Source organism: Lactuca serriola, chromosome 2, assembly GCF_051521515.1.
Source record: "Lactuca serriola cultivar US96UC23 chromosome 2, Lser_US96UC23_V15, whole genome shotgun sequence".
In the NCBI taxonomy this organism is placed as follows: Eukaryota; Viridiplantae; Streptophyta; class Magnoliopsida; order Asterales; family Asteraceae; genus Lactuca; species Lactuca serriola.
In genome coordinates this window covers 233573777-233629515 of record NC_136409.1, presented here as the reverse complement: position 1 = coordinate 233629515, position 55739 = coordinate 233573777, and the positions used below count along the sequence as shown (strand labels likewise).

The 55739-nt window shown below is 35.3% G+C and overlaps 3 protein-coding genes and 1 long non-coding RNA gene across 17 annotated transcripts; 1 reads left to right on the top strand and 3 right to left on the bottom strand.

Annotated features, from left to right (window-relative positions):
- Positions 1-18396: 18396 nt before the first annotated feature.
- On the bottom strand, positions 18397-24024 carry LOC145090188 (uncharacterized). Its single transcript, XM_079028517.1, has 10 exons — positions 23864-24024; positions 21632-21713; positions 21517-21540; positions 21427-21465; positions 20258-20691; positions 19865-20110; positions 19626-19756; positions 19301-19538; positions 18969-19240; positions 18397-18581 (listed from the first exon to the last, which is right to left on the bottom strand). Exons 1-10 carry the CDS (start codon positions 24022-24024, stop codon positions 18397-18399), a joined length of 1812 nt encoding a protein of 603 aa, XP_078884643.1.
- A 4391-nt stretch (positions 24025-28415) lies between these two features.
- On the bottom strand, positions 28416-31193 carry LOC145088899 (uncharacterized). Of its 10 annotated transcripts, none has more exons than XM_079027345.1 (5): positions 31048-31112; positions 30334-30532; positions 30190-30244; positions 29562-29604; positions 28416-29011 (listed from the first exon to the last, which is right to left on the bottom strand). In XM_079027345.1, exons 2-5 carry the CDS (start codon positions 30406-30408, stop codon positions 28522-28524), a joined length of 663 nt encoding a protein of 220 aa, XP_078883471.1. In that variant the 5' UTR covers positions 30409-30532; positions 31048-31112; the 3' UTR covers positions 28416-28521. The 10 variants fall into 10 exon arrangements, with proteins under 10 accessions (XP_078883471.1, XP_078883473.1, XP_078883480.1 ...); XM_079027347.1 differs by having other exon boundaries at positions 30334-30469; positions 31048-31085; XM_079027354.1 differs by having other exon boundaries at positions 30405-30469; positions 31048-31082.
- A 13668-nt stretch (positions 31194-44861) lies between these two features.
- LOC145088898 (uncharacterized) lies at positions 44862-47225 on the top strand. Of its 4 annotated transcripts, none has more exons than XR_013701319.1 (5): positions 44862-45104; positions 45323-45455; positions 45577-45674; positions 46212-46327; positions 46989-47225. It is a non-coding gene; the product is annotated as an uncharacterized LOC145088898 (long non-coding RNA). The 4 variants fall into 4 exon arrangements; XR_013701320.1 differs by having other exon boundaries at positions 44863-45104; positions 46249-46327; XR_013701318.1 differs by having other exon boundaries at positions 44863-45104; positions 46243-46327.
- A 2162-nt stretch (positions 47226-49387) lies between these two features.
- On the bottom strand, positions 49388-51483 carry LOC145088896 (uncharacterized). 2 transcript variants are annotated; one of them, XM_079027343.1, is made up of 4 exons: positions 51345-51483; positions 50573-50624; positions 50137-50185; positions 49388-49978 (listed from the first exon to the last, which is right to left on the bottom strand). In XM_079027343.1, the coding sequence occupies exons 2-4, from the start codon at positions 50598-50600 to the stop codon at positions 49525-49527; spliced, it is 531 nt and encodes a 176-aa protein (XP_078883469.1). In that variant the 5' UTR covers positions 50601-50624; positions 51345-51483; the 3' UTR covers positions 49388-49524. The 2 variants fall into 2 exon arrangements, with proteins under 2 accessions (XP_078883469.1, XP_078883470.1); XM_079027344.1 differs by lacking the exon at positions 50573-50624 and having other exon boundaries at positions 51345-51469.
- Between the last annotated feature and the right edge of the window lie 4256 nt (positions 51484-55739).

The window sequence follows — 55739 nt, the reverse complement described above, 5'->3', positions numbered from 1 at the left end:
AAGGCAACCGCTCCTTCATTATCACAGAAAATCTCCATGGGCTCCTCTATGGATGGAACAACTCCAAGGTCTCCAATGAAGTTCTTCAACCATATTGCCTCTTTTGACGCTTCACTCGCTGCAATGTACTCTGATTCACACGTTGAATCAGCCACAATCTCTTGCTTGGAACTTTTCCAAGTCACTGCTCCTCCATTAAGGGTAAAGACCCAACCTGACTGCGAACGGTAATTATCCTGATCCGTCTAGAAACTAGCATCGATGTACCCTCGTACCCTTAAGTCATCACTCCCACCGAGGACTTGAAACCATTCCATAGTCCTCCGAAGGTACTTAAGAATATTCTTAACTGCAGTCCAATGTGCTTTACCAGGGTTTCCCTGATATCTGCTGACCATGCTCAAAGCGAAGGCCACATCAGGACGAGTGCAAGTCATAGCGTACATGATCGAGACAACTGCGGAAGTGTAAGGTACTCGGCTCATATCAGGTATCTCTGCCTCTGTACTCGGGCTTTGAGTCTTACTCAACTTGGTATTGCTTTGGATTAGTAACTCCCCTTTCTTGGAATTTTCCATACTAAAACGCTTTAGTACCTTATCCAAGTATGTATCCTGACTGATTCCTATCAGTCTCTTACTTCTGTTTCTCACTATCCTTATTCCCAAAATACAGGCAGCCTCTCCGAGGTCCTTCATAGCGAAACACTTCCCAAGCCAGGACTTAACTTCTTGCAGTGTCGAGATGTCGTTTCCTATGAGTAGTATGTCATCGACATACAATACGAGGAAGCTCACCATACTCCCACTGGCTTTGACATATACACATGACCTATCTTCGCTTCGCAGAAAACCAAACTCTTTGACATTCTCGTCAAAACAAAGATTCCATCTCTGAGATGCTTGCTTTAATCCATAAATGGATTTCTCAAGCTTACACACTCTATTTGGATGCTTCACATCGACAAAACCCTCTGGCTGATTCATGTAAACATCCTCAGCCAACTTTCCATTAAGAAAATCGGTTTTCACGTCCATTTGCCATATTTCATAATCATGAAACACAGCTATTGCGAGCATTACCCTAATAGACTTTATCTTCGCAACTGGTGAGAAGGTCTCATCATAGTCAACTCAAGGAGTTTGAGTAAAGCCCTTTGCAACCAATTGCGCTTTATAAGTGTGCACATTCCCATCCATGTCTGTCTTTGTTACACCCCCAAACTGAATTGGCGGAAACATTCGGGGGTGGAGGACATCATGTCAAGTATCACAACACATGCAATATAGTAAGCAAAGTACAACAAACATTACATTCATAATGTATAAGTTTTTACATAGGTTAAACATTTAGCAAACAACATCAAAAGTAGGTATAGATATAAACATAAGATGCAGCTCGGTACTAGGCTGTCTTTGCAAAAGCTCCGGGAATGTACCTGTCTACTGGATATCCTGAGAATACAAGTTATTTTGAAAGAGAGGATCAGCATATAATGCTGGTGAGTTCATAAGTTTAAAGTGTGAAGTTTGCATAAATGTTTATAAGTGTTTGTTATATCTTCCTAGAAAATCCTATATTTTCTACCTGATTTGAAATGTAGTCTTCTACCAAGACCCGAATGGTTTGTTATGTTTGTTTGTATCTTTCTAGAAAATCCTATATTTTCTTCCTGATCTGAAATGTTGTCTTCTACCAAGACCCGACTGGTTTGTTATGTTTGTTTGTATCTTTCTAGAAAATCCCATATTTTCTACCTGATCTAAAATGTAGTCTTCTACCAAGACCCGACTGGTTTGTTATGTTTGTTTGTCCTCAGTAATGATGTAAAATGTGAGAAAATTACAAACTGAGTAAAATGTATAGATGAAGTGTACTACAAATCCTTTTAAAATAATTGCTGAAGTACTAAATCTTTTGTGACCTAATTACTTGAATTAAGTTAAAGTGGGATGTAACCATGCTGATTGACGGCTGTAAAACACGACGACCTTCTGGCACTGAAACGTGATGTGACATTTGTCACCTCTATGACTGTAGCTAACAGTTGAGATGCGAGAGTGTCTGTCCCGTATAGATCTATACACACAATGTCCGCTCTCCCTCCAGGAGACTCTAGTTACCCACATGACGACTGTGAAATCCGCGTTATGTAAAAGAAATCTCATACTCTAAATGTTATGTTCATATATGGTTTCTCATCAAAATGTTAGTGTTGGTTTCTCATCAAAATGTTTAGTGTTGGTTTCTCATCAAAATGTTTGTGTTGGTTTCTCCTCAAAAATGTTTAGTGTTGGTTTCTCATCAAAATGTTTGTGTTGGTTTCTCATCAAAATGTTAGTGTTGGTTTTCTAAACTATACCTATTATAGTTTATCTGAACTGTTATTAGGATACCTTTGCTACCCAAAGGTATTTAACCGAAGTAGAAGCCTTAATATCTAAACACATATACATAATATATAACTAAGATTTCAACGACACTCAGACAAATAACCGGGTACTCTAAGTCCACAACCAAACAAGGAACGAGAAATAAAGTGAGCTATCAGTCCTAAGTCCTTCAAACCCTACTTATATAACTATATATGTATAGACATGAGTTTAACGATAATATAAGTTTAAAAGAATTTGATAAAGAGTTTAGTAATAACAAAAGAGTTTTAAAAACAATTTGAAAACCTTTAGCTTGATAAAACAGTTTAACATGTGAAAATCTATTTGATTGATAGTTATTAATCACATGTGATTGATATAGTAACTTAATGATTCAACTTGTATTCCCCCTATAAAATCATTTAAAATCATTTAAAAGGTTGATTAAGGGGTATGAACTCACCTTAGGCGGACGACTCGAGATGAAAGATCGATAAAGGAAGCCGGGTGTCAATTGGAGTCGTGAGCACAAACAGATCCTAGTTAACATATAATAACACATATACGAATTCAATTAGGGTATAAACCACTAATAGACACATGGACACGCCTTAGGGGCATGAAAACACTTAGAATTAAGTGTTACTAACACATATGAAGTCCCTAAAAGAGTGTATGGCCTTAGATTGGAGTGTAAGGCCACCAAAACTCGACTTTTATGAGTGTGCGGCTAGGTGTGCGGCCGTACACTCCATATGAAGTGTGTCCAAATCATTTTTCCAAGGCTTTGGGATGATCCTAGGAAGGTGTTCTGGCCATTGCTAAGCTGAAAGGTGAGTTTAAGACCATTTTATGATCAAAAGGGGTGTGTACGGTCACACATGATGTGTGTGCGGTCGTACCACATGAAGATCATCTAGAATGATCATTTCATGGATCAAATCAAGGGGAAAGCTTGCTAATCAGTTGTATCAAGGATCTAAGGATGAATGCTTACTTGTCTTGACGATTGAGAGGTAAAACTTGGTGAACTTTGAGAGAAAACGACTTCTAAGTTTGAGAGAGTGGGAAAAGGGTGTAAGGTTGGCTAAGTGTTCAATATATTGGGTTGGGTGTGAGGTTGGGAGGGTGTAGGGCTGGTTGTGTGCGGCTGGCTGGCCATACACTCGGGTGTGTGGCCGCACACACCATGCTTTGGTGTGTTTGGATCGATTTCATGATGCTACAATCACATATGCCATTCCTAAGGTTCATACCTAGGTCATATAGGACTTGGAACACTTAGATTAGCCCTAGAACTGCATTAAAAGATGGCAAAACGAGTCTGACACTCAGCTGAGTTGAATGGCTGAGCTTTACAAGGCAAGGATTTTCGGGTTGTCACAGTCTTCTTCTTGAAGATCCACTTGCACCCGACTGTCTTACGACCCGTCACATTGTCAAACAAATTCCAAACTTGGCTGTCATATATGGACTGAATCTCGCTGTCCATTGCCTCTTTCCATTTAGCAGACTCCGGGCCTGCCATGGCTTCCTTGTAGTTGCTAGGTTCGTCCAAATTTATCAGTGTTTCATCACTAATAAACGTATCCCCTTCAGTAGTAATATGAAAACCATAAAACTGGGGTTGAACACTAATCCTACTGGAACGTCTAAGAGGTAAGGACTCGTCAATTGGTTCAATAGGATTGTCCTCCTCGTAGTGAGAAGTGTTATTTCATCGGCTATCCACATCTCGTGAGGTGTTCTAGCAACCTTCTTGGTGGGAACTAGGTTAAGGATATGGGCGGCAATCTCTAAGGCATACCCCCAGAAAGCTATTGGTAACGAAGCCTGATTCATCATAGAACGAACCATGTCCAACAAGGTCCGATTACGTCTCTCAGCCACACCATTTAATTGTGGCGTTCTCGGAGGCGTCAATTGCGAAACAATTCTGCATTTCTTTAGATACCCGTGAAACTCAAGACTTAGGTACTCTCCTCCTCGGTCTGACCGAAGCATCTTAATTTTCCTGCCCAGCTGATTCTCCACTTCATTCTTAAACTCTTTGAACTTTTCAAAGGTTTCTGACTTATGCTTGATTAAGTAGATATATCCATATCTGCTATAATCATCTGTAAAAGTCACGTAGAAGCGGCAAGCATCCCTTGTGGTGGATCTAAAGGGCCCACACACATCGGTTTGTATGAGATCCAATAAACCCTCACCCCTATCACAAGTGCCAGTAAAGGGTGACTTGGTCATCTTCCCAAGCAAACAAGACTCACACACGTCATCGTCCCTAAGGTCGAATGACTCCAACACTCCATCCTTTTGGATTTGGGCTATGCGTTTTTTGTTGACATGGCCAAGGCGACAATGCCACAAGCATGCTTTGTCTAGACTATTAGACGAATCAATATTCAACACATCATTTCCTATGTTGTCTACAACCAACACATATTCATATATTCCATTACAAGGAAATGCATTGAAATAAAAAACACCATTCAAATAAACATTAATAGAACCATTACTATTATCAAATGTATATCTGAAACCCTATCTATATAATCCATGAAAAGAAATGATGTTCTTTGCCATATCTGGCGAATAGCAACAATTATTTAAATCCAATCCTAACCCATTACTCAACACTAAAGAATAAAGTTCGACTCTGGTCACAGGTGACGATCTTCTGTTTCCCATAATCGAGTTTATCTTCCCATGCTCCACCTCCCTACTTCTTCTTAGGCCCTGCAAATCAGAACAAATGTGGAAACCACATCTTGTATCAAGAACCCATGAAGTAGCAAGTGATGAGTCGTTAGATTTAATAGAATATATACCTGCGAAGGTGGGCTTTATCTTCCTATCCTTAATGTCCTGCAGATATTTAGGGCAACTTCGTTTCCAGTGGCCCTTCTTGTGGAAATAGAAACACTCTGCTTCCTTAGGGTCAGATGAGGGTTTAGCAGATCCTGCTTTGGTTCCACTAGAGGATGAACCATCACGGGGCTTTCCCTTTTGGTAGCTCTTTGAAGGAGCCTTCCTCTTCTTACCCTTTCCTTGACCAATTGCCAACACAAAAGCAGCCTCAGCAGGGACCGATGCAACAGATTTTTCCTTGAGGTTGATCTCAGCAGTCCTCAGCAGTCCTTGAAGTTTACTCAAGGAGACCTCTTCCTTATTCATGTGGTAGGTCATTCTGAATTGGTTGTAGCAGGAAGGCAAGTAGTGGAGGATGATGTCGATAGCCAAATCCTCATCAAATTTAACATTTAATTTGAGAAGACGATCAGCATACCTCTGCATCTTCTGCAAATGAAAGGTTAGGGATTCTCCACTCCCCATCTTAGTGGTGATCATATATGTAATGATCTCATAACACTCTTGCCTCGCGCTCTGGTGGTACCGTTCCAGCAAATCTTGATGCATTTCGTAAGGATACATGTCCTCGTAGGACTTTTGGAGTTCTAGGTTCATAATGGCCAACATGATGCAATGGACTTTCGTAGCATCACACTCATGGGCCTCAAAGGCGGCCAACTCTTCAGCAGTAGCAGTTTCTGGGTGGATCTTTTCAATCTTTTCATCAAGGACATATTCTTTGTCCTCGTAGCGAGTGATCATACGAATGTATCTCATCCACTCATTGAAATTTGAACCATCAAATGTCACTTTCGTGCACAAGTTCATCAACGAGAATGACCTAGAAGCGTTGTTGTTGTTATTAGCAAACATTTGAAAATAGAAAGGACCAAAGTTTGATTAGAAATGAATCCCCAATTAAACACCCAAATGAAAAATTAGGGCTAGGATCCAACAACATTATTCACAACTTAGAAAAGGGATTTCGTAATCTAAATGTAAATAATTTGAAGGTAAGTGAATGGCGATTCACTAATTTCCACCATAAAAAACGAAAGGAAATTAAGTTTTAAATTTATTTGAAAACTCCTAGATTCTTTTGAGATTCATTGAACTTTTCAATGGCATGTTTAAATCTCGATATTTCCTTCAAGTTTGTGACTAGGATACCGAGGATCACAAACAAGGTGTGAATAACCATGCGAATCAACATGGTGCACTCAATGTCTCTATCACCTAATCAATGTGCCGGTAAACCACACACGCTCCATTGATCTATGACAAACATCGAGCCACCCTTCGCAACCAATGTCAATCCCAAATTAGTGTGATAGTTAACCACACACGCCCCACTAACGTTTGACAAGGGTACAAAGTGTAATTCCATGGAGTAGCATCATTTTCACATTTTACCCTAAAGTAACTAAGATTGAGAATTTGTAAAAACATTGTAGTTACTTTGTATCATTCATTATACTTTTAACGAGAAGAGGATTGCCCTATCCTACCCGTTCGGCTAACGACCCTCCACCAATCAAGGAAGCGGTGGGTAAGAGTGGATACCCATTAAACGGCCATTTTATAGGCCATAACCTTATACCCCCCTTATAGATCGGCTTCGTGAATGAGGCCTACTAACGGTAAGACTAGCACTTTAAGTTATACATATATATTAATTAATCTTGTAATAATATACTAGTATAGGGTTGAATTTTAAACTTGTAAAATTCTAAGGGTTTGAAATTTAAATCATTGAAAATTAAACTTTTAATCATAAAAATTTAAATTTCAAAACTTGAGGGCAAATTTCGAACTTTTCAAAACACAAAGGATCAAATATCAAATAATATAAATTAAACAATTAATTTTGTGATTATCTATATTTGACCTAATCCAATTTTAATCACAAGATAATTACCAAATAATTTAAACAATCAATATTTATCATATAAAGAAACTATTATTCAAATGGTTTGAAATTATCTTTTGTTTTGGTAAGGATAATCATTTAAATACAATAAAATTCGGATTTTATTATTAAAAAACGATTTTGACATTTATCCTTCAGCAAAACAACAAGAAATCCCGAGATATCCTCTGTCTGACTCCCGGACTTGCCGAGTCACTACCTGGGCTCGCCGAGTTGGGCAAACTCGTCGAGTCCTGATACTGACTCGCCGAGTCGGGTCGGGCAGAGGCCAGAAAAACGATTTTCAGCAAAAATCCGACAATTACATCACATACAACAGAAACCAATCAAGGCCCTGATACAACTGATGGGTTTTATACAAAAGAACATCTTATGTGCTCATGCAAAACCCTAAAGATTGGATCTAGGCTTCTCTATTGTACATGTAATTCATCCAGGACTTGTAACCCTAGATCTAGCATGCATAATTCGAAATTAACATTATAAGAACATATCTAAGTGATTACCTCTTTCAATTGGCTTGAAATCCTTTGATTCTTCATGGTTCTTGAGCTTAGAGTCACAATTGTAACTTCTCAAATGGCTTACAAACACCACACAAGTAAGAAGGCAATTATGAGAGAGGAGGGAGGATGCTAAAATCGGCCCTAGGGTTTCTCTTGGAATCAAGGGGCCGAAAATTACAAGTAGGGGTCTCTATTTATACCGTAGACTGTTAGGGTTTCAGGTAAAACCCTAATGGACAACTTAATCACCAAGCAGCCCATGGAACCTTCTGGAATAGGGCCTATGGACAAAAATATGATGGATCCCATCATAATTTTGTTCCCCCTTTAATCCATTAGGTTTCCTAGCCCAAAAACTCAACTATCATACATTTGACAGTTTAAGCTCCTTTATTCAATTAATCTCTTTTAGTCACCAAATTAATTCCTAATTAATTTATGACTAATATTAATCAAATAATATGATTTCTCCTTTAATATATTATTCTTATAATATATTAATAAATCAAAATCTCTTCTCTCTCTTCTAAATTACCTTGTCAAGTTGCTTTGGTGAAGGCAACCCAAAATGACCATGCACAACTGGGTCAAGTACATACCAAATATAGTTACGAGCTTAGACATTACTCCAACAAACTATGGGTCGAAAGCCCTAAAAATCCCGGTTCAAGTTAATATGAACTAGGATTCTCTTATTGAGCTTAATGGACAGATAAACCATCAATTTGACTATTTTGGGCCAAGGAACCCTAATTGGGCTCTAATTGGACCCATGTTCATAAAACATTAGCATTTTGGGCCATGTGGGTCTAGAATAATACATCTAATCTCTGATGGGCCATAAATGATTTCATATGCCCTAATGGGTCGTAAACCATTTTATTGGGCTTCATTGGGCCGTGAACTAGGGATGAGCATAACAGGGTACCCGCCTATTTTAGCTGGAACCGGAATCGCTCCCGGAACCAGCGGTTCTTATGTTTTAGGTATTGGAACCAGAACCGCTTACACCGGTTCCTAGAAAATTGGAACCGCTCCCGGAACTGGTTCCGGTTCCGTGTACCTGGCTGCTTGAGTATTAAAACTTGTTATTTTATACATGCCATGTAAATTATGTAAATTAACCTATATAAACGACATAAGTACAAGATATATAACCAAAACATTTACAAAAATTTGATCTTTTAAATAACAAGCTATTAGAAACATTTCCCACTTTTAAATAACACAATAGAAAGAGCCAACAACAAACTACAAACTATGAAATAGCATCAGGAGACTGAAATTGTACTTCATAAAAGCAAAAACAGCAACAATAAAAAACAGCAAAAACAGCAACAACACAAATCAGCAATAGTAGCAGCAGCACATCATAGCATTGCGCCTTGATAACCTTGCATGTCTTTGGATCTCTAACATTTGTGTAGTTGCGCTATAACTTTTCGTTTATAATATAAACATTAAAAATATAATAATAATTAGTAAAAAACAACAGATAAGAGGGACCAAATAGTCTTTTTACATGGGGAAAGGACCAAAACGTTATGAAGCCCTAAAATGAGGACCAAAACATATAAAAAATTGCATAACACAAGGACCATATATGTAAGATAGTCATAATTAGAGCATTATATACTATTATAAAAACTATTAATAAAACGATAATCTAATTTTTATTAAATAAAGACATTAAAGAGATCATAAACAACCAATTATGCCCTGGGCAACTATTAACCCATTTGACCCGTTTCCATTTTTCCTTTTTTTTTTAAAATTGTTTTTTACTCATCCTATTAACAAACATTTTAATATATTATAGAAATTATAAAAATGTAGTAACCATACTCCATAAGATAGAAATAATAAGGAATTGAGATAGTTTCTCCTTCTTACTCACAATTTTATCGGTGTTGTGTATTTAATTGTGAAACAAATATGGAGTAACTGGCGCTTCTAAAAGAGCATGACTGATTGACAACAAAAAACCAAAAACCAAGTACAATTGTTGAAAAGCAAATCACACTAAAATTAAGACAAAATTACCTGTGTTTTAAGTTAAGTAAGCACAAAATTACCTGTGTTTTAAGTTAAGTAAGCAGCTGATTGTTCGTGTTTTTTCCAATACTTCAGTTTTCAAAGATTCAAAGTATCACTCAAATCTTCTAATCTTCTCGTTAATGACTTGACCCCTCACTTTAATTCCCTCACGCTTTAATAAATTGCTCTAATCTCACCCTAACTTCTGCAAAGATCAAAAACAAAAACCAAATAATAAAAAAGAAAACAATCATTAAATTAAAATCCTACATTACCCTAATAAACTAGAAGTTCAAAAAGAAAAAGAAAAGCAAAATCTAATGACGGGTTGCCTCCCGCAAGCGCTTCTTTTTGTGCGAGTCTTGAGCTGGACTCTCAACTTAATAAACTTCTAATAAAGTCAATGTCAATCCATCTATTGCATTAAATATTTTCTTTGGACCAATTTGTAAAATTTGGCTCTTTGCTTCAAAAATTGGTCAAACGAGCTTTAATTCATGTAACCCAAAAATCTTGACAAGGGTTGGAACTGGTTGGATACTAATCAGAAATTGATCGCGCTTCAGAACTTTCTCCAAAGTTGGAATCGTTACCCCATGCTTCGAAACACAAACCGGAAATATAGGGGGCCACGTTGTGGTAAAGGTCAAACCACAGCTTGGTTCCTGCAATTCAGCTTGTTCTTGTTCTTCGTCCGACCTCTCAGCTAGCAACCTTTCCAGCTCCTTCAGATCTTTTTCTGGATTAAATTCTTCATCTTGTAACTTTAGCTCTTGTGACTCAAATTGCTCTTGTTCAAATCATCATCTGAGTCACACTCCTCATCTTCTTGCTCAATTTCCTGTAATACTTCCTCAATAAAAGCATCAAGAGCATCGAGATTTGGAAAATACATAATAAATAAAAATAAAAATAAAAATTAAGCTAAATATAAAAAAAATAATCAATAAATTAAAAACGATAACAATTAGCAAATAAAATTAATTATTTGAACCGTTCCCCGGCAACGGCGCCAAAAACTTGATGTGTGTAAAAAACAAACTAGTTTTAATCCTACTAACTTAAACACAAAGACAAACACACGAAAGGAGGTGTACCTATCGATTAGCAGTATAGTTCAAGCAAGTAGGGTATCGAACACAGGGAACAGTAAACAATTAAAATAAATGCTAATATTATCTAAATAAAACAAGTAATAAAAGAGGTGGGTTTCTCTAGTTTTGCAAGACTAGAAACTTAAATAATCAATTTAACACTCAAACAAAGACAATTAACAACTAAGAAGAACAAGAAAGGACAACTAGATTCAATGATAAAAGAGACTTTTGTTCAGATTCGATTCACTTATTCATATGGTTGATTTCGTGGCACGTGCAATGGATCAATATGTCAATGGTTACCGATTCCTAATGTGATTGGGTTCATGTTCACTATTACCAATCCTTTAGTAGACAAGTTAATTCAAACAGTGATCAAGTGATGAAACTAACAAGTTTCCTAGTGTTCAGTTCGTATCAAGTAAGACTTGTAATACTAGCTAATCAAATTTGTTCAATTCAATCAACTCATATGTGGTTGTTCATCACACATGTTCACACATTGATTTACACATTTTCTAGTTAACCCTATTTTCATATTCACTATTCCTAGGCATACAATCTTGTGTTCACAAAACTATATGATTCAAGTAATCAAGAAGATGTTCATGCAACTCAATAACTTTACTCATTAACAGAAAATAATTATCATCAATACATGAGGATCTTTAACAAGATTAACAAGATGAATAAACAAATCAATATTAATCCAACCACTCAATCAAACCATGTTCATAAGATTATCTCATCCAAACAGAAGTTTAAAGCTTTTAGCTCATATTCACAACAAGTAATAACCTAAACTCAAAACCTAATGATTCAAACATGGTTCAAAGCAAAGATTAAGAAAAGAACAATAGTTATTTGCCTTTGATATCTTCTAAATTGCTTCTTAGGTTGAAATCTCAAAAACTAAAGCTCCAAGAACCTTTCTGATCTTCAATAATCGCAGCTAGCCTCCAGGAAGTGTTAGGGTTCGAATGAGAAGCGTTTATATATATATATATATATATATATATATATATATATATATATATATATATATATATATATATATATATATACACATATACACACACACACACATATATATATATATATATATATATATATATATATATATATTCTGAAAACAGGGCCAAGTCGACGAGTTTTGTGACCCAACTCGTCGAGTTTTTTCGATAATCCGCATATACAGCGTGTACGGCAAGGCATCTTCGAATTTGGAACATTCTGACCAACTCGTCGTGTAGAGGCCCAACTCGTCGAGTTCACTTGGAATCAACATTTTCTCAAAACACGAAAGTCGTCCGAAATTGTGTCAAGTTTCCAGAACATTTTGAATTTTGTCAATCGGAGTTACGGTTCATGAGATATGGCCAAAACACTGATGAGGGTTCAAGCTGTCCAGCAACATCCTTCTTTCTTCAAAATCGAAGATCCAAGCTTCCAATCGCCAATTCCGCTTCCTTTTCCACCCGAGCATATCTTTTGTTACTGAAATTGAAATATTAAAACTAATTAATCATCTTTTGTTCACTAAATGAGATAAAATCAACATAAAGTATTAAGATAATGCATGAATTTTATAACTAAATATGCCCATATCACTGATCCCCTTCCATGCTTGTGACCATCTCATAAATAGTCTACTTCGAACCGAAGAATACTACGATCCTATTGCAGCCTACCACTACTTCCCTCCAATCATTCTTACCACCCATGGCCTTTCCACACTCCACTTTCACATCATCGCACCTCTCGAGCCGAATCCTATATCGCCGCAGGAGTTCGGGTCGCACCTATGGATTCCTACTGCTCACCATGCATAATCAATGCGATGCCAACTGGAGATTGGGAGTTTCCTGAGCTCCCACCAACCTATCCTAGGCCTAAACAACCACTTGTTTCTCCCCCACTTGGACTTAATGATGCTCTTTCCCCTCTTACACCTTATGGATCTCTGATCTATTTCCATCAATATACATGGCCCGCCAAAATCCTGCGTTGAACAACACAAGCGCCCCTTAGTTATCCAAACACAATGATCACTTGGCTCTGGAAATCTTGAAGTACACTCTTGTATTCTTAACCATTTGGATGATCCATTCACTTCCCAAGGCGCCCTTTTACCAAATTAATCCGAGGCGAATACAATTTACCACCATCTAACCACTTCCTGTGGACCAGTAAACGCTATGGGCTACCCCGCAGTCTTACAACACTCTCACCTCATTACAATGGTCGAAAACCTCACCACCGATCCATCGGATCAGACATACCCAAAGTCGAGTACCCACTCGCAATGTCTCCTGCTGACTCAATCAATCCTGCTACGTTGGTAGCAACCCGTACTCCAGGAGCGATAACTCCATCATAGGGTTTCTTGCTCGTGCTGCACTGTATCCATCCCTGTTGGCCTCTCGAAAACTGATCCGAAATCTTGGGTCTCTTCCCGGGACCCTCCCATATATGCACCTGATCTGAACCTCTCTTCTCAAGGTACTCCAAATCGATATTCCGCTCTCGGGCTCTAGAAATCATAACATTCAGGGTCTTGCACCCTGACACACTCACCAACTCAATCGACAACGGTTGAACTGTAATATCTGAAGCAACCTATGCTCTACAAACTACTCCCAATACATAGTCAGATCCAAGGCGAACTCAAAATCTTGGCAATCCTTCCGCTAACTAGCTCACCAACGGAGTCGGGACCAAACCCTAGTCCTTCCTCATGTATGCTCATCCTTATTCTGCACAACAGCTATTCCCACGATCCAAGCATAGCCAATAATTCTCCTTCCTATAAACTTTTTAGATTCTCCAAGACTCTCACTAATTCGAGTAAGGATCCTGTACTTTTAGTAGTACGGGCCCAATACTACCTTCCACACCTATCCATACTTTCTTTAGCAATCCTCCTAAATCCTCTAAGTCACCTACTCCACTGATGCACCAAATATCCACTAAAAGGCAGCACAATACCCACTGAAGCAACTCCTAGGATCCCCCTAGCTCCCCAACCCACCCAGTCCTCAGCTGCTGAAAGATTCCCAGTAATGTCAATTAGCTACCTCATGAATATAGCCATATGCAACAGAGATCAGATAATCCTTAGAGTAAAAGTATCAACCCTAGAACGGTAGGACTCATACGAGAGATGCGCAATAGTTTCAAGCCCATCATTCTGAGATTATCCAGCCTATGTTGCATGTGACTTAGCATATTCACTTAGTAGTTAACTCACATTGCTAAGAGTCCTACAAAGCACAAAACAAGCAGCATTCGGACAATGGAAAACTAACCAACAAACATCAATCAAGCAATTCTATCCACACATACAGTTCTCAATCAGGTATCTCCTGCCACTAATCTTATCCTAGGCTTACCCTAGGGTAATCTCCAACCCACGATCTACCAAAAAACATTCGGATCACATACTACAACTCATGATGTCCACATCCACCCTCGTTATCGGCTGCCTTGTGCATGCAAATTATACACATAACAGGATCTAATAGACTGTCGAATAATAGACTCAACCCTAGGACCACAACCATACGAGGAATAGTAAATAAGGCCAAATCAGTTATTCTAGGGCTATAAGATCCTAACCGTATACAATTTTCAAAGCATAAACTTAGTAGTTACCAATATCAATAATCATTCTCATTCTAGCATGGAATCCAGTATCTCAAGGGCTACAAGCATCACATATCAGGCCAGTCTATTGTTGACTACTCAGCACTAGCATGCAAGTCTACCAGCTCATACAACATATAAAGGCATCTCTCCTAGCCCTAACTAGCATGTGATTCATAGATTCATAAATCAAGTCATAATAACATATGTGGGTATTCTGGGAAAACTTACTTGAGCTCAGCTGATTGCATGCACCACACTTTTCTTATCCTTGAAAACTCTTTCCTTGAAGACATTTTTCTTTTGAAAACTTTACAGATCCTCAGTTTGAGTTCAGATACACCCAAAACTATGTCTGAATCTATCAAACCAAGGTTGTGATACCAACTTGTAACGAACCAAAAATCAAGGGTAAAATTTTTATTTTTATAGTCAAGCCAGTTATCTTCTAATCCAAACATTCAAAAACATGATTAGGTAAAACATTTATCAGAGTTCGTCCCAAAATCACATAATGCGGAAACACGGGTGTGTGCGCTGCGATCAAGCTGATCCCTTCTTTTCCAAACAATGATACCTGAAACCATAAACAAAACTCTAAGCACGAAGCTTAGTGAGTTCCCCAGAGCATACCCTACACAATCCACATAACCACATAATCCATATTAGCTATAACAGCTACATAAACCATATCAATCATGTAAGCCATGCATACAAACATATAAGGATGCCCTGGAAACCCTCCAGGATCTTACTTCGGGTGCCATGGGAACCCCCACATGGTCTTAGCCCAATGCCATGGAAGCCCTCACATGGTCTTAACTAAGGATGCCCTGGAAACCCTCCAGGGTCTTATACCTTAGCGCCTCGAGAAACCCCCGAAGTCTTTACCTAGGATGCCGTGGAAACCCTCCAAGGTCTTACACCTAAGTGCCCCGGGAACCCCTCGAGGTCTTCCATGTAAGTATCACAAAGACAACTAGCATATCACATACCACATAATCAATTAGCATACCATATAGCACGAAATCAACTAGCATATCACATAATGCATAATAGGTCGGCCTTGGTGCCTTAGACCTATTGGTATGGTGAGGAGACTCACCTCGAATGTAGAAGCTCCCTGAAAGAAATCCTTAGTTGTTGCCCTATCCATATCTTGAGCTATCAATACCGATCAATATACCCAATTAGCAATTGGGTCCCATACTATATACTTTAATCCATACATGGGGGTAAATAACCATTCTACCCCGGGCCCAGTATGATCCCAAAACTAAGGCCCAAACCCAAAACAAAAGCCCAAAACTATAATGTCCATAATCCAGTCAATGGCCCAATTTTCTAAATTGGGCCCAAACCTCTACATGAGTCTTGTCATGAGCCCCAATCATTATTTTCAATCTGATACACTTCCTATTCTGATGGCCAAGTAATAATCCAAACACTTAAGCCTAAAATGATAAAAACCACTCGTGGCCCAATTCATGGCTTAATTTTCCAAATTGGGCCCAAGACCATAACGGGCCTCCACAAATAAAATATCAACCCAAACCTGATGGTCCATCAGCGCCCAAAACAACCAAGCCCGGAAGATGGCCCAAATCGAAGCCAAAAAACCAAAATCCCATTCTGCTGAGTACGCGGGGCGTACTCAGCTTGTACGCTAAGCGTGCTGACTTGAGGTATAGGCTTGTACGCCCAGTGTACTCCTCCTATTGACCAACTCTCAATCCTATCTCTTAATCCATTAAGCCAATACGTCCAAAACCTCAAAATGGATAAATATAAGTGACTTGATCTAAAGTCGAATGCTTTAAGCCTTTGCATGGCTTAATGAACTCCAAACACCAAAGATGAATTCCAAAAGTTCAAAATCACTCCTAAAATTTCTTAGAACTTCTTAATACCTTAAGGCCTCAACCCAAATTTCAATATCTGATTTCAAGGGACTTCTTAAGTCATAAAGTTTCCAACTTTATGACTTAGCATAGCTCAATAGGGCCTAAATCTAAACTCTAAGTCCCAAACTTCATCAAATGACTACCAAATCATGCATGGAAGGTTTATACCCCTCAAGGTCCAAACTTTATGACTACATAACCTTAATAAGGACCAAATAAGAGGCTCAAAGGTTCTAGAGTAACTTCTACTCACAAGAACCGCCTCAAAGGGACAAAAACATAACAATGCACCACTTAGCTAGATCTACATGAAAAAGTTGTCAAGGTTGAGAATTTATACCTCCATATGGTAGATCTAGGTGCACAAAGCTTGGATCCAAAAGCTCCAAGTCAAACAATGACTCTTCAAGAAGTTCCTTCTTCCTCTTCTAGCACCAAAACACACCAAAAATCACTTTGAAGCTCTACAATCACTCAAATGGGGGCTAAGGAACGATTTCTAGGGTTTAGAGGGGTGGAGACTGAAGATATCAGGGTTAGGTTATGAGATAAGGAGCTTAAATAGGGTCCAAGACCCAAAAATAGGGTTCTGATCTGACTGGTGTATGCCCAACGTACTCCGAAGAACCTTCATGAACATACTGGTCAGTATGCTCAGCGTACTCCAAGGTACGCCCCATGTACTAGTACGCCCCATGTACACTTTGTGTACTCCCCGTGTACTTGGCTAAGCCTGAAAACCATGAAACTTCTGAAGGCCATAACTTCTTCGTTATAAACCCGATTCCGACGATCCTTATATCCACGGAAAGGTAACGAGAAGCCCTACAATTCTATCAAGTCATAACTTTATCAAAACCTTCCGAACAAAAATCCATTTTCCACAAAATCCCAAACTGACACTTTACCGAAATACCCCTACGCTCCAAAAGACGAACCGAACACCCAGATCACTTCTAATACATCACCGACACACAAATGGGCCTAGATCTCTACCTTTTCAAAATCCCTAATGCTTATGATTCCCGATCTTCGGGGCACAACCTCAGACTAGGGAATCGATTTGAAACAGGATGTTACATTCCGTTTCGGGGGTGTGACACGATATTTCTATTTCTAATATTGAGCAACCATGATGCAAACTGTGATATTCGATTAACATCCATGGTATAATTGAGTGGTTGGGATAAACACATATTGTGATGCAATTTGAATACCGTAAAGTGTGACCATAGATATGAATTTGGTAGTGTTAGGCCAATTATTTGTGATTTTCTACTTTCAGCTTGAACAGGAAGCGTTTGTCGAAAGTCGCCTCTTAGGAGTATTGACATCCCACCAAAAAGATGGTTATCATTTTCAAGGACATCTCTTAGTGATTTATCAAGAAACTTAAAGCAACGACGATCACTCATTGGAGCTTCATCCCATATGATCATAGAAGTCCTCTTTAGGAGCTCCGCAAGTTATTTTTTTTTAATATTACAAGAGAACTTGTCTATAAAGTCAATTGGAATAACAAATCTAGAATGAGCAGTACGACCTGAAGGCAACAAAAAGGATGCAATGGCTGAGGCTGCAACAGCTAGTATAATTTCCCGTGGATCTAAAATATGAAAGTATAGTCGTCCATAAAAATTCTTTTCCTGTACCTCCAGAGCCGTATACGAATAATAGCAGTTGCTTTTTGTTTTGTTCTGCATCAACAACACTTTCATAAATTGTAATTTGGTCTGGATTTAAGTGTGATACCATGGTTGCATTCTGAGAAATCAAGAGTTGTGTATCGTAGTAAGTCTCTTCAAGAAGAAGACGATTTCTGAGAATGGAAATAAGAGATGGAGATGGCATAGGCAATCCAAAATCAGCAAGTGATTTGGAAGGCGTTCAAGCTAGTAGTGTTTTTTGAATTTCGAGAAGTAATTTTTGTTCTAGTGTATCAACACGTAGAATAACATCGGGACCCGTACAACTGGAAGTGAATGTGTGGGTTATGTCATCGCCAATTTTAGTTTTTGCGACTTCCCATAACAAAAGAGGGTTTCTACTTCACAAAACAGAAGTAGATGACAGAAGAGAATGAAGTTTTGATGAGGTTGCCCATGACGATGCTTCTTCAAGTGCTATTAGCCATTCCCTATAGTCACCAGTTAACCCTAACGCTTCACATGCATCACGAAAAGTTGAGTATGTTCTTTCACGAACAATCCTAATGTCACAGAATGATGTACATCCTTTTTTATGGCATAGTAAAATTCGTAGATAGAATAACTCCCCAGCTGCTGGATGTACATATGCAAGTCTGCCAATGGTAGTATTTGTTGTGATAGTCCTATGAATCCATCTCTTGTTAGTGGTGTCACAACAATATTTAGCATGGTAATCATTGTACGTCAAGTCAATACTTCGAACATCATGTTGATTATTGTGCAACCATTTCGTTAAAGTCGTAACACCAAAACCTAGGGTATTAATTAAAGAACCTAACTGACTGTTTTCTTTGAAAATAATTTCTTTCATCCCCTCAAAATGGACGACCAAGACCTATACATCTGGATCTCGTTCGTGAATGGAAAAATTTAGGATTCGCCATGCTGCTTTGTGTGGACATATATACTGACCATCAAGAAACAACTTGATTTCATTCACAACGATAGGTATGGTAGAGGAAGAAGCAGTGGTATTCGCCTCTAATGTTTGAAGAGTGAAACGAACACGATCAAAACCCTTTGAAATGTACTTAAATAAGTACTTAATCATCATATTCCAACCACAATATTCTACATTGATGTGAGCATCAAATCGACTACACAAACGTTTTTTGTATGGCACCACATACCCGTTATCAGTTCCAACACCACTTTGTAAGACATGATACCGTCCAACACGTCTTCTATAATGCACATACCCATTTTAATCGAAAGTTGTTAATGATTTGAATAGTTTTGGAAACCGTTTCACACATCTATCATCTACCATACATGGGGCACCTATATTCAATAAACCACAAGGACCATGTAGCATGCATGTAGTAACAGTCCTATATAGTGTTGGTTTGAGTATGGGGTCGGGAAGCTCAGCAGTTATGTATTTGTCAATATCTGCACCTTCTTGTATTTTAAAGGGAGATGCAACCCACAATAACGTATGACAATGTGGTAAACCCCTTTTTGGAATCAATGGTGTAAGATCTGTAAATAAAAATTTACCATAAAAGGAACAGAAGGAAAAAATAAGAAGAAGAAGAAGAAGAATGAAATAAGAGATTAGAAATGTACATGCACTAACATCTCCAAAAGTTTTGTCTTCTTCAAGGAAGTTAATAAAAGCATGAACTTTAATCTTAAAGATGTGTGCAATGATATCTGGTATGTTTTGAATATCACGCTGACCAACAACATCCATGTATCTTTTATACTCAGTCCATTTAACATTGAAAGTGAAAGTGATGAAATATTGTGGCTTACCATGAACCCTACATATGGTTGGAGCGTCCTTATAGTGTTTATACATATACCTAGGCACCCCTACGAAAGTTACAGGTAGAAAGACACGCTTACCAATGACACGATTGTCCGTATCACCTTTGGACAAAGCGTCATATATAATGTTAATGTACTCTAAACGCAATTGTTGTTGATGGTGTTCAATAAATTCAAGCCTAGATTGTTTAATGCAAGTATAGGCATCCACCAAATACTGGTGGAAAAGGCGGCGTGCATGTAAAATAAGAGAGTAATTTTTTCGATCATGAATTTGATAACTGTAATACATATTATTTGTTAAACTTCTATTAGAGTCAATACTTAAATGCAAGGTGGGAGACCATCCTTCTTCACCATACAGGAATAGTAATGGATACTACAAAGCCATATAAGTCGGATGTAGCTTACTAACTCGCATATCTGACCTAGACTTTGAATGGACAACAATGTCATAAACAGCCCCAGAAACATCATCACCACAAACAATACAACCCAAACTTCCAGGGGCCGGTGGCCCATATCTTCTGTCAGGCACATAACCAAATAACAGTACACCATATGAATCTAAATTCATTGACTGAGCTATTTCTCTCGCAGTCTTAAATGTACGGACATACTCATTATGTGTGTTTAACATGTGACTTAATGAATCTACAACATTTGTAGAAAAAAGTACTTCACCCTCTCCATGAAAATAATGAAGTCTATTAGCAACCTCATTTTCAGTATCACACATATACAACTGTGGAAATCGGGGTTGATGAATGTCTTGAGGACAAAAGGATCCAATCCAATGGTAAATCTGACCACTGACCTTAAACACATATGGTGCACGACCTTTGTTGATTGAGTGATCTTCCTTTACACCAAAAAGACGTCATAGAGAACATGGAATTATATGCTCTTATGTTATGCATAAAGTGATCATCTTCATAAAATTGCATAAGCATTTCAGGCGGGCGAAGAGGGTAGGGAAGAACAACATTTCCCGACTTACAACATTTCGTATATCGCGGATGATTGGCATAGGATAAATATAATACTCTCTCATGATACCAAAAAAAACACGCCACAATACTCACACACACAGGAACAATTCCAATAGTCGTAATATACAGGCAACGTTGGTATCTCTTTTAAAAGTGATCTCCTGCATGAACGACGGGGAACTATTGTATTGGAAGTAGAAGCCATTTGTCACTATTTTGGAGGCATCACAAGAAGGCATTTACTAAAATGGAAATCCAAATTTCATCGACTTTTAACATACTTTATATGTAATCCATATGGAAAATTAGATTCTAAAAAGTAAATTTGAAACTAACTATTATGATTAGTAACTAACTTTTGGAGAATATTTTAAAAATATTTAGAAGAGATTAATAGCCTACTCTATGATTGTATTAATCCATGGATACATTGTTATAAATTCAACTAAAACTCCCTGTGAATAGGATAAAATTGAAATAAGGACCATTCTATAAAAACTTATGCCTGAAGGACCATTATTGTAATAGAGTATTGATTAAGGACCAATATCTATAAAAATTATATACACAAACCATATCCAGTGAAAGGGTTAAAGACAACTTACCCAATTTCGAAGATCCAAGGTAGAGTTGATATCAAATTCCTGTAACACAAAAACTATATAATTCTTATATTAACACAAATCATGAGATACCGAGAAGGCTTTTAAAATGTCAAACTAACAGAGTAGAAAGGAAGAAATAGAGAAAAATCAAAATTTAAGTATAGAACAGAAAATTAATTTCAAATACAAAGGACAAACAACATACCCAGACTTCAAATTGCAACTGAGTGTAGACGGTTGGAGACGGCAACAAAGCATAACTGTTGTTGGCGACGAAAATGTCAAACCTAGAATGTTGAACATAAAACATGGTTTACGGTTTACCAATATAACCTCCACCAAGAAAGATGGTAAACATTCATAGCATAATTTTTTTCATTTCACACGTTTGATGCAATTACCCAATTAGAACTGTTGTATGAGATTTTTTTCCAGATTTGTAGCATATTTTATCATTTCACATGTGTTACACTGGAGAATTTCAATGAACCATTTTTTCAATAAAATACAAAGGAATACTACTTGTAGCTTTAGTTCCTTATATGCATCTATAGTTGTATGCTTCTAATTCTATTATTTATCATTTTTGATGATCCAATATCTTGTCCTCATTTGGAGAAGGCTTTTGAAATGTCAAACACACAGAGTTGGAAAGGAAAAAAGTGAGCAAAGTCAAAATTGAAAATGGAATAGGAAATCAATAGTTATCACACATACAAAAACTTCTATTATTTGCGAAAAACTAATTATAAGTTGAAAAAAAACATAGAAAAAAGAGGGAAATTAAGCAAATTATTGACATGGGATGTTTTTGTAACAGATTTTGGTACATGGACCTTTTTGTAGTAGATTCTTGCCACAAGGACAGTTATTGTAATAGATTCTTGCCTCAAGGACCATTACTGTAACAAACTATTGATATATGGACCAATTTTTTAAAAGTTTATGCCACAATGACCATCACTGTAATAGTAGTTTACCACTTTATACGTTATCAGATTAGTTTTTAGGTTTATCCAAAAATCATTATTCCTTATCAGTTATCAGGCACTATCTTAACATCTCAGACTTAGTAAAAACTGATAAGTACTTTGAGCTTCCTTTGAGGGCAAAATGGTCAAAAAAAATATCAACGACTTGATGCCTAAAGTATTTGTTTCATAGTAGCTAACAAATTTAGATTTTTGTTGTTTAATGCTATCTTAGGTCGTTTCTGTATTAAAAATGATGACATTCAAATGCTTTTTTAGTTAAACAGATAAACTTTTTTGTGATTCTTATTATCTCAGTGGAATGTGATGTTTTTTTCATATGTTAAAAACGATTTCAAATTTTTTATAAAACTTATGCTTTGAATATCATGATCTCATCTTGGAATATGCAGTCGTGCCTAATGAATATTTTTTTTAAAATATTTGGAGTATATGTAATACAATAGCAACAAATCAATATTAGCAGTAAACATTTTGAACCACTATATATATTCCAAGATGAGATCATGATATCCATGACCTCGAAACAAACTTAAAAAAGATGGAAACTTAACCCATGTTTTGTTTCAAATGTTTTACCTGGTGCTTAATGTATACTTTTAGGAATATCAAGAACCAATTGTCAAAATATAATCACTTAGTTTATCTATTTAACTAAAAAAGCATTTGAATGTCATCATTTTTACCACACAAACGACTTAAGATAGCATTAAACAACAAAAATATAAGTCTTTTAGTTGCTTATGAAACAAAAACTTTAGGCTTCAAGTCATCAATATTTTTTGACCATTTTGACCTCAAAGGAAGCCCAAAGCTTTTATCAGTTTTTACTAAGACTGAAATGTTAATAATAATGTACACTTGAAGAGAAGCTAAATGAAATTCCTTATTGAAGAAAATTAAAAACATGTGGCTCATTAATCTTGATTACTTGCTATCAGAAGCGCAAACAATTACAGATAAACAGGTTTTATGTATATGGGATCCAATCACAAAGCATCAAATACTACCATGGTCTCCACTTAATGGACAATGTATTAGCTTGTCAAAAACTAAAGATGCAGGTTTGATTTCTTTTCTTTTAAATGACTTGAATTATACACGACTAAAATGAAATTAAGTTCCACTTCTTTTTCCTAAAAATAAGAATAGGAGGCAGCGCACTAAAAAAACAGAACCAAGAGTAATCAAGCAGAAAATCAAAATCAATTAGAAACAATATATGACATACCGAAATTTCATACAACAACAGAGCATTGGTGTCGCCAATTGATAGCAGACGTGGTTCGCGACAAAAATTTGAAATCCTGATTTCTTGGACAGGAAATCGTCGGAAACCTCATACCCACAAAATCGGAGACATCGCTCAAAAAACACAAAATGATCATAAAGAAGAGGAATTGAAGCCTAAAATCATAATAGAATTGAAAGAAGATACAACATACCGAAATTCTTCACTGCTACACAGTACAACCGGTTGTTGACGGGCGTTTGGTGGTGGCAATACAACGTAGGCGGTGGTTGTTGAGAGAAATCGAATTCCTAAATTATTGGATGAGAAGTTGTCAAGAGGATCAGAAAGAACAGAAATTGAATAGAAAATCATAATAAAACATACCAAATTCCTCACATCAACACAGTACAGGCGTTTGTTGGTGGGTATTTGGTGGCGGCAATGTTGCGTTGGCGGTTCTTGGTGAGAGAAATTGAATTCCTAAATTCTTGGATGAAAAGTCATCGGGAGACTCAAACCAAGACTGTCAGAAACGAAAAAAGAAAGTCGTCGAAATGAAGAAGAAAGGGGTTGAAGAATTATCAAAGTGATGGCGGTGGGTTTGTGGATTACAAAATAAGATGGTCAAAACATCGCAGGACGAAATAGTCATTATGTATAAATTGACGTGGTGAAAGTCTGAAATTGTAAAAGTACATTGTTCACAGACGTGTTGATTTTTAATATATGTATATAATATTTTTAATATATTATATTTATATATTAATAAATATTACTTTAACTGATTATTAATTTTTTTAATTTCTTCTTTATTGGATTTATTCTTTTTTATTGGAGTATTATATATTAATAAATATTAATTTTAATATAAAATATATATCTATTAATAAGTATTACTTTATTTGATTATTAATTTCATTTAATTATTTTTTTTTAATTTTTTATTGCATTAATTCTTATTATTGGATTATTACTTTAAATTTATTACTTTTATTTATAAAATATATTATTTTTAATTGTTTTTACTTTCTTTTAATTGTTTTCTTTCTTGTTTTAAATAAAAATACTAAAACATCTCACCCACCCCACCTCACCTAATTTATTTTAATTATTTGGAAGATAACATATTTTGGACATCGCCACCACCATCACTATCGGATCGTCTTCGACGCATGTTACTATATATATGTATATATATATATATATATATATGTGTGTGTGTGTGTGTGTGTATCTTAAATTTTTAGTTATTAATCACGAAGTGAGATCATCGTGTGTGTTTTAGTTTTTGTGTATTCAAATATATCTAAATTTGTTATATATTTCAATAAAATATGATTTTGACATATATAATTTCCTTAAAAAATATTTCTACATGAATTACCAAATTCGAGTATTTGCGAGTACTAGCTACTCGGCGGTTGGTCGAACGAGTACCGAATAACGTGTTATACAACCTTGCCACCACATGCAGTGGCTATGGGGGTTTGAAAACCCTCGATTTAACATTGTCATCATCGATGGCGGTGTCAGTAACGAATTGTCGGTTGGAGGTTGTATGTTTTCTAGGGTTTGTTGCGAATTATGTGGGAAGTCGACCAATGTAGTTTTCATCGAGAATGGCCGACTGTAGGAGATGATCAGAGATTTCTAGCGAGATGATACGACGACGCAAGGTGGTAGAAGGCAACGAATGGAGGAGCTGACGAGGACTATTTAGATCGGACCTCCTGGTGGTTGGTGGTTGTAACAGAATATGGTCGTCTTAGTGGCAGATATGGAGGATTCTGACATATTGTGATGAGGTTGTCATAAGTGGCTATTGACGGCATTGGATGTAACAAGTTGGTGGGGTTTTCGTCGAACCACCGATGAAAGTGATTGGTGGTTGTCCTGTCGATTTTCGACGATAGGAGGCGGCACTTTTGCGTATTCTGACGACTTTGTGGTGGAACCTATAAAATTAAAAAGAACTAATATTATACAGTACAAATTCTTAACCTGATAAAATTATATTTATTATATATAAAAATAATAAATTAAAAGTAATAACCCAATGAAAAAATAACGTAATAAAAAAATTAAAAATAATTAATAGAAATTAATAAGCCAATAATGTAATATTTATTAATAGATAAAAATTATATATAATAATCCAATAAAAAATCTTTATTCTAATAAAAGAATAGATTTAATCTCCTATTGACAAATGGCATACAATTAGAACTCCTCATTAATGTTATATATCATATATCATGCCACTTGTCAACCATCCATTTCAAAATTTAAATTTCCACTTTAATTACATTAAATTAAAATAGACTAGGCGAATGTCAGCGCGTTGCGCAGAAACACCTATATAGTTGAAGTCTTTACAAATTTATGTTTTTTTTAATATAAGAATAATGTTGTTGTTAAATTTGATATAATAATTTGTATACTAAATTGATATGATATATTGATTATTTTGAATTATATGATAATATATACATCTATTATAACTTAATAATCTCGATCGGTTGAATGACTTTTACCCGCGAGTTACACATTAATACAATTAAAAATAAAATGTGATTTAATGTTATTTATAGTTGTTGTTATTGATAATTAATTCTTTAAAATTTATTTGCTTAATGTTTTAATTTTTATCATTATAATTATTTAAAACATCAAACATTGTTTTTTTATTTTAAAGCTAATAATATAATCATTTATATAGAGTTATTTTTAACTATTGTTACCGTAAGTTATTTTAAACTACTTATTTCGAAACTTTTAACGATTATAAAAATATCTTTAGGAAATATTTTAGTTAATTTGATATTACAATTTAATTTTTGCATTTATCACTACAATCTATCACTTTTAGCTATTTACAGTTTAGTTTTTGCATTTATCACTATTATTTATCACTTTTAACTATTTAGAAAATATTCTTTGGTTTTTTTAGTGGAACTAAAATTTATATTTAAGTAGACACTTTAATATTATATTTAAATTGACAATTTAAGTATTTTGCCCAAACTGTTCAAAAGTTGTAGCTTTAAACTGATAATGGTTTACATACAACAAAATTTTAAATCTAATAAATTAAGTATAATATGTTAAAATTTAAAGACATAACTTTATAAATAGAAGTTAAGATATATTATTTTAAAATTGAAATTTAGTCTTTTTATGATTACAGTTTAGGTTTGATATTCATTTAACCTTATTAACCAACTTATAATCATTATTAGAAAGATACTGCAATTTATCACTTTTAACTATTTATAAAATATTATTTGGGTTGTTTAAGTTAAACTAAAACTTATATTTAAGTTGACCCTGTAATGTTATACTTAAATTAATAATTTAAGTATTTTGTATAAATTGTTCCAAAATTATACCTTTAAAATGATAATAGTTTACATCCAACAATAGATTAAAACTAATAAATTAAGTATAATATGTTAAAAGTTAAAAAACATAATTTTATAAGTATAAGTAAAGATATTATTTTAATATTAAAATTTAGGTTTGATATTTATTTAACCTAATTTACCAAATTATTATTATTATTAGAAAGAAATTGAAAAGTCATGGGAGTTTCAAATGAATATGGTGAAAGGAAAAAAGAATGAGAGTTTCAAATGCATGAGATTTAAGAAAAAAATGCTAGCTTTATAAGTAAGTATGATTATCCATTTCAAATTTTAATTATTAAATTTCTCTTTCTAATTATATTAAATAAATAATTGATTCTTCATTTTAAATTTTCTCTCTAATTATATTAAATTAATAAAATTAGATTGAAAAATAAAATAGAATTAATACAGATTATAAGATGATATAACTTCATTTATTTACTTAAATCATCGATTATAATTTTATATAACTAAAAAAATATCTCTTACGTAATAATTTATTTAAAATAATTGATTAATAATTTTAATTTTTTAATATGAAAATTTAATTAATTTTATAACCGTGGTTCTCACGGGTTATAAACTAGTTACTCTAATAAAGAAGAAATTGAAAAAATAATAATATAATAAAATAGTATTTATTAATATATGAATATAATATAGTAAAAAATATATTTGTTAATATATAACAATCGAATAAAAAAGAATTAATCAAACAAAGAAGAATTTAAAAAAATAATAATAATTAAAAAATAATATAATAATAAAAAATATTTATTAATATATAAATATAATATATTAAAAATAAGATTTATTAATATATAATAATCCAATAAAAAATAATATAATAAGAAATAAATTTTAAAAAAATAATTAAAAAAACTAATATATAATAATTCAATAAAATGAAAAAGAAAAATTACATAAATAACTTTTGTAGTTTGGTAAAAAGATAAACTTAAATCTGTTATTTTCAATAAGTTTAAAACAAACGAGATAGGGTTCAAAACCACCAAATAAGTATCTTTTTTGCTAATAAACTTTTACCCAAAGAAATCCACAAGCCAGGGACCATTTTCTCAATTTTGTAAAGTTTTTAAATATACTATAAGAACAAAAATACCATCGGATCTTCAATATACTATCACTATGGCTACTATTTTTTTTCTTTGTGATTATAGTACCTTTTATCTTATTAAGAATTGATGTTCTACAAAATATACATCACAAAAATAAGTAACATGTTGAATCACAGAATTTTTCGACTTAACACAGGTCAATAGGTTTTTGAGGCATTAGAGATCAATGTGCAATGTATTGTTAAAGTGATAATAATAAAGGACAAGCAACAAAGAGTTGATGAATCCAAATATTTTAAATCAAACATCCAACAGCATTTTACGTTCTTAAATTCCAAATACATGCAACTCCATTTTCAGTGAGAATTTGAATTTGAAATACATTACAAGGATGTCTTGAATTTCTTGTTGGCTTCCAAACATTTTGGAGAAACGAATTCAGCCAAAATCAGCAACTTCATCTCACTCCAATCAAACGGGCATTCATCGACTTGCATGCTTTTATTTTGGATACCTTGCCACCATCTGAAAGCCTCTCCTTCATGTGGCAATTTGCGGGCTACAAGTTCGGCCTTTTCATCCTCTGAAAAAAAATAATAGCTAAAAATTGTTTCTACTCTCTTTACCCAATTACAATAAACATTTAGATCAAACTTGTCAGGGAAAGATGGTAGAAGATCAATTGGATTCAAAGAAGCAGGCTTCAGATCTAAACGAAACTCAGGATCTGGCTCTCGGTTATATTTTTTCAAACCCTTTTCAATAGTTTGTACACAAGTGTCCAGACCTTCAAGCCTGTTTGACAAGGACTCAACAACACTCTTAATTTTATTTATATTGTTGACCAAGGAAGCCCAAGTAGCGCTATCTACACTGAAAAATATAAACAAATGTACTTTAATTGTAGATGATGCATAAAAAGATCAAGTGCAAAATAGAAAGATAGTTAATATCAAACCAACTCTGTCTCAAATTCAACACTTGTCAAAGTTTTTTCTGATTCAATTCTAAACCCACTTTACAATTTTCTCCCTCACACAAACACAAAAAACTCAAGCAAATTCATTGATATTATAGATGGACCTTTGCAGTTAAATTGCAAATTTATGAAGATTGTTTGATAGTAAATTAATAAATATAAGGAATTAAAAAGACCATGAAATTTTTACTTAAAAAAAATTACTTCATGCATGTTTGACATAGACCAAACATCGCTCAGAAATTTATTTAAATCGTTTACCAAAGTTAAAAGTGGTACTGAAAAATATAAACAAATGTAAACTTTAGAATGCAAATAATTAAATCCAAAATAATGGGAACTTTAGAGAATATACAAATATGTGAAACTTTTTTCTCAATCTATAATGTCCATATTTTTAAAATATTATAATTCAAAAAAGAATTAAAATATCCAGTAAGTAACCTGGATTCACAGTGTCCTTGATCCATGTCTTGTGTCACCTTCCCTGCATCAAAGAATTTAAATTCAGCATAACAAACAATTCCCAGTAGATTGGTTATTTTTTCCAAACACAACTCTAAACTTGGAATAAAATATAAACTCATCCTAATAAAACCTTAAAGCTTTGAACAAAAGGATTTAAACCTTATTCTTTCAATACTGTTTCTCTTTTTGAAACATATATATATATATATATATATATATATAGAGAGAGAGAGAGAGAGAGAGAGTTCTATGTAACAACAACTTCAGAAGTATAAAGAAGAAGAAAAAGAGAAATTAGCCGGATGTGAAAACGCTACACCTAGTCAGATTAATGACAAATCTAGGGTTTTGGCTGTTCTGTTCTCCATAGAAGAAGACAACACCGGTGCACAAGTTATTACATAATTAACTAAGTGGTTAGCATCACCACATGGAGATTCTAAATAACTTAACTTGTTCTGTGTGTTTATTTTAAACTATTTGACTTTGCATTCTAAAGATTTTAAATACAAAGCATGATTTTTTTATATGAATCGTGTCTGTGTATCTAAAATTCTAATTGAACGTATTTACAGTAACTTCTTGCAAAAGAATACATCCAAACCTGAGTCATTCTTCATTTCCCCAACCATCTGCAGTTTGTTGACTTTTGAACCCTGCTGCACAGTAGAATTAGAAAGCTCATCTTAATTAAGAGAACAAAAACCAAAGCCATGCCTTGTGATATAAATATGCATAAATAATTCACCAACTCGCTATATTGATGCAGATTACATATGCTCATGGTATGAGTGTACAGATGAGCATAAACTGACGTACTCATACTTAAGTTGCTGTGGATGCCATCAAATGTTAAAGGTTTATCATTGGTTATTCAGCTGCCTCTTCATGGTTGGAGATGTTTAAAAAAAAACACCAAGACGATTTATTTATTTCTTATAACAAAACTGCAATAAAGTTTATGAACAAACAAAATCCATAATAGCAGCAAACAGAATAAAACCAATCAAGAAAGTTAACAAATACCAAAAGTATGTTACCAAGAGATTATTTATTTATGTATTCCATCCAATTACTCGGCATATCCATGAAAAAAGCATATAAAACCATTGTGAATTCAACACATACAGAAATTTTACATTATTATTCCACTTTTCTTGTCCGCCTTCAAACCAAACTACGATGAAAATGAAAATGAAACAACTTTGTAAAGGCATAAAACTAATTTTTCGATCAATTTGAAACATCTTTATGCCTAAATTTGATGCAAAATAAATAGACTTAGTTTATTTAGAGTCGATGAATCATTGAAACTTATATCAGAAAGAAAAAGAAACACAGAAAACAAACCCTAGAAAATAACTAAACAAAACCATTGTCCTCGAATCAGGATCGGGATCCGTATCATAAATCACACAGTAATGAAATTAGTGGACTCGGAAGATTAGGTTTTCACGATTACCGTTATTCCGTGAAGCAATCGTCCCCTGATTTGCCGGCTTCTCCTCCGCCTCTACGCTGTACTGCAACCCTAAGATGGAGATGAATCAATTTTTATACGCGTAAGGCGTAACATCAAACCCTATCCACTGGGCCGAGGCCCATTGAACTGTGAAACAGATACCCAATCGACCAATCACATATATTCTTCGTCCATTGTTAGTTTATATAAATTTTTCTTGATTCTAAATAAATTATTTGATAAAACAAAAAAATAATAATAAGTAGAATAATAAGTTAAAAAAATAATATTGAAAATGAAACATACAAAGATAATTTGAAATTCTATCGGTAAGTTTATTATTTTTATCTAAACTTTAAATCATTCTTTAAATTTCACTTTGGATAATTTGAGCAAAAAATCATTATATTATCTGAGTTGACCCTAGGCAACAACGTTGAGGGCATGATGTATTTGAAAAATAACCTATTTTTCAATACTAAAGCATAATTGTTGGTATAAGTTAGCCTATGGAAACCAGGTCTTACAGTTCATAAATGCTCAGTTATAACTAAACTTAATCTATGAAAAGCATAAAAATAATAGAAAATTCTAGTAACTCGAACTTTCCAGCGCTCTAAAAAGTCTTTTCTATACATTCCCTTCTAAGTATACTGCTTGGGGACATAGTTTCCAACTATACTTACGGGTCCCTACGTGTTAACATTAGTCCCGATAAAAATGTCTTAAAATCCTCTCATGGTAATAGACCGTGAGATGTTCACAATAGAAAAGTCAATGACGAAAATATACAGAGGTAAGCCTAGAAAATAAAATAAAATAAATAAATAAACATAAAAATAAAAATAATATTATTAAGTTAATATGTGACCTTTGGGATTCGAATAAGTAACCCCCGAGGGGTGTTCTACACCTAATTGCCTAAAGTCGACTTGTTTAGGACTAATTGGGTTGAAAGTTCGTTACATGGGTTCCATCGAAAGTCATGAACTTAATAATAACAAAAAATATATGCGATTCAAATAAAGCTACTCTGTGACCTTTGAAGTACGGATAAGTAGACCCGATGGATTCCTTTAAATCTAACACACTAAGGTCGTCTGGTCTGGATGTGTTGGTTGGAACTCTGTTACATGGACTTCATAGAAAATCATGATCTTTATTTATAAGAAAATATATTTAGATGGTATACATATTTATATTTATGTTAGTCATAGTCTAATTGAATAATATGCATCATTGTATGTACTCAAGTTAGAAAAAATGTTTAGCTGACAAAAGATTCCTTTGACTTGGACTTGGACTTGAACTTATGACATTGGGACTGACTCCTAACTACTTTGACTGGTGTAAGTACTTTGAAATTTATAACCAATTTGGGTAAATTTTAGGGATTTTTTAGAAAAAGATTGTTATTGGTCAACAAAATAGCTGGGTTTGATCGTTGATATAATTTGCAAAACAAAATTCGTTCAGCATGTTTTTATGGCATATCTTTTACACAAAAATAAGACCGTCTTGTTTCATTTGCTAACTCAATACCGGTGACCGTGAAGAAGTGTTGTTAACTTTTGATTTTGTTGGGTCGTGCTAAAGAGTAATTAAGTCTTAATCTTGTAATGTTCTTTGATTTTCCATTATTAGTAATTTTTTGTAATTCTAGCTTTCGTCCCCCACCAACTATCCCTTCATTACCTACATTCATCATAACACTGTTTCCTTCAAGTACATGGACACTTGATGAACCTATACATTGTTATCGTCATAATCAATCTTACATTTTTCAAACAAATTATAAAATTAAACTGCACATATTCATAAGTGAATACTGATGGGTTTTAGCTATAAGAACATCCTATGTGCTCATACAAACCCTAATGCTTGGATCTAGGTTTCTCTATTGTACATGCAAGTTATCCAAGACTATAAACCCTAGATCTAGCATATGATGATCAATATAACATATGAATTAGGGTTTAGATCATACCTTGATTGTTATGTAGCAATAACAATCTCAATTCTCCTTGTAATGACTTTACAAAGCTTAGAGTCACAAATGTCACTCCTCTAATGGCTCACAAAACCAAGAGCAAGAGGATGAAGAAGAGAAGAGAAGGAGACACTCAAAAAATGTGTGGAAACCCTAGACCATTAGTTCCCCCACGTTTTGGAGCATAAGGGTTCTATATATAGTGAGGCTATTAGGGTTATCTAACAAGGAAACCCTAATTTGGATGCTTAAGCCCTAAACAACCCATGGACTCCTTTCCTTAAAGGCCTTGGACGATTTCTAATGGGTTTTCCCATAGAATTTGTCCAACCTTATAATATAAGGCAATCCATAGCCCAATTGCAATTATCTTATAATTACAATTCTAGTCCATTAAGTTTAATTAATCTCTTTTAGTCACAAACTTAATTCTTATTAATTATTGACTAATATTAATTAAACAATATGATTTCTCCTTTAATATATTATTCTCATAATATATTAATAAATCATATTTAATCCTTTCTCTACATAATTCATCCTATCAAGTTGCTTTGGTGAAGGCAACCCAAAAGGACCATGTGTAACATCCCCCTCTGGCACGTATCACAATATTGTCCGCTTTGGGCCACTCGACACGAGGACTTCCTAGGGGGGTCACTCATCCTAGTACTACTCCCGCCCGAGCACGCTTAACTGCAGAGTTCTTATGGGATTTGCTGCCCTCACGGCTTTAAAACGCGTTGTGACAAGGAAGGTATCCACACCCCTTTATAAGGAAATGCCACACCCCTTTATAAGGAAATGTTTCGTTCTCCTTCCAAGCCGATGTGGGATCAGATTTAACCCACTTTCACCCCCCCCCCCCCCCGTTATAGGGTTCGATGTCCCCGTCGAACACATCGACCCGTGCCCTAGCTCTGATACCATTTGTAACATCCCCCTCTGGCACGTATCACAATATTGTCCGCTTTGGGCCACTCGGCACGAGGACTTCCCAGGGGGTCACCCATCCTGGTACTACTCCTGCCCGAGCACGCTTAACTGCAGAGTTCTTATGGGATCTGCTGTCCTCACGGCTTTAAAATGCGTTGTGACAAGGAAGGTATCCACCCCCCTTTACAAGGAAGGTCACCCTGACCCTGCACATTCGGGAAATACAACTTACTCACCGACAATCCTTTTGGTACTCACCGAGTACTGCACTGAACCTATAGGGGTTCACCCCTTCTTTTCCTTGCGCAAATTCCTTTCCTTCCCAAGGCAAGGCTCCATAACCAACTATTTCCTCTGTAATTGTGAAGGTCCTATCCTTCACCAACTCCATGACCCCCGCTAATTCCAGTACGGGTCAACACCGCCAGCAACCACTGACACTCCTATCTGACATAACTTGGTGTCGAGCAACCCTCGATTTCGAATAACTGAAATCCACCATAGACTGCTTACCCGCACTACTACTGACCAAAATTTTCTGCTATTCGTCATCCGCCTTCCGGATGAACCGAGACCACCCTGGTCCTTACTGATGTCTCCATATATGGGTTACCGGACTCCTACCGGTTACTACACCCCATCTCAATCTCCTAGTTGCTTTCAACGACTTCTGAAGATACCTCGACTATCTATAAATGTTTTATCCACTCTGCCACTCATACTGAAACTATCCGAAACACTGAACTGCCTGCAATACTGAACTGCTTGGAACACTAAACTACCTGGAACACTGAACTGGCTGAGGCACTGAACTGGCTGAAACACTGAACTGGCTGAAACACTGAACTGGCTGAATGGCTGCTTCCCACAACATCTCAAGACCTTCCTGGTCTCCAATCATTCATCGGTTATCTGCAATACTGAGTTCCAACTCAACTGTTGAGCCCAAGGACTCCTTACTTAGTCGCTCCCACAACTTCTAAACGAAATCTTTCTCTGGAACTAGTTTCCACCAGTCATCCTGGCACTGTAACTCTAACAACCTCCCGATCCAACCGATCGGTTCCATACGTCGAATCCTGACATCATCAAATCCAAAGCTAAAGAATGGTGGCTCCCAGACTAATGGTATCCCTTAACATACACGAACCCAAACGGTCCACTGCTTCCCTAATCTCATAACTGAGGTGACGATCTACTGACAAATCGCCGACTTAACCATAACTGAACCATTTGGGAAATCCGAAATCTAACCCGTGGATTCCCATATCCTCACTACTACACCCGAACTGGTGGGTACTACTGCTTCCCCCGCGTCCAACAACGCGCTCATGCTGCCTACCAACCTGATAAAGGCCATGGCTACACCCGCGGACTTACAACCCTCTAATACTATCTGGCTGCTAGTGAATGCTACAGCTACCCCCGCATGCTTACAACACTCTACTACTATCTGACTGCTAGTGAATGCTACAGCTACCCCCACAGACTTACAACACTCTACTACTATCTGACTGCTAGTGAATGCTACGGCTACCCCCGCAGACCTACAACACTCTACTACTATCTGACTGCTAGTGAATGCTACAGCTACCCCCGCAGACTTACAACACTCTACTACTATCTAACTGCTAGTGAATGCTACGGCTACCCCCGCATACTTACAACACTCTACTACTATCTAACTGCTAGTGAATGCTACGGCTACCCCCGCAGACTTACAACACTCTACTACTATCCCAAGGACATCCTGACTATCCCTAGTCTTACTAGTGATTCCTCATCCTGATTTCTCAAAACCAGCCCTCAGACATCGAATGCTACATCAACCTTGACATCTTATATCCTTGATACACTTAGCGATCCGCCGAGGAATTCTTTGGCTTGGTTCCCAAACCAACCGTCTACTAATCCGAATACATGAAACTATCGTTGGGAAGTTTCCAAAACCCCCAACTCCTGAATCCACACAACCTGCATGTCGTCTCTGCCACTGACTACTAACACGAAAGCATCCCTTGTTAACCGTTCTCAAGATCCTCATTCCGACTCACTAGAGTTCTACAGGCGGTCCTCCAACCCTGAATTCCCAACCAGCTACTAACAATCTCAATCACATGAACTCATTGTTGGGAAGTTCCTCAAACTCCCAACTCTGAACTCCTCAATCCATCAATCGTTGCACTACTATCTCTTCTTCTCAGAGGTCGTGTACTCATTCTGGAACTGCGTGCTCTTACCCTTGTATACTCGGAGGGTTCTCCCCCACTTGGATCCGGCTAACTCCTTACTGCTCACTGGTCGAAAGGATTCCCCAACCTTCCTTCCATTAAAAGGGTGGTCTGTTGTCCGCCAACGTTTACCTCTGTCAACGCTCCAACTAACTTTTACCAGATCCGAACCATTCTTGCTATCTAACTGAGCACCCTTCAATCCTTAACCATATTTGCTTTAGGGACTGGATCCTAAGAACCTGCGTTTGGGGTGCACATCCCCAACCCACTTCTTTACTGCCCGCTGGCTACCTCACTAGAAGCTCTAAATTGTCACTACTAAGGATTTAACTGATCAATCCCGAATGATACCTTTCAAAAATAGTGAGGCATTACTGATTCTTACACATACATGCTATAGTCACTGTATCCGAAGTAACCTGATCTAGAGGGGACGACCTCCAATTCACCATTCAATTCCAAGGTATGCAGATGGCATAAAACTCCGTCACAAGCAGGTAATATAATACCCAACACATATGCTTATTGACATCAATGCAGCAACATAAAAATAATATCATGAATAGTACTTGACAGGGAGGTAAAAGATACATACCTCCATCACTCAGCGATGCTCGAATGCTTGCTGAAATCAACTGGAAAAACTCAGCTCCGAGCCGTGGGCGCCCTTGCCCGGCCTCGACAACCACTGGCGGTACTTGAAGTCCCAAGGGCAGGAGCTGGCACCTGCCCTGCTGTATACAAACTCAGATAGTGGGCCTTCTTGTGGCCCCTCTGACTGCAATGGAAACATATCAGATCAAGTCCATGGGCGATGGTAACAATACAATCCCTGCTAAAATGGCCAATCTGGCCGTACTTGAAACATCTGGCATCGCCACCACTTTTACGCCTGCACGCACCCAGGTGCGTCCTACCGCACTTCCCGCATCGACTGCAGCTCTGATAGTCCCTTGTCCTCAAATCCGACCCCTTGGGCCTCTTACCCGAACCTGTGGCTACCTGAGTCTCATCCGTTTTCCTCTTCTTTTCCAATTCCATGCCCGTCTCTCGCTCCTGCGTTACCTTGTCGACACCGCCCGTCGACTGAACAATAGTTGTCTGATCCTGGAGCTTCGCAATCAACCTATCAGTGATCCTCACGACCATGTCTGGTAGATCCTCGCGAATGGATCGCGTAACCTCCTCAACTATCCAATCATGCAGAGGTCTCTCTTGGAGACGGGATGCCCCACTAACTCCTATCCACTGATGACAAAAACTAGAAATGGGATCTCCTTTCCAGATGGATCCCTGAACTCCATAAGAATCGGGGTCTAGACGAGCCCCAATCTGTCCTGAAACTATCCCGGCCTTAAAGGCCTCAAGATGATTGTCCATGAGCTCCACAATGGCCTCTCTAACCGAACCGAAAATCACTGGAGTCTGATCAATGACGTTGCGCATGATCTTTGAGGAAATGAAATCCCTCATCTGATCATCAAGCTGCCCAGCTCTAGAGCCTGAGCCAGATCCCTCCCCGGCACCTGAACTGCCAACTGATATCTCGTGCAATGTCACCATGCTGAAAATATAACACTTCCTTATCAATATACACACCGCTGATGAGGGATTTCTCATACACTCTAAAAGTTCCCTGGTCTTGTCTCGGCCCCTCTTGATTCGAGTACGGATCCTCTACTTTCAGTAGTACGGGCCCATACTACCTTCCACATCTATCCGTACTTTCCTCAAGAACTGCCTTGACTCCACCAAGTCACTTCCACTACTACTGATCTCTGCTACTCTCATCCTAGGCTTGCCCTAGGGAACTTCTGACTCCACCTAAACCAGTCCTCAGCTGCTGAAGGCCTCCTTGTAATGCCAATTAGCCACCACCTGAATACCATCACATGCAATGAGGATCGGATAATCCTTCGAGTAAAATTCTCGTCCCTACAACGGTTAGACTCAAACGAGAGCTGCGCAGTAGGGCTAAATCCAACACTCTGAGATTATTCAACCCTGATCACATGTGATGTGACGTATTCACCTAATGGCTAACTCCCATCACTCAGAGTCCCACAAAGCACAAAGCAAGCAGCATTCGGATAAAGGAAATATACTCATGCAAAACTATTCTCATAACAAGAAACTGTACTAGCATACAATGCTAAGCTCATACTATCAGGCATAACCTACACAGGCTATCCTACTACTGTCTACTCAATACTAGCATGAAATTCTTATCAAGTTGAAACACATAAAGCAGGCACATAAGGCATCCTCCTAGATCCTTAGTCCTATTCTAGCATGCTGTTCTGCTGAAACTGGAACTGATAATCATAACATAAACTTGTATGGGTAATTTGGGAGTACTTACTTGAGCTCGGTTGATTGCATGAACCACACCCTTTTTCTCTTTTCAAGTTATTTACTTTCTAAATATTCTTTTCGCTTTTTCTAAAACTCTTTTCTTTTCTCAAACTCCTTTTTACCATAAATTTCTTTCAAAAATGTTTTTCTTTTGAAAACCTTTTACCGTTTCCTTAGTTTGAGTCCAAACATACTCTCAAGTATGTCCAAATCCCTCAAACCAAGGCTCTGATACCAACTTGTAACGATCCAAAAATCATGACTAAAAAATTTCTTTTAAAACATTACTAAAACCATATTTATAAAACTGTATCATAAGTCATAACATAATTTTCGAGTATTAATTCAAAACATAATCTCATTATCAGAGTAAAACATTCCCAGGCTAACTGACTATGGTGTGTGCACTGCAACCTCTCCGAGCTCCTCTTTTGAAAACTGAGTACCTGAAACCAAAACTAAAAACCGTAAGCACGAAGCTTAGTGAGCTCCCCCAAACTACCACATACCATACAATAACATATAAAGCACATACTGGGCCTTGCCCACTGCATCAGACCGAAGTACGGAACTAACTAGGGCCTTGCCCTCTGCATCGGACCGAAGTCCGGAAACTACATCGAACCGAAGTCTGGAACTACTGAGGCCTTGCCTCCTGCATCGGACCGAAGTCCGGAACTGCATCGGATCGAAGTCCGGAACTACTGAGGTCTTGCCTCCTGTATCGGACCGAAGTCCGGGACTAACTGCATCGGACCGAAGTCCGGAACTGACTGCATCGGATAGAAGTCCGGAACTACTGAACATAGCATAACATAAACATATCAACTAACACAACAACATATATTGCATGTTGTTGCGGGCCATAACCCGGAACACATAACACGTAAACCTGTCTGAGCCACGAAGGCATCAAATATACTAACTACTGCATCAGACCGAAGTCCGGAAACTACTACTAATTGAACGGGCCGACATTGTGGCCTTAGACCCGTTCCTACTGGAAGGAAACTCACCTGCACTGGCTGAACTCGCTGATGATCCCACTAGCTGCTGCCCGACAACTCACTGAACTCCTGCTCCACTAGCTCCCCGAGCTATCAATATCAATGCAACACTTACTCTAACTGACCCCCAAAAGACAACCAAATCAACTCTGGCCAAAGTCAAAGTTCTGGTCAAAGTCAACCTTCCAGGTCAACCCTACTCGCCGAGTCCACCTACTGACTCGTCGAGTTCATATGCTCAGGGTCCTTCTATTCGCGACTCGACTCGCCGAGTCAGTTCATGACTCGCCGAGTCCAACAATTTCTGAGTCCTGTCCTACCAACTCGCTGAGTCTCCACCCGACTCACTAATTCGAGTCTCAACTCGAAGGGTTTGGGGGGTTTCGCGACCTGACTCGCCGAGTCCAATAATAGACTCGCCGAGTCCAAGGCAATCTTCAACCAACTCGTCGAGTTGTTCTTCCAACTCGCCGAGTTCATGCCCAACTTCATCCGACTCAACGAGTTGTTCATCCCACTCGTCGAGTTCCTCCTCATCTTCATGCTACTCGTCGAGTCCACTCGAAGGACTCGCCGAGTCCATTCAGATCTACATACATGCAGAGGACTTTTGAGTCATGCATGGACTCCAAACTGTAGATCTACCCTTCCCAATCCTATTCCTCACGTAAAGTTGCAAACTTTACGTGTAGAGATGGAGATCTAGGCAAAATATACCATAAACTAGGGTTTAAGGAAAAGAGGCTCCACAATCAACTCAAGGGCTGAAACTTTATGCTTCTCTAAACCATAATATGCTTGGATCTGAAGTAGCAACTCCAGATCCGGCTTCTAACTCGAGTGGACAACTAATCATGGCTAAAAAGCCCAAAAACTCACCACCAAAATAGATCTAAAGGAAGGGAAACGACTTAATACCTTCAAATGCTCAGAAATATCTTCCCAATCCTAGATCTATAGCCACCTCCTTGCACCTTCAAGCTCCTTCTTCCTTCTCCAAGCTTTGATGCACTCTTCAAGGCAACAATTGGCTCAATCAATGGATATGGCGGCTAGGGTTCAGCATTCTGGGCTAAAGAGGCAGTAAAGGAACCCTATGGAAGAGAATGAGGCGCTTAAATAGGCTCCAAGCCCCGAATTTAGGGTTTTCCTTGTACAGACCAGACTCGCCGAGTCTCCTTGGTCGACTCGCCGAGTCGGTCACTTACTCCTCGGCCCGGATCCCGCTCGGACTCGCCGAGTTCCTCCTTGGACTCGCCGAGTCCCTCCTTAAAGTTAGGGTTTCCTTTCCTTTCTTGGCCTTCAAAACTTTGGGTGCTACATTATGACATTGGGACTGACTGCTAACTACTTTGACTGGTGTAAGTACTTTGAAATTTATAACCAATTTGGGTAAATTTTAGGGATTTTTTAGAAAAAGATTGTTATTGGTCAACAAAATAGTTGGGTTTGATCATTGATATAATTTGCAAAACAAAATTCATTGAGCATGTTTTTATGGCATATCTTTTACACAAAAATAAGACCGTCTTGTTTCATTTGCTAACTCAATACCGGTGACCGTGAAGAAGTGTTGTTAACTTTTGATTTTGTTGGGTCGTGCTAAAGAGTAATTAAGTCTTAATCTTGTAATGTTCTTTGATTTTCCATTATTAGTAATTTTTTGTAATTCTAGCTTTCGTCCCCCACCAACTATCCCTTCATTACCTACATTCATCATAGCATTGTTTCCTTCAAGTACACGGACACTTGATGAACCTGTACATTGTTATCGTCATAATCAATCTTACATTTTTCAAACAAATTATAAAATTAAACTACACATATTCATAAGTGAATACACATGCATCAAACCAAAAAAAAAAATCAACAACTTCAATAATACCATACTCAACACAAAATTTTTTACTCATACATTAAACATTCACTCACGCATCCATGTCGCCTCAATTTTTATTTTCCAATATCAAAGTATGGACCTAACAGGAATACAATTTTCAATATTAACCATATAACATAATTTTTTAACGTGAAGCAACTTAGATTTACCATATAAAATTTAATCATTAACCTATTCCTTTTTCCAAGTTCAATCATACTAATGTTTTCCATATACTCACATATGAATTAAACTTCATAACCCATTGCATTATTTGTTAAATCCTTCCTATTCATCACCAAATACGATAATAAAAAAACTCTATCACATACTCTTAATTCACATTTGAATATTATTCCATTCCAAACAGAATATTGACTCATATAGTACACATTCATACACAAAACGGGTAACAGTTTTGAATATTACTCAAAGTATTGAACTAAGATGAATACAATTTTCAATAGTAAATATACAAAACATAATTTCTTAATTGGAAGCAACTTAGCTTTACCATATATCATTTAATCAATTACCTATTCCATTTTTCCAAGTTCAATCATACTAAAGTTTTCCATATACTCACATATGAATTAAACTTCCCTAATGCATAACAAATCTCAATAATTTCACTGTTTAGATGCACAACTGTTTACAGCCTTCATAATCTATTGCATTATTTGTTTACATCCTTCATAATCATCACCAAATACGATAATCAAAAACTCTATCTCATACTCTTACTTAACATTTGAATATGAATTCATTCCAAACAGAATATTGACTCAAATAATACACATGCACACACACAAAATCTTTCACAGTCAAGACCTTATCAATTAAATGCAACTAAATTGAAAAAATAAACCTACTTTCATTAAACAATGACATTCAGTACCAAATACTTGTTACTGACGAACTTCGACAATACCGACAAACAACAAACAAACCCTAATACCTCACAAAACCCTCGACGAAAAACCCTAAACTCAAACGTTCATTAAAAAAAATCATCATCTTCATGCTACCTGATTCAATGTACAAGACGTCGGCATCATCAAGATCGATAGCATTTACAGCCGTATTAGTAAACTTCGATTGAAAACCCAATTCCATCATTCTTGGACTCCTTCTCAAGCTTTGTGATCTTGTCCACCTCATCACGCTTCAAATTTATAACATAAAACGAATAACCAAATCTTTTCGAATTTTTGTTGAAGATTATGTCAAGATCGTTTGACCCAAATGGAAACGATTTGGGTAGATTTTTTCGTGAGGGTTTATCAGGATCCATTTAATTTCTGATACGATTACCTTTTTTATGAGTACTGGATGTTACATAATGCTCATTAAAGACCTATACATCATCGTTGAATTTTACCCCATTCATAAATCACGATAGAATACTGATGGGTTTTACACAAAACAACATTCATATGTGCACATGCAAAACCCTAAAGCTTGGATCTAGGTTTCTCTATTGTACATGCAATTCATCCAAGACTTGAAAACCCTAAATCTAGCATATATATTTAGATAATTGACTAGTAAATCAGATCTAGATGGTTACCTTTCTCAATTGGATAGAATCTTCAATCCTTGGAGCTTAGTGTCACAATTGTCACACCTCTAATGGCTTACAAACACCAAGGCAATAGGATGATCTTGAAGATAAAGGATGAGAGGCACAAAATTGGCTCCTAGGCTTCTTAGGGTTTCCAGTCCCGATTTCTGTAGCCCTAGGGGTCTATTTATACTTGTGCTACTAGGGTTTCAGTCAAAACCTTAATTGGATAGCTTAGGCCTTAAGCAGTCCAAGGAACCTTCTGGAATAAGGCCCTGGACGAAAATATGATGGGCTTCCCTCTTATTTTCGTCCACCTTATAGTCCATGGGGTTTCACATCCCATTATTCAACTATCCAATAATTGCAATCCAGTCCCCTAAGATCAATTAATATCTTTTGATCACTAAATTAATTCCAAATTAATTCTTGACCAACATATCTATTAACTAATATGATTTCTCCTTTGATATATTATTCTTATAATATATAAATAAACCATATTATCCTCTCTCTCCACTAATCATCCAGTCAAGCTACTTTGGTGAAGGCAACCCAAAATGATCATGCTACTATCGGGTCAAGTATATACCAGATATAGTTATAGGCTTAGACACCTAATCCAACAAATACATAAAAATCACTATTGATTAATCTTGACCCTTAAATACAACAAATCTAATGGCTGAGATTTGTCATCATGTTCTCACTTACAACTATGTCCTCACTTTAATCTAACCCTATATATATATATATATATATATATATATATATATATATATATATATATATATATATATATATATATATATCCTCCCTAATAAATAAAGAACTTTTTGCCACATGTCATCTTCTCCTTCATTTGGACACAAGATATTTTCTAGAATTTTTGAATTTTCTATTTTCCACTTGTCATTTTATTGTATTTTTCTTTTTATTAAATTAAAATTCCACATTTAATATATATGATAATATATATTTAAGGTATTTATTAGAAAATATTTATATATGTAATGTATTTAATACATTAAAGCCTCATTAATTTTAATACTTTAAACTTTTTCTATTTTTCTTATAAATTCAAAATTTCCGAATTATTAAAATTTCATATTTAATTTTTTTAAAATAAACTCATGTAATATATATATATATATATATATATATATATATATATATATATATATATATATATATATATATATATATATATAGGGGATAGGGAATATACATTACAGTCCCACCTAAGTTTAGGTACTAAACCTCTAAAATATGTCGTTTTAGCTTGGTAAATATACCCGATTTGGTTTCACTTGGTAAATATACCATCCTCGATAACATTTCTTTATTTCATTATCGTTTTACCATCTCTATTTATTATTTTCTTTCACTTGGTAGATATATCGTTTATTACTTCACCAAAGTGAACATTATTTTTTTTCCACTATCACGAAGGGCAAAGATAATCAATATTTTTGCTTCCTTATCAAAACCTTAAACCCTAAATACTAAACCCTAAACCCAAAACCCTAAACCCTAAATGCTAAACCCTAAACGATAAACCTTAAACCCTAAACCCTAAACTCTTAACCTTAAACCCTAAACCCTATTGTGTCAATCTTGAATTTACATCTTCAAGTATTAATTGTCAATCCACTAATCGTAATATTTATATAGTAAAACAATGTATTTTCAAGATGTTTAGTACCTAACCTTAGGTGAGGCTGTAATGTATATTCCCTTTTCCTATATATATATATATATATATATATATATATATATATATATATATATATATAAAGCATTTAGATGTTTTTTTGAAATTTAAGAGGTATAAGTATTACCTAAATGTATTACCCTGTTGTATATGTTGAAAACCCTAATCTCCTTTACACACCATGATACGGCCATTGCACTAGAAACTGCCTCTTATCACCGTCTCCACGCATTATCTGCCCTCGCACCACTTCTCTAGCGATGAACCCCCACCCTTGATCTGTCGAAAAACCCACCACGCAGACAATCCCTTCTTTTTTTTTTTTTAATCAGAATCTTAAAGATTTGGGCTAAGATCAGGAGTTAGTTCAATAGATTGGTACGTTCTTGATTTTCCTCAAATACTTATCACAAACATCTCTTATTTCTTCTGTTTTTTCTTTGACTTCGTTCATATCGTTTCAAAAAGGGTTCTGTGATCTATAAGGGTCTGGATTTCTACTAAAATCAATTTTTTCTTAATCGATGTATTATCAATTTTCAAATTTGACTTCTTTTGTGATAGTTATTTAAGGGTTCAACGCTTAATTGATTCAGGAATACAACGAAAGGATATACTTTGGAATAATCGGCTTCTCAGAATTTCTTCATTCAGAACTTGAAGAGATTGATTGTGAGAGGATTCCCCATTCTGCTTATTCCTGATCGGATGCTTGGCATTTGATATTTGGTAATTTCATGTTGATTCCTTTTATTCTTATTCGTTTTGTTGTCAATTAACCATTATTGATGTAATTTGGAAGAAGGAAGATATTCTTTTACCAAAGTTAATTCATTTTTATTTATTTTAGGTTGAAATCCACCACCCATGTAGGGAAATCAATATTACTAAGCTTTGAAATTGTTGATGGCTTGGATTTTACATTCAGATGTTCTTTGGTTTATAAAGGTAAACTAAACATACAACCTGTTTGTTTAAGTATGTGTGTGTGTGTGAAATTTTTGCATTTGATCTTTCTCTATTGCAATCCTTGGTTGTACTAAATTTAACTTATTATTCTTGTGTTGTTTATTTTAATTAGTTAATGCATATGTTTTTGGACCAGGTTTGTCTGTGATTCCAATTATCCTGTTTGGGTTAATAACATATGCATACTTGTGAATTCGTGGATTTAATTTAGATTGTCTTTTTTCCTAAATTAATAGATTATAATGGTGATTTTCCAACGTCTCATACAATTTAAAACAGTTGGTTGAAAAAAAGAATTACAAGAATTGTTAATTCACCCTACCATGGAGTTGAAGAATAGATGCTTCGAGGTGAAACTGGGGATTCAAATAGTGACTTTAACTAGAAAAAAATTGGAAATAGGATTCTATATTGAACATATAAAAGAAAGTGGAATGCTATAAATTATAAGTATTCTTTCCATTTTGCTTTATAGTGTGATTCTTATATTTTTTTGACACTTTTTGAAAAATGCAGAAAGCGAGATTGTTAATGTTGGATATTGTAGTTGTAGGTGAATGTGTGTTTATCAGGGTGCTCAGAAAATTTTCTCAAACTAGAAAAAATATGCCAATATATCACATACACCCTCTGTAAGTCAGTACAACTCAATAAGAAGATAAGAAAAAAAGATCGTTATGAAAATATGTCATTTTTATTGAATGATAGCAACATACTTTAACTTATTTGTATATAATAACATCCTACTTCACTTCTTAAAATATATTTATGAAAATTCATGTTATTTTAATTGATGATAGCAACATACTTTAACTTATTTGAACATAATAGCATTCTACTTTCACTTTTTTTAGTTACAACATTTTACTTTTATTACTACTCCTTTGTTGGGATTATACTTTGCAAAATTCACCAATTATAAATTATACAAACGAGCAACAACTGTAAAAAAAAATAATAATGGTTTCTAATTTTCTTTTCAAGTGGTTTTGTGAAAATCGAGCACAAGAGATGAAATGCATTGTTCTCTTTAATGAGAAAAAGAAGTAGCTTCAGGTTATATATTATGGGGTGCATTTTAGCTCTGAAGTTGGTTTTCATGTAAACCCCAATCCCCCTTCCCCCCTAACTTATATTTTTCATTTTTTGCCAATATGTTAAAATGTTAGCGCCAAATGAAAGAAATAGTAAAGTAAATTCATTTTTTGTGTCTTTATCTATCTGTGTGTGTGATCTGATTTGTATGTGTATGTGAGACCTGATCTTTATGTGAGTGTGATCTGATTTGGGTAGGGATTTCGAAGGTGTTGTTTCGTATAGACAAAAAGCACAAGGTGGAAGATAAAAGAGCATGTTTAAATTATTGCAATTTTTTATAAACAAGTTCAAATTTTTATATAATTTGTAATAGAGATATACTGTTTATCCCGTAGAGTTAACAAGAATCATAAATGCCAGTTGAACCATGTAAATCATTGTGTTTGTTCACTTTGTTTTCTTTTATTCAATTTCTAAAATTCGCATGCTCAATAGATTAATGTTCGTATCTTTTGTTCTTAATTGATGTAGTGGTTTGCTCAAATTTCTTATTGATCTTTTCTAATGTAGTGCTTCTTCATATAAATTCAATAATAAAATATCTAATTATTAATATTACGGTAGATGTGAGCATATTAATAGTATAAGTTTGGCTTAGTTTATAGTTGTCATTTTCTTCTCTTTTTATTTCTATTTTAATTTTACATATTTTTTTTTCAAAAAAATTGTGAATAACAAGTACCCACAGTAACAAGGGAGAGGTGGTATCAACTTCTATAGAGGTGTTGGTCTATCAAATTTTGTAATTAACCAAAAACAACTGCAAATTTCAATTTTAAGCCTAAATAATAAACTTCTATATGTTGCATCACCTACCCTTTTCTAACACACTAAACCCTAATAAATTGTTTGATCTTAGATCAAACCATATTTAAATTCGCTTTTTGGTTGACCAAACCGAATTATAACTTTGGTTTTTGGTTCGAGTTTTGGTCTCATAAAATTTGGATAAGAACGAACAAAAAACTAAATTTCATTAATAATTAATTAAAAACTATATTTTATATTTTCTATATTATTTTTTAAATAATAATAATAATATTATTAAAGTAAAGACATTTTGGCCCTTCTAGAGTTTTATCAATTTAGGGCTCACTTTTCATGACTCATGACCCTCACTCCGCTAATATCTCACGAAAGTCTGATCGTCCTCGATACCTCATTTGTCGTTTCTGCTAATTCAAGTTTCACCACTCATGATGTCATGCAATTGACGTTCTGCAAGAACCTTGCAAAGCTACAAACGACGGTACCGTAGATAGTATCGGCTCACCACATTAATGAAAATTAGAACTTTGTAATTTATGTTTGAAAAATGACAACGCTAAATTTTTAACATAATATTTGGTTTTGTCGGTTTTCAAACTGAACTAACACGAATTAGAATTCGGTTTTTTGTTTGGTCTAGACGAATTTGACTTCGAGTTGGTTCGGTCAACGCTAGATTTTGATTTTTATCAAAAACCGAATTATACTCATTAATTTTCTTTGGCTCTTTTGAAATTCATTTTTTTTAAGATTCAAAATTGAATATTAAACAAAATATAAACATACGGTTTATCACACCCATTCCCATTGGAAAAAAAAAAAATCGTTTTGTCATTATTGTTTAATTCTACTGCTCTCGGTTTTTTAATATCTTTGACCCCAAAACCAATTTTTTTTTATATTTGAACCAAGATAATCGATCAGTACAGTTGTTTATGAGATGGTTTAGTTCGGTTATTGGATAAAATCAAACCATAACCATTATTATTGGTTAATGCATTTTGGTATTTGTTGGTAATGGTTATGGTTAATGGTATTTTTTCTGGTTGATGGTTAATGTTGGTTAACCATAATGTTCAAAAATAATGTTGAAGTAAAAGTATATAGGTATTAAAAAAAAAAACAACAATAAATATTTGATAACCAATGTGTGTAAGCTTTTCAAATCGTATAATAATAAAATAAAACATATATTTTTTTGTATTTGAATGCCACTTCCACAAATTGTGTAATTAATAATAACCAAATTAATCAGTAGTTAAGCATAGTGCGTGATTGACTAATTGCATGTGTCCATCTAGGTGCAACTTTAGATTCATTGATTCCTCAATCATATCTAATGGTAAGTAAGCATTAATTATTTTATACACATTGAATTATATATATATATATATATATATATATATATATATATATATATATATATATATATATATATTTGAATATTAAGTTATCAACATAATCGAACAATTAATTAGTTATCAACTGGGAAAATATACAAACTGAACCATGATTGGACTCTGCCGGTTAATAGTTATTCCTCTTATTATTACCGGATAATAATAAAATCTTCTCCATCCCAAGATACTTCTCTACTATGATATTCGTAACTTTAATTTCTGCATCTCTACCTTTGTGTGCTTGTTTGGTTTTTTGTTTAAATCTTCTAAAAGAATAAAAATAAATGCTTCTAAACCAAACCATTATATGGTGAAAATCAAATCCTGTGTGAATAAATTCTAATTTTTGCATTAAGTCGGTTTTTTACAATACCCACGGCCCTTCAAATGTTCCTAGTATATATATAGCGTTGCTTAATCCAACTATTTTCAAGCAAATAACCAATAGGGATTTTAATTTTCCTTAAATTCCAATACATGCAATTCCATTTCCTTAGATAAATAAATTCGAAATCCAACACAAGGAAACTTAACTTTGGATTTTTGGTTGGCTATCAAACAATCTATGGAGAAAGGAATTTATCCAGAAACAACATCTTCATCTCTGTCCACCCAAAGGGACCATTTTTATAGACTTTCTTGTTTAGCTTTTGGATATCTTGCCACCATTTGAAAGCCTCTCCTTCAAGTGGCAATGTGTTGGCTACAAGGTCTATTTTTTCATGCTTTGGGACACGATAATACTCAAAATAAAATTCTACCTCCTTAACCCAGTTGCAAAAGACATCAAGATTAAACTTGTCAGGGAATGTTGGTAGACATATGTTTGGGTTGTAAGGAGGTGGCTTCTCCTCTGTAGGAATCTCAGGCTTTGGCTTTGGTTGATATTTTTTCAACTCCGCCTCGATACGTTGTAAGCGAGTGCCCAGATCTTCAAACTTGTCTAGTAAGGACACAGTACACCTCAGAATTTTATTTATATCGTTGGCCAACGTATTCAAAGAAAAATTATCTACCCTGAAAAATATAAACAAATGAAAAACCATTTAAATCCAAATTAAAAGATAGTTGATAGCAACCGATTAGATCCAAATTAATGCAAACTTATTATTCTCTAATGTCCATATTTTTAAAATTATGTCATTCATTCAATAATAATATAAATATCTAGTAACCTGGATTCAAGGTGTCGCACATCTTGATCCATGTCTTGTGTCTCGTTCCCTGAATCAAAAAATTTAATAATTCAGTATAAGCATATTCTAATCTTGGAATCAAATTTATATCAACTCATCCTAATAAAACCTTAATCTTCCAACCAAAGGATTTACACTTTATTCTTCAAGATTTCCAATCGATATTTTTCATCGATATATGGATATTTTTTAATTATAATATTTTTGTACAGAGTGTCCTATGTAACAATAAGTTGACCAGTATAAAGCATCCAAAGAGAAAGCCAGATGTCAAAACCCTACACCTTGATGACCAGTATAAAGAATCCAAAGAGATTTTTTTTATATAAGCGACTTGTTCTCTGTGTATCTATAATTCTAATTGAACATATTTAGAGGAAACTCTTTCAACAGAAAGTAGCAATTGCATACAAACCTGATCCATTCTTATTTTCCCCATCCATCTGCGGTTGGTTGACTTTTGAAGCCTAAATAAGAGTTCAAAAACCAAAGCCCAAAACCAATTCAACTGCCTTATGATATTATGATATATTGGCATATGCATAATTAATTCACTAAATCCCAGTTAGAATTGCCCAATCATTGTTAATTGATTTAAGCTCTATAGATGCAGACTACATATGCTTATGCTTATGGTATGCAATACTTAACATATTAAGTAATTCTTCATGTAAGAAAACTAATGTGTATAGGAGCAAACATGTACAAAACGAGCTGAATAAAACCAATCAAGAGAGTTAAACAATACCAAACATTCAGCATTTCCATGAATCACACACATAAAACCATGGTAAAATCAAGACATGCACAGATTTTACATTAATATTCGAGTTTTCTTCAAACAAAGCTAAACTAAGATGAAAATGAAACAACTTTGTAAATACATGTTATCCGATAGTCAACAGCTCCCTCCAATTAACGATTATCAGCAGTGAAGAAAAAAAAAAACTAATTTTTCGATCAATTTGAAACATCTTTATGCCTAAATTTGATGCAAAATAAATAGACTGTTTATTCAGAGTCGATGAATCATTGAAACTTATATCAGAAAGAAAAAGAAACACAGAAAACAAACCCTAGAAAATAACTGAACAAAACCATTGTCCTCGAATCGGGATCGGGATCCGTATCATAAATCACACAGTAATGAAATTAATAGAATCGGAAGATTAGGTTTTCACGATTACCGTTATTACGTGAGGCAATCGTCCCCTGATTTACCGGCTTCTCCACCGCCTCTACGCTGTACTGCAACCCTAAGATGGAGATGAATCAATTTCTATACGCGTAAGGCGTAACATCAAACCCTATCCACTGGGCCGAGGCCCATTGAACTGTTAAACAGGTACCCAATCGACCAATCACATATATTCTTCGTCCCTTTGTGAGTTTATATAAATCTTTCTTGATTTCTTGATTCTAAATAAATTATTTGATAAAACAAAAAAAAAAATAATAAGTAGATTAATAAATTAAAAAATAATATTGAAAATGAAACATACAAAGATAATTTGAAATTCTATCAATAAGTTTATCATTTTTATCTAAAGTTAAAGTCATTCTTCAAATTTAACTTTGGAAAAATTGAACAAAAAAAACATTATATTGTCTGAGTTGACCCTAAGCCACAACGTTGAGGGCATGATGTATTTGAAAAATAACCTATTTTTCAATACTAAAGCATAGTTGTTGTTTATTCTCACACACTTACACATCTTCCGAAACTACCCATGCAAAACGAAAAATGAAAAAGTTTTCATTTTTCAATACTAAAGCATAATTGTTGGTATAAGTTAGCCTACGGAAACCAGGTCTTACAGTTCATAAATGCTCGATTAGAACTAAACTCAATCTATGGAAAGCATAAAAATAATAGAAAATTCCAGTAACTCGAACTTTCCAGTGCTCTAAAAAGTCTTTTCTACACATTCCCTTCTAAGTATACTGCTTGGGGACATAGTTTCCAACTATACTTACGGTCCCTGCATGTTAACATTAGTCCCGATAAAAATGTCTTAAAAGCCTCTCATGGTAATAGACCGTGAGATGTCCACAATAGAAAAGTCAATGACGAAAATATACAGAGGTAAACCTAGAAAATAAATTAAAATAAATAAATAAAAATAATATTATTAAGTTAATATGTGACCTTTGGGATTCGAATAACTAAACCCCGAGGGGTGTTCTACACCTAATTGCCTAAAGTCGACTTGTTTGGGACTAATTGGGTTGAAAGTTCGTTACATGGGTTCCATCGAAAGTCATGAACTTAATAATAACAACAAAAAAAATGTGATTCAAATGAAGCTACTATGTGACCTTTGAAGTACGGACAAGTAGACACAATGGATTCCTTTAAATCTAGCACACTAAGGTCGTCTGGTCTGGATGTGATGGCTGGAAGTCCGTTACATGGACTTCATAGAAAGCCATGAGATTTATTTATAAGAAAATATATTTAGATGGTATATATATATTTATATTTATGTTAGTTGTATTCTAATTGAATAATTTGCATCATTGTATGTACTCAAGTTAGAAAAAATGTTTAGCTAACAAAAGATTCCTTTGAACTTGGACTTGAACTTATGACATTGGGACTGAATGCTAACTACTCTGATTGGTGTAAGTGGTTTGAAATTTATAACCAATCTGGGTAAATTTTAGAGATTTTTTAGAAAAAGGTTTGTTATTGGTCAACAAAATAGTTGGGTTTGGTCATTGATATAATTTGCAAAACAAAATTCGTTGAGCATGTTTTTATTGCATATCTTTTACACAAAAATAAGACTGTCTTGTTTCATTTGCTATTTCAATACCGGTGATCGTGAAGAAGTGTTGTTAACTTTTGATTTTGTTGGGTCGTACTAAGGAGTAATTAAGTCTCTTGTAATGTTTAATTTTATGATAAGACTAAGTTGGTTCAATACATGTGGTGTTGGATTAGTATCTAAGTCCATAACTATTTTAGTATGTACTTGACCCGACTATGAGCATGGTCCTTTTGGGTTGCCTTCACCATAGCAATATGTATGATGAATTAAGGAGAGAAAGGTTTAATTATGATTTATTAATATATTATGAGAATGATATATTAAAGGAGAAATCATATTATTTAATTAATATTAGTCAAGAATTAATTAGGAAATTAATTTTGTGGCTAAAAGAGATTAATTAAACTTAGGGGACTGAATTTGTAATTATAAGATAATTGCAATTGGGCTATGGATGACTTAATAATATAGGTTGGACGAATTCTATTGGAAGCCCATAAGGAATTCGTCCAAGGGATATCATTAAAGGAGTCCATGGACTACTTAGGGCTTAAGCAGTCAAATTAGGGTTTCCTAAGGTCAAAGCCCTAATAGCCTAAGTATATAAAGACCCCTAATGACCCAAAAACGTGGCTAAGTGTTCCATGAGGGTTTCCAGCCGTTTTTGGGTGTCTCCTTTCTCCTCCCTCCTCATCCAAGTTGCATATGGTGTTTGTGACTCAGAGGTGCAACACTTAAGGCACTAAGCTTTCTAAAGCCAAGGATTGATTGTTATTTCTATATAACAATCAAAGGTACTTCTCTAAACCCTAATTCAGTTTATGATATGTTAGATCTAGGGTTTATGGCTTTGGATAATTAATTGCATGTTCATTTGACAAACTAGATCCAAATCTATTAGGGTTTGCATGTACACCATAGGAATGATGTATTGATTAAAACCCATCAGTGGTATCAGAGACTAGGGCTGTTTGTTAGTGAATTTGATGCTTATTTGATTGAATTTTGGCTGAAAATCGGATTTTTGGGGTTTTTCGTCTTGACTCGCCGAGTCAACTGGGTGACTCGACGAGTCCAAGCCTGACTCGAAGAGTCAGAGGGTCAGATGGCGAATTTTTCGAGTCTTTTGCCTATTTTTGTTGTGGGATAATTACCCAAACGTTTTTTATTGATAGAAATCGGATTTTTATGATATTGGGTGATTATCCTAGCCAACAAAATAAAAGATAATTTCATATTAATCGGATAATTACTTCCTTATTTGATTAAGTTTAATTATTTGAATTATTTGGTGTATTATCTTGCAAGAAATTGGACTAGGTCAAAATTAGATAATTGCCTTATTTGAATTGTTGATCTAAAATGTTCTCGATAAAGTTTGAATAGTTTCAAATTTTCCCCTTTAGGTGTTATAATTTAAATTTGAACTTAAAAGTTTTGTTTTTGAAATTTAAATAGTTGAACCCTAATGTTTTGAATAGTTTCAAAACTTGCCCTCAAGTTTTGGAATTTAAATTTTTGATTAAAAGGTTTAATTTTGAAACATTTAAATTCTAAACCCTAATGTTTTGAAAAGTTTCAAAATTTGTCCTCAAGTTTTGGAATTTAAAAGTTGATTAAAAGTTTAATTTTGAAATGTTAAATTCTAAAACCTTAGTATTTTGAAAAGTTTAATCAAATTACACATATTAGCCACTTGAGGCTATAACTCTGTGGACCCTCTGGCCCTAACTCTGTGGACCCCCTGGTCCTAAATCTGTGAACCTTTCGGTTCTAACTCTGTGGACCTTTCGGTCCTATCTCTGTAAAGCTCTGGAATACACACAACATAAATCACATAGAAATAATGCAGTGCAACACATCACATACATAGCATATAAGATACTCTATCATATAACTCTAATTACCACTCAAGGTAAAGTATAATGAGAAGACTCGCCTTGAAGGATGTCTAGAAAGCTCTCGTGCTCGACGTCCTCGATCTAGCTTCCGCCTACCAACATGATAACATATCTAATCAATACTTATCTCTTGCCCTCACCCCTAAATAATGGGTAGAAGACTATTCTACCCCTCCTTGACCTCTCTTGAATCAGCTTGACCAAAACACCATGGTCAATTGAAGTCAACTCTAGTCAACAGTCAAACTTTGACCAGACTCGCCGAGTGCACTCGAGTGACTCGGCGAGTACATACGTGTCCTCTGAATCCTCATAAAGCCTCACTCAACTCATCGAGTTAACCTTTCACTTGACGGGTTACCACTGGTCACGAATCGTGGGGCAACCCGACTCGACTCGTCGAGTCCCCATATGAACTCGACGAGTTTCCTCCATGGCAACACTCAAATGACCTTATGAGGTCATATCTGTTTCTCTAGCTCATAGATATGACCTTCTAACACCCAATAAGCACGTAAAGGCTCATTGTTTAAGCTCATGCAACACTCACATGTCCTTATATGATGAAATAGCTCCTAAAATGGCAACCTAGATCCATAACCCCAAAGGGACTGCATAAAGCTGGAAGGTTAGGACTCTCTGGACCTCTTAAGGTCCATATCTAAAGCTTAATCCACATTGGGACCTCGTATACTCCATATTCCCTTAAAGACAAAGCTCAAGAAACCCTAGATTCATGCAATCAACACCATATAGAAGGAAAGGTCCGATTTGTTACCTCAAGGTGAAGCTCCATGCCTCAAAGCCTCATAATATTAACCTCCTCTGGTCCCTCTTGCTAGAACTCTCCTCCTCCTTTGCAATGTCACCCCAAAAAGGCTCAAGATGGCTCTCCTTTACTCTCTAA

Excerpts from the sequence above, each read along its gene's own strand:
- LOC145088899 (XM_079027345.1), bottom strand. The coding sequence starts at position 30,408 with ATGAGTACGTCAGTTTATGCTCATCTGTACACTCATACCATGAGCATA. Across the intron at positions 30,245-30,333 it reads TGCATCAATATAGCGAGTTG|CAGGGTTCAAAAGTCAACAA; the intron begins GTGAATTATTTA and ends TCTACTGTGCAG. Across the intron at positions 29,605-30,189 it reads GGAAATGAAGAATGACTCAG|GGAAGGTGACACAAGACATG; the intron begins GTTTGGATGTAT and ends TCTTTGATGCAG.
- LOC145088896 (XM_079027343.1), bottom strand. The coding sequence starts at position 50,600 with ATGGATGGGGAAAATAAGAATGGATCAG. Across the intron at positions 50,186-50,572 it reads GGAAAATAAGAATGGATCAG|GGAACGAGACACAAGACATG; the intron begins GTTTGTATGCAA and ends TTTTTGATTCAG. Across the intron at positions 49,979-50,136 it reads GTGCGACACCTTGAATCCAG|GGTAGATAATTTTTCTTTGA; the intron begins GTTACTAGATAT and ends TATATTTTTCAG.
- LOC145090188 (XM_079028517.1), bottom strand. The coding sequence starts at position 24,024 with ATGATTTTCTATTCAATTTCTGTTCTTTCTGATCCTCTTGACAACTTC. Across the intron at positions 21,714-23,863 it reads TGTAGCAGTGAAGAATTTCG|GTTTGACATTTTCGTCGCCA; the intron begins GTATGTTGTATC and ends TCAACATTCTAG. Across the intron at positions 19,539-19,625 it reads TTTTGGAGATGTTAGTGCAT|ATCTTACACCATTGATTCCA; the intron begins GTACATTTCTAA and ends TTTTATTTACAG.